Source organism: Coregonus clupeaformis, chromosome 6 (genome assembly GCF_020615455.1).
Source record: "Coregonus clupeaformis isolate EN_2021a chromosome 6, ASM2061545v1, whole genome shotgun sequence".
Classification (NCBI taxonomy): Eukaryota; Metazoa; Chordata; class Actinopteri; order Salmoniformes; family Salmonidae; genus Coregonus; species Coregonus clupeaformis.
Genome location: NC_059197.1, coordinates 53,187,728 through 53,259,816, shown reverse-complemented (window position 1 = coordinate 53,259,816; position 72,089 = coordinate 53,187,728). Strand labels below are relative to the sequence as shown.

Sequence of the window (72,089 nt, the reverse complement as noted above, 5' to 3'; positions counted from 1 at the left end):
CTTCCTAGATGGCCGTCCCGGCTCGGGAGAGAGGGCCTTGGTCAGGAGGTGACCAAAACCTGATGTCACTCTGACAGAACTCCAGAGTTGCTCTGTGGGAAATGGAGAACCTTCCAGAAGGACAACCATCTCTGCAGCCTACTCCCCCAATCAGCCTTTATGGTAGAGTAGCTAGTAGAGCCACTCCTCAGTAAACGGCACATGACAGCCCACTTGAAGTTTGCCCAAGGCACCTAGAGACACAGACCATGAGAAACAAGGTTCTCTGGTCTGATGAAACCCAGATTAACTCTTTGGCCTGAACAAGCGTGACATCTGGAGGAAACCTGGCACCATCCTACGGTGAAGCATGGTGGTGGCAGCATCATCCTGTGGGGATGTTTTCCAGCGGCAGGGACTGGAACTAGTCAGATGTGGGAAAGATGAACAGGGCAAGGTACAGAGATTATTGATAAAACCTGCTCCAGGCGCTCAGGACCTCAGACTGGGGCAAAGGTTCACCTTCCAACAGGACAATGACCCTAAGCACACAGCCAAGACAAGCATGGGTGGCTTTGAGACAGAATCTTTAGATATTCTTGGGTAAGCCCAACCAAATATGACTTAACCATCAAACATCTCCGAAACTTAAAATAGCTGTACCGCGCTCCCCATCCAACCACAGCCAGAGCTTGAGAGGATCTGCAGGAGAGAATGGAAGAAACTCCCCAAGTACAGGTGTACCAAGCTTGTAGCGTCATACCCAGGATCTCGATGCTGTAATCGCTGCCAAGGTGCTTCAACAAAGTACTGAGTAAACGGTCTGAATACTTCACGTAAATGGAATATTTCAGTTTTTTATTTCTAATACATTTTGCAAAAAATTTCAAAACTTGTTTTTGCTTTGTCATTTGGGTTATTGTTGTGTAGATTGATGAGGGAAAAAAACAATTTAATCAATTTTAGAATAAGGCTGGTAACGTAACAAAAATGTGGAAAAAGTTAAGGGGTCTGAATACTTTCCGGATGCACTGTACATTTACAGAATTGTTGAACAATGTGAATTCCCCTGTCAAATCATAATAAAGTAAAATGTTGTTCATTCAAATTTTTTTTTCACCCACATAGTTGCATTCTGGGCTTTGTGAGTGGGGTGAGAGGGAGAAGTCCATGCTGGGACTGGGAAGTGTCCAGGCACGTTCTTGGCCTGTGGCTTCAGTGAGAGTAGCAGAGATGGAGCCATCACATTCACTTGGGTGGAACACGACCTACGGTGAGTCTGTGAAAGCACACACACCACATGCACTTTTTTACAACGGCCCTGTAGGCAATTACAATAAAAAGGTTGATGTGTGTGTTTTCTGCAGATGTCCTGTATTCCATGCAGTGGAGCCCTACAGCCCAAGAAGGAGCTGTCATGTCGTCTCTCTGCCTGACATCATCCGCACCTACAAGTGATGGCAGCTGAGAACATCCCAGAGAACCCACTCCGTTCCTCTACCCAGAGACATCCCCAAAGACAAGGCCTTCGGAAAGTACTACGCCAGGGCCACAGAGGGTAAGCAGCCAGTGACCTCTTTGTTTCAATCTCTGTGAATATTATAATAAATAATATTGCCATTTAGCAGACGCTTTTATCCAAAGCTGACTTAGTCATACGATGATGACATTTTACCTTACTATGGGGGTCCCACGGAATAAAGAAGCATTACTGAAATCTACTTCCATTGTCCCACCAAGAGTGGCTACGAAAATTATTCTCTCTTGTTATGCTCCTCAATCATGCCTTGGTAGCAATTGTGTTCTTTCCGATTTACACGAGCCCCTGTGAGGACCAGGATGTCTGTTTGGTAGACCATTGGGGTTGTGGAGCAGGTGGGGGCAGGTATTCTTTATCTCTGGCCCACCATTTTAAATTTTCAGCATCGGAGCCCAGCGGATGTGGAGAGTCCCACACCACAACAGGATACATGAAGACAGAACTCATATCAGTGTCAGAAGTGTAAGTCTAGAGTACACTTCATAATACTCAATATTCATTTATTTCGTAAAGGTGGAAGGTGCCATAAATACTGTATTTGTATTTGCCATTCTGGTTTGGGGTATGATTGATGATCTGACTTAACTGTCATTTATTGCAATGTGTTTTAGTCACCATCTAGGACTGCAAGACAACATGATTCCCATGTCGCCAGACGTGTTCGGAGCTGAAGAGGGAGTGTTGCACCAGTGCTCCAGTGTTGGAATAGTCCTAAGGATATTGATGCTGTGGTGAGTAAAACCTCCCTCTGGTGCTCAAAAAAGTTTATTAAATTCCATTAAATTGCAGTCTCTGATGCCAAACACTATCTAAGAATTGATGAACAATGCAATCATTGGCCGGAATATGTAGCCGATATGTCATCATGGACATCACATCCGTTATTCTTCTTCTTCATCATACTACTTTGCCTCAGGCATCTGATCTCGGAGGAGTTTTTACCTGGAGGACTTTCAGGTATAGTTAATGGTGCCGTTCGTTTTCGCCGGGCCAATAAGCATGTCTTTGCTAGTAAACAGGCTGTGGGTGACATTTCAATGACGCAAAATAAACACTGGGTATGTCAAACCGTAACTACTGTAGTAACTTATAGTAGTACGTGCAGCCCAGGCACTGTTTTGTGTTTTTCAGCATGAGGCTCATGTATGCCTATGATTATCTGTAGTCTGCTACATTTCCTGACCAGTACACACATCCTCTAAAAATGTTTAAATCCCTTTTTAGATTGGAATGAATGTGCATGTTGCAAATTCAATGTCATCATGATGGCATTTATTTTTGTCCCGCTAGTCTAACCTGGTAGTTTTGCATCCATAAAGACATTTTTGCTCATATTGACTATTTATCATCCTCTGTAGATGTTTGAGAACATGCCTAACCCGGACTGCAACTGAGCCAACGGACATGTGGGACCTCATCATTTAGTCCAGAACATGTTTTATATTGAAGCCTATTTCATTTGTATCCTTTACTTTCCTTGAACTTCATTAGTCAGTGTCATAGAACAAAATCAACTTTTTTTGTCACGAGTCAGTTTGAAAGATATACAATACAGTAAGAAATATACATTATATTACACTCACTGGAAACAATTAGAGGTTTTGGTGATAATTAAAAGTAAAAATAAAACACTTAGCTAACTACTGTAACATTCATATAATGAATGAATAGGCGCTCCTATGTCTTTCCCATGTCCATATTCAACCATATACAGTCCTGTGTGGCTCACTTGTGACGCCATGGTTTGTGGGTTCGATTCAGTAAGGGAAAAAAAGGTCTGAAAATGTATGCACTCACTACTTGTAAGTCACTCTGGATAAGACCATCTGCTAAATGACCCCAAAAAAAGAATAAAATGATATCATCCATCTTTAAAGTTATTTCTTTATTTCATTGTTCTGGATCATTGAAACAAAATATATCTCCATTCACTGCACACACAGTCAGCTGAAGCGATATACTTGAATGAAAAAACAAACAAATGATGACATCGTATACACCTGTGGTACATTCAAAATATAAGGTTAATGTTAGTTTGACCTGCAGCATACACAGATGAACAATAAACACTCATACATACGAGGCTTCTTGTGCAACAGGGACTGGGGATACAAAAGTCAATCACTTGAGATTAGTTATTCAATAACAATATCATAGTCCATTCATCAAATCACAAGTAAAGTTGCCTTAGTACTTTTAGTACAATAGTTTAGGGTTTAAGATTTTGGAATGCAATGCCCTGCAATGTATTAAGCGTCCCTCCCATAGTCAATGACACAAACACATACACAAACAGACTTTCTCACCACACAAAACAACCTGACTTTTTTCAAGTATATGTTTTATTTTACACTTTTTAAAAAAGTGCTCCATTAGTTAGTGGGGTAGGATAGTCTTTTAGTGTTATAAGCTTTCATATGGGCCTATAATGACGACTATATATCTCCCAAAATAGGCTTTTGGGTGAGTACTTGGCAAGATTTAAAGTCCACCATTATTGGGAGTTTACATAACGAAAAACATTCATTAAAGAATTCTGCACTGTCTTTATAACTGTAAGATAAAATCAGTGTAAAACCATAGTGCTAGTGCCTTGCAAAAGTGTTCATCCCCTTGGCGTTTTTCCTATTTTGTTGCATTATAACCTGTAATTTAAATGGATTTTCATTTGGATTTTCATATAATGGACATACACAAAATACTCAAAATTGGTGAAGTGAAATAAAAAAAATAACTTGTTTAAAAAAATTCAAAAAAATAAATAAAGGGATAGGTGGTGCGTGCATATGTATGTCCACCCCCTTTATGGAAGCTTCCTAAATGAGTCTGGTGCAACCAATTACCTTCAGGAAGTCACATAATTAGTTAAATAAAGTCCACCTGTGTGCAATCGAGTGTTACATGATCTCTGTCACCTGTCTGCCAACACCGTAGCCGCGGAACCACCAAGCAAGCCGGCACCATGAAGACCAAGGAGCTCTCCAAACAGGTCAGTGCAAATTGCGTCAGAGAAGTACATATTCTTGTGGTTATAAAAAAATATCTGAAACTGAATATCCCACAGAGCACCATTTAAATCCATTATTTTTAAAAATGGAAAGAATATGGCACCACAACAACCCATGCCAAAGAGGGCCACCCAAAACTCACGGACCAGGCAAGGAAGGCCTTAATCAGAGGCAACAAAAAGGGCTGCAAAGCTCCACAGCGGAAAGTGGAGTATCTGTCACTTTAAGCCGTAGACTCCACAGAGCTGGGCTTGGATACGGAAGAGTGGCCAGAAAAAAGCCATTGCTTAAAGAAAAAAAATAAGCAAACATGTTTGTTGTTCAAAAGCCACATGTGGGAGACTCCCCAACACCTCTCATCCCCAAGAACACCACTCCCCACAGTGAAGCATGGTGGTGGCAGCATCATGCTGTGGAGATGTTTTATCGGCAGGGACTGGAAACTGGTCAGATTTGAAGGAATGATGGATGGCGCTAAATATAGGGAAATTCTTGAGGGAACCCTGTTTCAATCTTCCAGAGATTTGAGACTGGGACGGAGGTTCACCTTCCAGCAGGACAATGACCCTAAGCATACCTGTTAAAGCAACACTTGAGTGGTTTAAGGGGAGACTTTAGAATGTCTTGGAAACGGCCTAGTCAAAGCCCAGACCCTGAATCAATTGAGAATCTGGTATGACTTAAAGATGCTATACACCAGCAGAAGCCATCCAACATGAAGGAGCTGGAGCAGGTTTTGCCTTGAAGAATGGGCAAAAAATCCCAGTGACTAGATGTGCTAGCTTATAGAGACATACCCCAAGAGACTTTTGCAGCTGTAATTGCTGCAAAAGGTGGCAGCTCTACAAAGTATTGACTTTGGGGGGTGAATAGTTATGCACGATCAAGTTATGCACGATCAAGTTTTCAGTTTTTTGTCTTATTTGTTGTTTGTTTCCGACAATAAAAGTATTTTGCATCTTCAAAGTGGTAGGCATGTTGTGCAAATCAAATTATACAAACCCCCGAAAAATCCATTTAATTCCAGGTTGTAAGGCAACAAAATAGAAAAACGCCAAGGGGATGAATACATTTGCAAGGCACTGTAGCTGACATAAGTAAACTTGTGCTGACAAGACATGATAGTAATGCCATTGACACTGCTGTATCCATGAAGTGATAAATCAATGTTTTGAATGTTTGTTTTGCCCTTGAACTTTGGTAGTCAGAATGCAGTGCATTCGGAAAGTATTCAGACCCCTTGACCTTTTCCACATTTTGTTACGTTACAGCCTTATTCTAAAATTGATTAAATTGTTTTTTTCCCCCCTCATCAATCTATACACATTACCCCATAATGACAAAGCAAAAACATGTTTTTAGACATTTTTGTAAATGTATACAAAAAAATTAAAATGAAATATCACATTTACATAAGTACTCAAACCCTTTTACTTAGTAGTTTGTTAAAAGCTGACCTTTATCAGCGATTACAGCCTCGAGTCTTCTTGGGTATGACGCTACAAGCTTGGCATTACCTGTATTTGGGGAGTTTTTTTTTTTTTCCCATTCTTCTCAAGCTCTGTCAGGTTGGATGGGAAGTATCACTGCACAACTATTTTCAGATCTTTCCAGAGATGTTCGATCGGGTTCAAGTCCGGGCTCTGCCTGGGCCACTCAAGGACATTCTTTCAGGACTTGTCCCCAAAGCCATGCCTGCGTTGTCTTGGTTGTAGTGCTTAGGGGTCATTGTCCTGTTGGACAGGTGAACATCGCCCCAGTCTGAGGTCTTGAGCGCTCTGGAGCAGGTTTTCATCAAGGATCTCTCTCTGTACTTTGCTCTTTAATCTTTCCCTCGATTCTGACTACTCTCCCAGTCCCTGCTGCTGGAAAACATCCCCTACAGCATGATGCTGCCACCACCATGCTTCACTGTAGGGATGGTACCAGGTTTCCTCCAGACGTGACCTTGGCATTCAGGCCAAAGAGTTCAATCTTGGTTTCATCAGACCAGAGAGAATCTTGTTTCTCTGGTCTGAGAGTCCTTTAGGTGCCTTTTTGGCAAACTCCAAGTGGGCTGTCATGTGCCTTTTACTGGAGGAGTGACTTCCGTCTGGCCACTCTACCATAAAGGCAGGATTGGTGGAGTGCTGCATAGATAGTTGTCCTTCTGGGAAGGCTCCCCCATCTCCACAGAGGAACTTTGGAGCTCTGTCAGAGTGGACCATCAGGATCTTGGTCCCTCCCTACCAATGGCCCTTCTCCCCCTATTGCTCAGGTTTGGCCGGGCGGTCAGCTCTAGGAAGGGTCTTGTTGGTTCCCAAACTTCTTCCATTTGAGAATGATGGAGGCGACTGTGTTCTTGGGGACCTTCAATGCTGCAGAAATGTTTTGGTACCCTTCCCCAGATCTGTCCTCGAAACACAATCCTTCTCGAAGCTCTACCGGACAATGATCCTTCGACCTCATGGCTTGGTTTATTGCTCTGACATACACTGTCATCTGTGCCTTATATAGATAGGTGTACCTTTCAAAAATCATGTCCAATCAATTGAATTTACCACAGGTGGACTCCAAGTTGTAGAAACATCTCAATTTCGAGTCTCATAGCAAAGGGTCTGAATACTTGTGTAATATTATTATTATTTTATTGTTATTTTTTGCAACAATTTCTAAAAAACCTGTTTTTACCAATGTCATTATGGGGTATTGTGTGTGGAGTGATGAGAGGGAATAAATAATGTAATCAATTTTAGAATAAGACTGTAACGTAACAAAATGTGAAAAAGTCATGGGGTCTGAATACAGTGCATTCGGAAAGTTAACTTTTTTTTGTATAGAGTCAATTTGAAGCATACACAATTACTGTAGAAATATACATTATATAAGGTGCACTCCACTTTACTGAACTGGAAACAATGAATAATTGGTGATAATGTGTATAAACATAGCACTTAACTAACTACATTGCCTTCAGAAAGTATTCACACCCCTTGACTATATAAAATTGATTCAATTTAGATTTTTTGTGTCACTGCTTGCTACACAATACCCCATAATGTGAAAGTGGAATTATGTTTTAGAAATGAGTAAAAATGAAAGCTGAAATGTCTTGAGTCAATAAGCATTCAACCACTTTGTTTTAACCTAAATAAGTTCAGGAGTAATCATTTGCATAACAAGTCAGCATAATAAGTTGCATGGACTCACTCTGTGTGCAATAATAGTGTTTAACATGATTTTTTTTTAATGACTACCTCCTGTCTGTACCCCAACATTTCTGTGGGTCCCTCAGTCGAGTAGTGAATATCAAACACAGATTCAACCGACAAAGACCAGGAGGTTTCCAATGCCTGCTAGAGAACAACCTTCTTGGTGATGGGTTATAAAAATTATGACATTGAGTATACCTTTTGAGCATGGTGAAGTTATTAATTACACTTTGAATGGCGTATAAATACACCCAGTCACATACAAAGATACAGACGTCCCCTAACTCAGTTGCCGGGAGGAAGGAAACCGCTCAGGGATTTCATCATGAGGCCAATGGTGGGATTTTAAAACAGAGTTTAATGGCTATGATAAGAGAACTGAGGATGGATCAACAGCATTGTAGTTACTCCACTATACTAATCTAAATCACAGTCAACAGAAGGAAGCCTGTACAGAATACAAATATTCTAAAACATGCAACCTGTTTGCAATAAAGTAAAACACAAAAAATATGGCAAATAAATTAACTTTATAACCTGAATACTAAGTGTTATGTTTGGAGCAAATCCAACACAACACATCACTGAGTACCACTCTTCATATTTTCAAGCTTGGTGGTGACTGCATCATGTTATGGGTATCCTTGTCATCGGCACAGGCAAAATCCTAGAGGAAAACCTGTTTGAGTTTGCTTTCCAACAGACACTGGAGACAAATTCATCTTTCAGCAGGACAATAATCTAAAACACAAGGCCAAATATACAGTGGAGTTGCTTACCAAGACGGCATTGAATGTTCCTGAGTGGCCTAGTTACAGTTCAGACTTAAATTGGCTTGAAATAATTAGGTTGACCTGCACATACACAGATGAACAATATAAACACTCATACATACGGGATGCTTCTTGTGCAACAGGGACTGGGGATGTGCAACAGGGACTGGGGATGACCTGTAATGTCTGCACCTGTTGTATTCGGCGCATGTGACCAATAAAATTTGATTTGATTTGAAGTCAGTCAATCCGTCAATGAAAAACACTAACACTTGAGATTAGTTATTCAATAGCAATATCATATTCATTAATCGAATCACAAGTAAGTTGCCTTTAATACTGGAAGCAAGAATGCCACTTGAGGGATGCACAGATCATGAGTGGTACCAATTGCTTATGCCCCTATACAACAAGCCAGAGCAGAGGTCACAATCCAAAGTGTCTCAATTTTGTAGTTTAAACCAAACACCATGCATCTGTATCAAACACATTTTTGGGGGGAAAATGGTTTAATTTCCTTTTTTCCTCAAACCAATAAACTCCTTCAAAATATGATTTCCTTTCATGTTTGGCCCCCTAGGACAGATGCAGTTGGCGGCTTGCGACCTCACTGTTCTCTCATATCTTTGTCATTGACTGTGAGAATGTTTTGTCTTCTCGCCTGAATAACAGGATGACCTCGTCATTGTGGGTGTTTACCTTGGCATGAAACCTGGCCTTTGTGGCCATCAAAACAAGTCACTCAGTATTGTTTGGACTGTGGGTTATTTCAATGTTAGCTGCATGGCTACTGAGTAAATATGGGTAGCACTTCACAATATTTTGACCATAAGATAAAGTTGTTTGTGTTGTTACCATAATTTTTGTAAATCTTCAAAGGAAAACTCAATTTGCCCAACAGTTTGCTTCAATGGATTATTATCAGTTTGACAGATTATTAAAATACAATTGGAAGCAAGTTTATACAATGGGTTTATACACATTACAATGTAAAATAAGCATGAATGATATATAGAGTTATGGGGAAAAGGTAATTCAGAAAATCATGGCTGAATTTCACTTATAGAGAGTAAAGTGTAGTACTCTATTACTCTTCAGTGCCTCTTTGTGGTGATGCCCATGGCCTCCTCCATGGCCAGTGCCCATGACCATGACCGTGAGCACCATCGCTATCACTACCATGACCATGGTGGTCTCCTATAATCAGGGCTGCACCTTGTTCCGCCACGATCTCCATGGCAACCGTGGTGACCACCTTCTCTACCACCAGGGATGTGTCTGCCTCCATGGTCAACACCCTGCCGTCTGGGGGTAGCACCCTCTGAGGACCATGGTCTCGTCCCCCCAGAGTGGTGGTCCTTCTCCCAGGAGGACAGCCCCCGATCCCCTGGGCCACCATGGGGGCTGTATCTGCTGATCTAAGTCGTACCTTCGAGGGGTGACAACCCCAGAAGAGGGAATCAGAATCAGTCAAAAAGGAGAATTATCATTAAACACTGCTGGGTAAAATATGTTAATGAAATGTTATACAAAGAGCAGACAAAATAATGAGGATTTTACCTGCGCTGCTGCCAAACATTTTCAAGTTTCCAAAAATACCATTGTCAAAAAATAAAACATGTTTTATTGTCACATACACTGGGTAAGTGCAGTAACATGTGTTGTTTTAAAGGGTCAGTCATAGTACTACAGCGCCTCTGGAGCAAATTAAGGTTAAGTGCCTTGCTCAAGGGCACATCGACTGATTTTTCACCTTGTCGGGTCGGGTATTCAAACCAGGGGCCTCTAGGTTACCTGTCGTGTCAACAAAACACTTTAGGGTGGAGTCAGTGTACAGTACGTACATTATTAAACCAGTTTATCTTGTTGATAGAATGCCTCAAAGAGAATTGTTGCCAATGCCAGTTAGAAGAGCACATTCATCAGAATTCACACAGAACGTCATAGATTAAGTTTTATAATCACTGTTTTTATCATACTTATTATAAAGTTATAAAACAGATTGATCTGCCCAAAAAAGTTCCTTGTTCAAAATCTAAATGTATTCCAATACATTACATGTAATCAAAAAGAATAATGAATACTCATTTGAGATATGCAAATACTGAATATGTGGCAGAAACCAAATAATGCATATATTTGACAGTTTTAACATAGAATGCAGATTAAATGAAGAGTGTACCGCTACTGTAACTGGTTGGTAAGCAGCTCGATTCTGCCCTTTGTCTTGTGTGAAGGATGTTCTCTTATAGGAACTGGATAAACTACACCCTTTTATTCCCGTCATGTCATCCTGGCTATTGTACTACACAGGTGCGAGCTGAGGTATGGATGGGGTTCATGTCCTTGTAACCCACCTTGCATCACTTTGTCATTCGGCAAGCAAATAATACTACTCTATCATCTTAACTTCATGTGGAAGAGAGAAGAGGAACCATTGTAGTACGTTTTACATTTGAGTCATTTAGCAGACGCTCTTATCCAGAGCCACTTAGTAACTATCTCTATTTCATGTGATTCAAGGGCGGCAGGTAGCCTAGCGGTTAAGAGGTTGGACCAGTAACCTGAAGGTTGCTGGTTTGAATCCGAGCTAAGTAGGTTGAAAAAATCTGCCGATGTGCCCTTGAGCAAGGCACTTAACCCTAATTGAGCCTGTAGTCGCTCTGGATAAGAACACTGTGATGTACTGGATTGGTGTAGGCTGCTGCTATACAGTACATTATTTACATTTTACATTTTAGTCATTTAGCAGTTACGCTCTTATCCAGAGCGCGACTTACAGTTGTGAGTGCATACATTTCATACTGGCCCCGTGGAAACGAACCCACAACCCTGGCATTGCAAGGCACCACTGCTCTACCAACTGAGCTACAGGGGACTGTGCTCAGTTATGCAAGTATTTAGTGAATTCCTTACAAAGCAAAGGAGAACCATTTGAAAGTAGTTGATAAAGTATTTATTTATGTGAACCCGAGTTTATTTTGTAAAGTGTAATAGAATTGATGGTTGTGAAAGGCTGGTTTGAGGCCTAGGGTGATGCTTTGGTAATGTGGTAACTTCACTCTTTTTCTCTCTGGAGCATCCAGGACTGCATTAGCAGTCTCCCTGGCCTCAGTAAGTGAGCTGATGCTCTCTGTCGAGTCTGCAAAACACAAAACACTAATGCACAAGTGTAACTATGAAATAAGCGTATAACAATGTAATAAGTCACTGGCTCACCAAAATCTTGCCTTTTTTTTGTTTTGATTCATTTTCCAGTATTGATAGATTACCTATGTTGTAACCTAGGCAGCAGGTTTGGAGTGAGAAAGACCTATAGGCTACATTGTAACTTACAGTCACTTTGAAGGACTCATCTGTGATATCCTTGAGGTTGATCACAACGTTGTAGTAGGCTCCAAACACTGCTGTTTCCAGGGCTTTAGCCGCTACCTGCAATGCCATGAAAAATAACCATATAAGGAAGATGTTTTGTAGGCTGTCTAACAGTACAAACAGTCATAACTCTGGGGCATCTGTCAGGAAAAACATTTTGCAACCATGCTTAACAGTGTCCTGACGTTTTGGAATGCTGTTTACATAATGCCAGTAGGATGGTATGTGTAGAGCAAAGTCCATAGACAGACAGGGACTCTGTTCATGGTTTCAGTCACTGTAAAACTGTCTCTCAGTTCAGACCTCTACAGTACCTGGAGGTCAGACTTGCAGGCCACGTTTCCATAGAGCACCATTTCCTGTAGACAAGGCCACAGCAGGTTGACTGTTCAGCCAGAGACAGTGGGACCTCCACGGCCTGCTTCAGACCCTCCTGCGTGGCAGCTTCCCTCCTGGGGCAGGAACAGGGGTAGGGGTAATGGTAGCAGGATTAGGTAGGGATAGGGAAGAGGCAGGTTAGAGCAAGACCAGGGTAGGGGCAGAGGCAGGATTAGGGGTGGGGGAAAGGTATAGGAAGAGGAAGAGTAGAGATGAGATAGATTTGGAGCATGACAAGACTACACCATGACTACAAGACCTACACCTTACATACTGTAAGATCAGGTGGGCTGACGGTCAAATGAACTACAGTAAACTAGTCTATGGAAAGCCTGCTTTACACGTGTACAGGGATAGGCCAGGTTGCTTTCCAGGTAAAATGAGGTGACGTGTGAGGACAGGTGAGGCAGGATACAGGAGAATGTACAGTAATGAGTTTCCATAGATCTCAATCTGAGTAAAGATTCCATAAATGGTTTGAAGCAGTTCAACGTGCTGTGCTGTTTAGAGATGTGTGTGTGTGTGTGCGTACATTACACAACTACTTTAATGACATCTTGGATTCGACAGAACTGCCATATATTGTAGCGTAGCAATCACCTTCTAACTTCATCTGTTGTGTTTCTTGGCATCTTCAATGCAGCCTGAAACAGAGAAAGTGAAACCATATAAAACAGGAGTAAATGATAAGACTGCATATAGTGTCAGCAAAGCCTATACAAGCCACATTTATTCTCACATCACAATTAAACACACATAATGTAATACCATCAACATTCAACAAAATTCAACAATGGTGAGAATGCAACAGCCGTTTGACAAGGGACCGGCTATAACTACTATGTTAGATGGAAGTGATTCATTGACAGGTTCATTGACAGAGTCAAAAAGATCTAGATAGTTGTACTAAACTCTTCTTTGTTCCCTGAAGGTTATATCAACTCTCCTTTTCCACTAAAATATTACATTCTACTACATTTTCATAGTAAAGCCACAAGACAGCAAACATCAAGATCTTACCTTGGGTCGAACCTTCAACGTAAGCATTTTACAAGGAACAAAAACAGCTTTTACCACTCATTCTTCACCTGAACTTTTATAATCAGAAGAAATATTCATCATATTTTGTATGACTCTCTGCTTAGCTAAAAGGCAGGGCAAGGTCGCATCAGGTAGGGTCGCATCAGGCGGCAGGTAGCCTAGCGGTTAGAGCATTGGGGCAGTATCCGAAAGGTTGCTGGTTCGAATGCCTGAGCCGACAAGGTGAAAAATTAGTCTGTGCCCTTGAGCAAGGCACTTAACCCGAATTTGTTCCAGGGGCGCCGTACTACTATGGCTGACCCTGTAAAACAACACATTTCACTGCACCTATGTGACAATAAAACATATTTATTTATTTCTTTTTTCCAAAGCATAAGTTTAGCTAAGTCTTTCTTTCTTAGCTTGGAATCCAATCTGAATATGCTCTGAAACGGAATAAAGTGAAACAATAGTGGAAAATATTATTTTAGGATTTCAGGCTAGTTCTTCTCTGTATAGTTCCTGCTTTCCCTAGCCCGGTTTAAACCAGACTGAAGGCTTCGATCTGGTTTAACCATTGGAAAATATTATTTTAGGATTTCAGGCTAGTTCTTCCCTGTATAGTTCCTAGCTTTCCTAGCCCGGTTAAACCAGACTGAAGGCTTCAATCTGGTTTAACCATGCTATGTTTTCCTCTCACCATGTAGCACTGAATGCCTTGGAGTCTGCGTCCACCATTACCAGCAGTTCATTCATGGCCTGATGGAAGGGAGGGATGAGTCTCCTCATGATACTGTCCAGGCTGTCAAACTGCCTCTTCCCATAGGTCATCTGACCCACCATGGCTCCTAGAGCAGCCCCCTGAAACGTGCACACACACAGACACACACACACACCTTTGACTCCTCCTTGTATTGTACCTACTTTATATTGGTTTATTCCTATGTGCTGGGCAATGTCATAAAGGGAATATAGTAATCTACATGATATTAAAGATGGTTGTACCATTCAGCGACGGCAGCAGAGACTGACCCTCCTCCTGGAGCAGCGGTTCTGGCCCCCACGCTGCGGACAAAACTGCTGCAGAGACAGAGACACCAGACGCTTGTCCTTGTCAGTCCTCTCCACCATGTACCTAGCGCCACAACCATAGAAATAGATTTGAATGACTAGAATGTAAAAGTCCCTTAGACCATGGAAATAGTGCACTCATTGGTACTCTCATATATAGATTATATTTTATATGGCCATAGCAGTCTGCTGCCTGGCTTTAAAAACCATGTCCAGCACATTCCAGAGATAGAAATAGATCCAATAGATCTGCACTCACTCTATGATTCTCTCTTTGGGGTCGAAAGGCCCAAGTGAATCAAGCCCAAGTTTACTGATGACCAGGCGGACCTTGTGCCTCCTCCTCCACAATGAAGAGCCTGTCTCTCTGGATGTAGAAGTCAGCACAGTCCAACACGGCTCTCAGAGGCATGAGGCCTACAATCTGAGAGCCCACCACTGGCAGGTTCAGGTCCTGGGGAGAAGAGGAAGGAAGGAGAGGTGTCAAAGTGGCTCAACGTGTTGACATTATTCGTTGTCCTTAAGTCACTGGTTCAAAACACCAGATCAGTGAGAGGGTTTAGTACAATAAGGTTGTACTGTTTTCAGCTGTGGTTGTTGTGGTTGTGGTAGCTCCTTGCCTTGGCAGCTCTGCAGATCTCTTCGTAAACAGTGTGGACGGGTGTCAGCTCAAAGTCCAGGATGTTGGTGGACACCTGGGCTATGTTCGCCTCTTCCAGGTACCAGCCCATTCCCTGCACGTTCTTCAGCAGACCCGGCTACAATACAAATCAATCATGTTACTCTCTTTGGAAGCAGACAAGGCATATGACTCAAAGGGAGGCCTTTATTAGTTCAGCATCAGTCATAAAGAAGAGGATAACAACAATGTCACACAAAGATGTGAAGGAATCTCTTCCAAAGTAGCTGTGTGTCAGTCATCTCTGACATTGGATGATCAAGATGTACAGTAGCGAGCCTACCCTACCTGGTCTTTGCTTCTGCCCTGTTCCCGGATATCTAGTGCGATCCGGTGGGCTTGTTCCTTGGTGCTGAGAAGGTTTATGTTGTAGGCAACCAGGAATTTGCAGCGCCTGTTACTGTAGCTCCCCCAGGAGGGCACGAAGGTGGCAGGGCCATAGTCAGGAGCCCACTCTGTCCTCTTCAACTGAGGATAACAGACACAGCGGCATAATTTAGTGCTTCAGACCCCTCTTAAACATTGTGTGTTTGAGCTACAGACTTTGTTTTGTTTTACATTGGATTCGTCTATTTCTTCTGCATCCGCTGATGCCCAACCATTAGCCTGGGGGGTTAAGCTAGAGCAGTGTTTGTGAGACAAGGGCGGATCCAGAAAATGGTTATTCTCACAAAAACGTCTGTAAAGTCAGAACGGTTTGAGCTACGAACTATTATGACCCCAATATGAAAAGCTGAGACTCTCTATGAACTTTGCTCTATGACGCTCACAAGCCACACAAGAGTCGTTATAAAGGTAAGAGATCTTCTACATACACAATTATTGCACATAATGTATAATACTGTAATAAGTTCACATAGTTGCTGTCACAAACACCAATCTCCACACAGTTGTCACTGACTAGATGGATATTCATTTCCCACTGAGCAAACAATCTGTACTTACAGCATTCTTATAAATAACATTTTTATCAGGTTTTTGCTTGGCGAACTTTATTTTTTATTGACATTTATTGACAGTAAAACGAATGAATGCAACTGTTTATGTCAACCTGTGTTGTGTTCCACTTGTAGCCCTGGTTGTCTTGAAAATAGAATGGTAAAACACTTCTATGTGAGGCTAGATATGAGGGCAGAGCAAGCAGATAACTGAAAGTAGTGAAAGTACTGCCTTTGATTTTAGCTTATTTTTCGCAGATCTATGCTCTTTTTACAATGATGGGGAAATGTTGCCCATAGGGTATGAATACAATGAAGTTAGGTCAAACTCACTTTCTCAGACAAGGCCTCATACTCTCCTGCCCGGACAGAGGGAAGAGATCTCCTGTTCTCTTTCCTCGCTGCTTCTCCATAAAGATACACTGTGGAGAAACGACAACGTGTCTTATTCACCTTTATGTGGCTTTTTGAGAGCAATACCATATAGGACAGAATCCACAGAATCAAGGGGCACTGCACTGAAACTGGCTTTGTCTACAGCTAAGTAAATGGCCAGTATGTAAACCATAGGTCAATAGATCAGAGAGGAAAACCTACCAGGTACATGCAGCACATCTGTTAACTGCTGGGCAAAAATGTTGGCACAGTTGACACAGTCCTCCATAGTGACATTCTGGACAGGGATGAAGGGCACACGTCCATGGCGCCCCATCCGTGGATGCTCCCCTACAACAAACAAACGACACTAAACAACTTATCAACAGTACTTAGCTACCCCTTATTTACACTTAAAGTGAGGTGGAGAGGAGTCGTGTGGTATCTTTGAACTATAGCCTTTGAACATAACTGTTTGACTAAGTCATATGAGAGGGGTCAGCAGTTTCTGTCTCTCTTTTTAGCTCTCTCTCTCTATCTCCTACCTGAGTGTTTGGTCATATCAATGAGTGGGAAGGCAGTGCGTGCAGCGTTCAGTGCACCCTCCACCACAGCCTGTGGCGAGCCTACGAAGGTGTAGACTGTACGGTTGGTGGAGGATCCAGGGTCCACGTCGAGCAGACTGCATCCCTCCGTGCTGGAGATAGCCTCTGCTATGGCATCAATCACCTGGAATGGAAGCAAGTCACATTGACTCTTATAATAGGTTTCGTCCACATACAGTTGTTCAGAAAACATTTTGTTGGTATCTCGAGATCATATTCAGGATTGAGATTATACTGTAAAATTGTTTGTAATTGGTTTGTTTGTTTGCTTAGGTATTCACAGGCTCCATGAGCCCCCCTTGATTCCAGACACTGATCTCATAAAATATAGAAAAAAATGTCAAATAAAAATAATGTTCTTGGTAATCAAGATCGATGATTCAGACAGAAAGTCTTCTTACATGACCAATATAAAGCTATCATGTGTATTGTGTTAATCACACCACAGACTACTACTAACAGCTTCCTTCTGCTGTGCCAACAGGTAATCCACTTTCTGTATCTCCCATGCCCACTCACCTTTTTGTTCCGGCCCTCTGAGAAGTTGGGCACACACTCCACCAGCTTAGCCATGATGCGTAATAATCACAGAGTCGGGTCGTCCGAGACAAGGAATCAGACCAATTTAAGGCAGAAGTGTATTCCCCCTTTCTCTCTGCACACACCAACCCATCCAGTCTCTCTCTTCATCCCCAAACGGGACATTTAAGCAGCGGTCTGTCCCTCTGTAACACTGGTTGAATCATTAACTTGCTCCAATGTCCTCTTATCTAGGTCAGCTGTCAGTGATTCCCAGGCTGCTCTAGTCTAATATTTACCAGGACCTGGCGCGGAAGGCGCCAGCCTCACATGCAAGCTTCACAGACACTAATCCCTGATTCCCAGAGGTTACATTTAAATACTGGAGCACCTGATGCGAAGGGTGAAGGAATAAATCCAGTATGATCAAAGGAGGTATCCAGGCCGACAGACAGATAGCTGGTGAACTCTCCCACTCTAGCTGTTACCGCTGCTTTCTCACCACAGCCATACTAAACACTTGGCTAAGTCATATTGGATGATATCTCAGGGTCAAAAGAAGAATGATAAGTCCAATAATTATGATTGAAATGTGGAGTAGTGCACAGATCTAGACCCCCTGTTGCATTATCATATTGCATTCATTGTGTATTCATCTCTTGTATTTGTGGTTTGCAGACTTTCTGAACATTTTGGTACCAGTAACACCATTTCCTAAATAGGACACATAATATGCACCATCACCAATAGGATTTCTTACATCTGAATCAAAGGGCTTCATGTTGGGTATTATTAGCTATGGCAGTAGTGGCTCCTATTATAGCCTCTGTGACCTTTATCCCAAAGGATTAAGCAGTCTCGAACGGTCAAACATCCTCAGCAGTCAGCATTGATCTAGGTGATCAAAGCATTACTCAGCTAAGTAGCAGTCAAGCAGGCAGATTCTTATTATCCATATTGACAGGTTGACTAGTTTGTTTTTATGCAAGATGTAGCCTACTACTTTGGTCTTGATCCACTGAAGATGCAACTTGATCCAGGCTTCTCAAATGTCTTCTGTGCTAGGGACTGTGTTCTAGCCAACTGTTGAAGGATTAACTGACATCAATCAATGAACACCCGTCTGTGGTTGCATCACATCATCCCCCCAAAACAAACAAATACGGTCGGCTGAACTGGTTAATGAGTAATGCTACAGAGGGGATCTGGATGGACTGAGCTGCTTTTTTCGAACTGGCCAAATCTTTGAGCGCCTATTGGTGCAGTGGAATACTCCTCCTACTACCTGGTCCTATTGACATACATTGGTACATGGCATTGAATTCAATGCCTATGAATAAAAACAGATAATCGTTGAAATAGAATGAAAGTCTACCTTCTTGTTTCACTCTGTGGTCAACTCAATCTTTAGTTGCTGAATGTGTAGGATGCAGATCATCAGAAAAGTTCATGTACACACATCACAATTGCGAGTATAATGAAATTGAATATTATCAAAGATTACCACTCTGATAATATCAATGTAGCAAGGTTTCTATTTAGGCATGTAGTAATGGGATTTTTTTATGGACCTCAAGCTCAAAACACACAAAAACGACAACGCAATCAAATGCCTTCATGAAATACACCAGTATAAGTAAATGAATCCACAAATACCTATATAATTATATATATATACACTACCAGTCAAAAGTATAGACACACCTACTCATTCAAGGGTTTTTCTTAATTTTTACATTGTAGAATAATAGTGATGACATCAAGACTTTGAATTAACACATATGCAAATCAAAATAAATGTTATATTTGAGATTCTTCAAATAGCCACCCTTTGCCTTGATCACAGCTTTGCACACTCTTGGCATTATCTCAACCAGCTTCATGAGGTAATCACCTGGAACACATTTCAATTAACAGGTGTGCCTTCTTAAAAGTTAATTTATGGAATTTCTTTCCTTCTTAATGCGTTTGAGCCAATCAGTGTTATGACAAGGTAGCGGGGGTATACAGAATATAGCCCTATTTGGTAAAAGACCAAGTCCATATTATGGCAAGAACAGCTCAAATAAGCAAAAAGAAACGACAGTCCATCATTACTTTAAGACATGAAGGTCAGTCAATACGGAACATTTCAAGAACTTTGAAAGTTTCTTCAAGTGCAGTCGCAAAAACCATCAAGCGCTATGATGAAACTGGCTCTCATGAGGACCGCCACAGGAATGGAAGACCCGGAGTTACCTCTGCTGCAGAGGATAAGTTCATTCGAGTTACCAGCCTCAGAAATTGTAGCCCAAATAAACACTTCATAGAGTTCAAGTAACAGACACTACTAAAAGAACACCAATAATAAGAAGAGGCCTGCTTTAGCCAAGAAACATGAGCAATGGACATTAGATCGGTGGAAATGTGTCCATTGGTCTGGAGTCCAAATTGCAAATTTTAGGTTAAAACCGCCATGTCTTTGTGAGACACGGTGTGGGTGAATGGATGATCTCTGCATGTGTAGTTCCCACCGTAAAGCATAGAGGAGGAGGTGTTATGGTTTGGGGGTGCTTTGCTGGTGACACTGTCTGTGATTTATTTAGAATTCAAGGCACACTTAACCAGCATGGCTACCACAGCATTCTGCAGTGATACGCCATCCCATCTGGTTTGGGCTTAGTGGGACTATCATTTGTTTTTCAACAGGACAATGACCCAACACACCTCCAGGCTGTGTAAGGGCTATTTTACCAAGAAGGAGAGTGATGTAGTGCTGCATCAGATGACCTGGCTTCCACAATCCCCCGACCTCAACCCAATTGAGATGGTTTGGGATGAGTCAGACGGCAGAGTGAAGGAAAAGCAGCCAACAAGTGCTCAGCATATGTGGGAACTCCTTCAAGACTGTTGGAAAAGCATTCTGGGTGAAGCTGGTTGAGAGAATGCCAAGAGTGTGCAAAGCTGTCATCAAGGGTGGCTATTTGAAGAATCTCAAATATAAAATATATTTTCATTTGTTGAACACTTTTTTGGTTACTACATGATTTCCGCCCTCCAAGACACATACAGCACCCGATGTCACAGGAAGGCCAAAAAGATCATCAAGGACATCAACCACCCGAGCCACTGCCTGTTCACCCCGCTATCATCCAGAAGGCGAGGTCAGTACAGGTGCATCAAAGCTGGGACAGAGAGAATGAAAAACAGCTTCTATCTCAAGGCCATCAGACTGTTAAATAGCCATCACTAGCACATTAGAGTCTGCTGCTGCCTATTGAAATCACTGGCTACTTTAAGAAATGGAACGCTAGTCACTTTAATAATGTTTACAGTCACTTTTATAATGTTTACATATCTTGCACTACTCATCTCATATGTATATACTGCATTCTATTCTATAATATTCTACTGTATCTTAGTCCATGCCGCTCTGTCATTGCTTGTCCATGTATGTATATTTTCTTAAATTCCATTCCTTACTAGTTTTGTGTGTATTAGGTATATGTTGTGAAATTGTTAGATATTACTTAGATATTTTCGCTACACCCGCTATAACATCTGCTAAACACGTGTATGTGACAAATAAAATTTGATTTGATTTGATTTAATAGTTTTGATGTCTTCACTGTTATTCTACAATGATTTTTTATTTATTTTTCATAAAGAAAAAACGTAGGTGTCTCCAAACTTTTGACTGGTATGAGACAAAGGAATGTGTAGCATTCGGGAAAGTAGTGGTATGTGCTAATTGTAGGGGTGCCCATGGGGCTGGGGATCAGAAATGTCCCGTGCGAGAGAGGCAGTTTGAGGTTTCCAGGGTAGTGAAGAAGTTGTCATATGCTGAGGCAGTGAAGAAAGTAGAGGAAGATGGGTCAAGGGGGAGGAGTGGTGAGAGTAGTAGATATGTACCATTACAGAGGGATAGGCCAACAAGTGATATATGTTTCAGTAAGATTGGTTATTAATTGTACTGCAGGGATGGAACGTAAGTCAAAGAAAATTGAGGTTGTGGTGGCAGCTGCAGAGAGGTATTTGGGTGTGCGAGACTTAACATCAGAAGAGTTACAGGGTGTGTTAAGTGGTGATGTCCCATCCTTTCAGGTTGAGGGCATGAGGTAGGAATAAATTGATGTAAATAGTGGAGTAGGGTGGTGTTTATTTGTTTTTTGTTTATTGATTTTTATTTTTTTTTACATTTGTGAGTGTAGTGTTAGATGGTAGGGTATTTCTTTATTTTATTTTTCAAGCAAATAATGAGGGAGTTGTACTCCAGTCTAGTAGGTGGCGGAAATGCAACATATTGGATGCCAACCGCCGTTAAACCTCATCGAAGAAGAAGAAGAAGAAGGGCAAAATTAGTTACGTCACTTTCCCAGCGTATCACGTGAGGAGGCACGTCTGAGTTGAAAGGTTAAACGCAGTTGCGCTCTCGCGAGCTTCGTTCTCTGTTTTCACAACATAACATATTTTTATATTTTACGAAACGTTGTAAAATTGTCTAAAATATCCAAGCGCTGCAGAGAATGCTGGCTACAGGAGCAGTAAGTACATTACATATGTTGCTAGCTTGCAAGCGTTAGCTAGCTAGTTTAACAATAGCTAGCATAAGGCCCTGACTTTGGCCAGTACTGTTGCTAGCTAGCTAATGCTAAACTTGTTACAGAGATGTTTTGAACCCCTCTTGTGGCAAACTGTTTGGATAATACTTGCATTTGAATGAGCCAGCTACTAGCTATGGTAGCTAACTATTATTTGTGGGAAAGTTACTGTATCCATGACAGTAACGTTAATTTACATATTGTTGACTTGTGTTAGCTACCGTTCGGTAGCCAGCTCACTAGCTAGTTACCTAGCTAACTCATTCATTCATAAAGGTGGCAAGAAACACATTGTTAACCCTGTTGTAACTTGCCCCCAATGGCAGTAAACGGCATAATTCAAACACAATTTCAATTTAGTTCACGATGTCCACCTCTCCTGTAAAACAGGCTGTAACCACGGCTCTGGCCCAAGTGGATAGGAAAAGATATACCAGTGGATCAACTGAGCTGTCCAGCCCTGAGACTCGCGAGAATGCCCTGCTCGAGCTCAGTAAGAAAACGGGAGTCCGTGCCAGATTTGGCTCCAATGCTATGGCACTCATGTGGCACAATAGCTGCTCTCCTGCAGGTAAGATTGTGGACATCATTCGCTGGCTAGTCTCTAGCAGGATGTAGCATGGTTTTCCTCTCTGTGAGTGTGCCGCTAAACTTGATGCTGGTGGGGATGATGATGACCCTCGTCTTACTCTCTTTCATAAATAGGAAATTGTCAACATCTACCCCTCAATAAACCCCCCAACCCTCACCGCTCACCAGTCCAACAGAGTTTGCAATGCATTAGCACTTCTGCAGTGTGTGGCCTCTCATCCAGAGACACGGTGGGTCCCTTGATTTTCTATCAACATGATTGAATTGTACAGTGCACTTAACAAAAACTAACAGAAATGTTTAACTTATGTACTGTGTTGTCTTTTACAGATCGGCGTTTCTGGCAGCACACATTCCTCTATTCCTGTACCCCTTCTTACACACTGTCAGCAAAACACGACCCTTTGAGTACCTCCGACTCACCAGCCTAGGAGTCATCGGTAAATATAATGTATATCATTTTTGTGGTTCTATTGCTATGATGCGTTCTCTCTGTCTTTTCTTCACTCTCTATCTCACTCTCTGATGTTGTCATTGCCTAAGTAATGAAATTATCCAATTACTTTGATAATACAGTATGTCATGTATGTTTGTCTATAACTTGTCCCTATTTGATTGGCAGGTGCCTTGGTCAAAACAGATGAGCAGGAAGTGATCAACTTCCTGTTGACGACAGAAATCATTCCCCTGTGCCTTCGCATAATGGAGTCTGGCAGTGAGCTTTCCAAACGGTACATTATCTCCTATTCTCCATGTATCTCTATCTCTCTCTCTGTAGCCTCTCTTTCTCTCTGTATCGCTCGCTCTCTGTATCGCTCTCTCTATCTCTGTGTCCTCTCTCTCTCTGCCTCTCAAAGATAAATGTATCTTCAACCTTCATTTTTTGTCGGACAGGTAGCAACTTTTATACTACAGAAAATACTCCTTGATGACACAGGGCTGGCACACATTTGCCAAAACGTATGAACGCTTCTCCCATGTGGCCATGATACTTGTAAGTTCAAGGTTAACCAATATTCAAAATATTATACTTTTTTTAGACATTGGTTGCCTCCAAAATGATTGTTTTACACAACTGTCTCTTTTTCAGGGCAAAATGGTTCTTCAGCTGTCCAAAGAGCCCTCCGCCTCGTCTTTTTGAAACATGTTGTCCGCTGTTACCTACGCCTGTCAGACAACTCCAGGTATTGAAATCAACTCTTCGACCCGCTGTTGCTTGTCTCATTTAGCCTGCGTTCAATCATTCAGTGTTTTGAAGCGATTTTCCAGGAATTACTAAAAAACAATATTGGGGAAATGATGTTGGGAACTCTGAAAACAGTCGATGTGGTCATGGTCTTATCTTGATAAGATCCTGCTGATAGTGGCTTACTCACTATCATAACTAACATGACTTTGTTTTTCTCACCTCTGCCCCCACACCAGAGCCCGAGAGGCCCTCCGTCAGTGTCTACCAGACCAGCTTAAAGACACCACGTTTTCCCAGGTCCTGAAGGATGACACCACCACCAAACGCTGGCTGGCACAGCTGGTGAAGAACCTACAGGAAGGCCAAGTCACAGACCCCAGGGGCATCCCTCTGCCCACACAGTAGCTCCCCCTCACCTCTCCAGCAGGGTTGCACAATTATGGTAACTTTCCCATGATTCCCAGGTTTACCAAGACTTTCCTGGATTCAGTATGGAATAATCAGAAAATCTGGGAATTTTCCAAATGGGATTTATGTAAAACCTGGGAATTTTGACAAAGTTACTAGAATTTTGCAACCTTACTTACCATGCAGCTGCACTGAGTGACACCCACCAGCAAGTACCCAGCTTCCAGAAACAGGAAAAAAGCAACCAGTTTGAATGACAGACGGACTCATAAAGGGGCCACTTATTTTGTGAAGAAAGACTGTATTGAATGAAAGCCTCTACTCAGCCGTTTTCTTACAGTATCTTTCATTCAGATCAATCTGCCTGCCCTATCTCCAGAAGTGTATGGATGCATTTTCACTTGGTCTCAAACTATTAGTTATATAATTTTTCTCAAGGACATTTGGAGTCTTCACTTCACTAAGTGTTCTGAAATTGAAGTAGACGGCACAATAAAATGTTACACCTTGACATGTGCGATACTGTTTATGTGGCATGCTTGCTCTGATGTGCAATAATGAATTGTAATAACATGTTACAAAGTAACTGCTATGTAGTTACATGGATGTGTTATTGATATACACATCTCAAATAGGCTAGTGTATGAAAATGAACTGAAATCAAGCTGCTTCTGTATTGTGTACATTACAGAGGTTGCTGCAAGGTAAACGTGTTGGTGTGCTTCACAGTGTTGACAGATAAAGGGACTCCCCATTTGAGCCTTGGCCCTGTCTATCTATGTGAAACCTGAGCTGCTGCAGTGTATTATTGATGCTGTGGAACCTGAGTAGTAGGAAACAGTCAAGAGGGGAGACTCGGTCAGAAAAATAAGTTAATATTCTCAGTGCTAAACTGTAGAGGTAACTCCAGCCTCAACACAACCTTGTTCTCTGTCAATGGCAAAGCATGTGAACTTTATTTTTGAGTAGTGCCTCGTTGCTCTTGAAACTCTCCTCCTCTGACCCATCTTCTAACACGGCAGCAGGTGAACTGGAGAGACACATGTTTCATGGCCAAGGGCTTAGTAACCTAAGAAGGGACTGTCTCTAAGAAGCAAGGCAGGTATGGTTGGTTCAGGCCAAGTGTACAGGGCCTCAGAGTTTGGCCAGGGGAGTAAAATGATCCATAGGTTGGTGTGGACTACTCAGTCATAATCATATGAGTGCCTATTGGGGAGGCTGGCCAAAAAAAAAAAAAAAACTGACCTGATGTGCCAAGTGTGAGGGTACTGCATCTTTGATGAGTACGGTGTCTCCCTTTAGGTAATTGGCCCCTGTCTGTTGATAGCTTGAAGCTTCTTTGCGTGTGTTCACTTGGGCTCATTGCATCAGGTTTAGTTGTCTTGAACAAATCTCAAATAACTTCAGTGTGTTAACATGTTTAAGTTCTGTTTTAAAAGTCCTTAAACTGTGTATACAAAATAAGCTCAATGATGTGTGGCATACTGTATATACAGTAGAGTAATGCTGGTAACATGAGGTTAGTCGTTTCTGGAAAAGTATGGCCCCAGTTGTTCAGTTTGGGGCACCTACATAATCTTTCACCTCCTTTATGGATGAATAGTGCCTTTTTATTTATCAAAGGAAGACCAAAAAATTTGTTGCTGAAGCTTAAAGTAATAACACACATTTTGAACTGGGCTGTTGGCTCAGTTACTTGATCTTTGTACAGCTCATTACATTTCAAACTGTGACCATTTAGCAGTAAAGTGGACCCTTTGAATGGAAAAAAACTAAACAAAGACGAGAAGGTTGGATGAATGGGGGGAGGGATAGAGTGGAGGAGGGAAAGGGTGTGTCAGTGTGTTGGCGACTGTGTTGACTCAGTAAGGATCAGCTATCCCTGCCTGCCTCTCTCGGCGCTCTACAGCGGCATGCAGAGCCAGAGCTGACCCAGACAGACAGGGCCAGCTCCCCTCCCTGTCTCTCAAGCTACACAACCACAACAGGCACAGCACCCACCTGGACCCAGCTGAGATGCCCCTCCGTCGGGTGAGTCAGTAGCTACCCTCTCTCCACCTGCTGTCCCTTCATTCTATGTCTGTCAATACATTCATTCCGCCATGTTTGCTAGCCTACTGACTACAGTATGTAGAAAATAACTTGACTGTAAGATAAGCCTCAATTAGTAACATCATTTAAATGTGTTGCAGGGTTCTTGGTGAGGATGAATTAAATTATTTGGGAGACATGGTTTTGTTTGAGTTTTTCTGAACCCAGTGAAATGATGTGGTCAGGCTAAGGGCTGTATCCACGCACTCCGCGTTGCGTCGTGCATAAGAAAAGTCCTTAGCCGTGGTATATTGGACATGCCTTATTGCTTAAATATATACATACAAAAATTATATATATATATATATATATATACACACACACACACACACAGTATGTTATACTTGTGTATAACTGGTGTCAGTATGAGAATAGGACAGGCAGATTTAAAGAAGGTATTAACAACAGGTAACATGAATAATGAAACTCAATTGCTAAACATACAGCAAATAGAACAGCATAGCGTAAGTGATGCTTGAGTGTTGTGATGGCGGGGTGTGTTATGAAATACAATAACACAGTTTTACAATGAAGCATTCAAATGAGATTAATCAAATGGAATTGCTTTGCATTAACTTTTTATTGCTTTTTGCTCTGGAAGTTCAAAGGCTTGAGAGGTGTGTTAATATGCAAACCAACTATATACTGCACATTGTTTAACAAACGTTCCTCAGTGAGGATGCTATCAGAAGTGTTTCCATTTGTTTTTGGGTGTGACGTTGTCAGACGTCATGAACGTGGCCCAGTGTGACATCATTTCCTCTTGTCCCACCAGACATTATTTTAGATGGGTTTGAGTTCCACTGCAAAGGTTGATAAGCGGATTATAAACTACTTTTATACATAGTTCAAAAATCTACCTAAATTGGTATGCTATGATGTGTGAATGGAATGCCATTCCAAACCATGGCAGAGATGAAAAAAGATGAATTTCTGCTGCCCTCAGAATTCCACCTCCCAAAACAAGGAGAAGAGTACAATTTCATAGACTGACTACTCAGTGAAAACATGATGCAGCAAAACAGAGCCGGTGCTTTCCACCCGGCTGGTACAGGCTGAATGGAGGAAGTTAGGAGGATGAGGGTTGGACAAAGAGGCTGCTGATCCTGGGCTTAAAAAGTGCTGTGCTCAGCAGCATTGGGGTGATTCTCATGAAACAAGTTTTAAACATGTCTGTAGCAAATTGAGTTACAAAACCATGATGCATCTGCAAAAATAAACTATAATTCTGAAGACTAAGATGTCTAGTTTCTTCTTATTTTAAATAAATCTAAAAAATTTGCTGAATTTTGTACATTTTCACTCCAAATTCTCATTACCGAGATGCGTCCTAATTCAATTATCAGGTCATTTTATAACATTTTACTTTAGAAAAAAACGTATTTGAATAAAACACAATATGATGCTGTAGTTTGTCCATAAATCATAACAATTGTGTACTAGTTGAAGTTTACATTAAACTATATATCATATTTATTACTCAAAAACACAGTGTCTGTTGACATGTCTCATTACGTAAAACTTTTTCAAGTTACTGTAAAAACGACAATCAGTTTTTAAATAAAGTTTTATTCACCTATGATACATCATCTACAGGAGTAGTCCTTAGATAGCAAAAGTTAAGGTAAATTATTCGCTTACATGCCTTCAGAATGAGGTTTTATTCTGAAACACCCCCTTCTAATTTCCGAAAACGGCTAAAAAGCTCAATTTGGGAAAAAGTCTGAGAACCATTACCTTACCAACATGGATGCATGAATGGACTTTAGTGATGTGGTCAATTGTTTACTGTCACCTATTATTTGCAGATTGAGCTAAGGGGCTCTCATTTCCCGAAACACACATTTCCCATTACCACGTAATTTTTAGGTCTGTTTCGGTAAAGAGAACCTTAATTTCGGTATAGTCAATGGGTGTGCTGTGCTGGTAACTTCATTTATTTACTAGGACCACTTCTTAAACATATCCCAAGACCGTTTTTGGTTCATATCGCACATATTTAGACATTTTCTAGGCATATTGTGTTATACTGTTTGCCCATAGGATCCCATTAAATCCAGAAATGTATCTATAATACCTTGAACCACAAATATCCACATCCTAATACACGAATATTACCTGTAAAGACCTTGGCAAAAAAAATTTGGGGTTACTTTTGAAAATACATGCATGTAATTACAGTACTTACAGTGCCTTCAGGAAGTATTCACACCCCTTGACCTTTTCAAAATGTTGTTGTGTTACAAAGTGGGTTAAATGGATTTAATTGTAATTTTTGTCAATGATCTACACAAGCTCCATTCTGTTAATTTTTTTATCCTGAAAAAACTCCCCAGTCCTTAACAATTATAAGCATACCCATAACATGATGCAGCCACCACTATGCTTGAAAATATGAAGAGATGGTACTCAGTAATGTGTTGTATTGGATTTGCCCCAAACATAATATTTTGTATTCAGGACAAAAAGTGAATTACTTTGCCACATTTTATGCAGTATTACTTTAGTGCCTAGTTGCAAACAGGATACATGTTTTGGAATATGTTTTATTCTGTACAGGCTTCCTTCTTTTCCCTCTGTCAATTAGGTTAGTATTGTGGAGTAACTACAATGTTGTTTATCCATCCTCAGTTTTCTCCTGTTACAGCTATTAAATTCTCGAACTGTTTTAAAGTCACCATTGGCCTCTCCGGCAACTGAGTCAGGAAGGATGCCTGTATCTTTGTAGTGACTGGGCGTATTGATACACCATCCAAAGTGTAATTAATAACTTCACCATGCTCAAAGGGATATTCAATGTCTGCTGTTTTTATTTTTACCCTTCTACCAATAGGTGCCCTTCTCTGTGAGGCAATGGAAAACCTCCCTCGTCTTTGTTGTTGTTCAACTGAGGGACCTTACAGATACAGTGACTTGAAAAAGTATTCATCTCCCTTGGCGTTTTTCCAATTTTATTGCATTACAACCTGTAATTTAAATGGATTTTTATTTGGATTTCATGTAATGGACATACACAAAATAGTCCAAATTGGTGACGTGAAATGAAGTAAATAACTTATTTCATAAAATTCTCAAAAATAAATAACGGAAAAGTGGTGCGTGCATATGTATTCACCCCCTTTGCTATGAAGCCCCTAAATAAGATCTGGTGCAACCAATTACCTTCAGAAGTCACATAATTAATTAAATAAAGTCCACCTGTGTGCAATCTAAGTGTCACGTGATCTGTCACATGATCTCAGTATATATACACCGGTTCTGAAAGGCCCCAGTGTCACACTCTGGCTCCGGGACTTGTATTTTGAGTCAGGGTGTGTTCGTTTTGTTGGGTTTTGGGTAGGTTATGTTGTGTTATTGGGTGTGTTTGGTTTTGTTGGTTTTGATTAGTCATGTGACTCCCAATCGAGTAACGAGTGTCAGCTGTCGGCTCGTTATCTCTGATTGGGAGCCATATTTAAACTGTGTGTTTTCACCTTGTGTTTGTGGGTTTTTGTTCCGTTGTCAGAAATTGTACTGTTGGACTTCACGTTTCGTCATTGTTTATTGTTTTGGTTCGTGCACTTTATAGTTAATAAAGTCATGTTCACTCAACGCGCTGCGCTTTGGTCTGCTCCTTTGGAAGACGATCGTGACAGAAAAACCCACCATAAAAGGACCAAGCAGCGTGTCAAGCGGCAACAGGATCCACCTACACAGGATTTATATCCACCCATAAAGGATTCATGGACATGGGAGGAGATTCTGGATGGTAAGGGGCCTTGGGCACAACCGGGAGAATATCGCCGTCCTCGTGAAGAGCTGGAGGCAGCTAAAGCCGAGAGGCGGCGATATGAGGAGGCAGCACGGAGGCAAGGCTGGAAGCCCGAGAGTACTACCCAAGAATTTCTTGGGGAGGAAGCGCCGGGTAAGGAGAGAACGCTGGTGGATGTCCTCCTCGGCTGGGGACATATTACGCAGGAGGAGGCCATCCGGTACCGGAGGGCGATGAAGGGGAGAACCTGGCAGGAGAGGGAGCAACGGCATCAGCAGGCCATCGTCGGAAGGACGAGAGGCAACCCCAAAAAAAATTGGGGGGCACATGGCTTGCGCCTGGGCAGCAGGAGGCTGCCACAGGGAGATGTGGAGAGAAGGCTATCGGATTACGGGAGCCATTGGCGAGTAGAGGGAGGAAGTTGTTGTGGCACGGCGTGAGAGACTGAGGTGTGTTACCAGTCCGGTCCGGCCCGTTCCTGATCCCCAGTTAAGGCCAGTGGTGTGTGTTCCGGTGCCCGGACCGGCCTGTTCCTACTCCACGCACCAGGTCCACGATGTGCGTCACCAGCCCAGCCCGGCCTGTTCCTGCTCCACGCACGATCCTACGGGGTGCGTCACCAGTCCAGCCCGGCCTGTTCCTGCTCCACGCCGCGAAGCCTACGGGGTGCGTCGCCAGTCCAGCCCGGCCTGTTGCTGCTCCCCGCACTAGCCCTGAGATGCGTGTCCTCGGCCCGGGACCACCAGTTCCGGCCCCACGCATCAGGCCTACAGTGCGTCTCAGCCGGCCAGAGTCTGCCGTCTGCCACGGCGCCTGAACTGCCCGTCTGCCCAACGGGCGCCTGAACTGCCCGTCTGCCCAACGGCGCCTGAACTCCCCGTCTGCCCAACGGCGCCCGAACTGCCCGTCTGCCCAACGGCGCCTGAACTGCCCGTCTGCCCAACGGCGCTTGAACTGCCCCGTCTGCCCAACGAAGCGCTAAAGCCGCCCGTCTGTACTGAGCCTGCAAAGCCGCCCGTCTGCCATGAGCCTTCAGAGCCGTCCGCCAGACCGGAGCCGCTAGAGCCTTCCGCCAGACAGGAGCCGCTAGAGCCTTCCGCCAGACAGGGGATCAGCCAGAGCCTTCCGCCAGACAGGATCAGCCAGAGCCTTCCGCCAGACAGGATCAGCCAGGAGCCTTCGGCCAGACAGGATCAGCCAGAGCCTTCCGCCAGACAGGATCAGCCAGAGCCTTCCGCCAGCCAAGTGAGCAGCCAGATCCGTCAGCCAGCCATTAGCAGCCAGATCCGTCCAGCCAGCCACGAGCAGCCAGATCCGTCAGCCAGCCATGAGCAGCCAGATCCGTCAGCCAGCCATGAGCAGCCAGATCCGTCAGCCAGCCATGAGCAGCCAGATCCGTCAGCCAGCCATGAGCAGCCAGATCCGTCCAGCCAGCCATGAGCAGCCAGATCCGTCAGCCAGCCACGAGCAGCCAGATCCGTCAGCCAGCCGCGAGCAGCCAGATCCGTCAGCCAGCCATGAGCAGCCAGATCCGTCAGCCAGCCATGAGCAGCCAGATCCCCAGAGCCGTCCAGCCAGGATCCGCCAGAGCCGTCCAGCCAGGATCCGCCAGAGCCGTCCAGCCAGGATCCGCCAGAGCCGTCCAGCCAGGATCCGCCAGAGCCGTCTAGCCAGGATCCGCCAGAGCCGTCCCAGCCAGGATCCGCCAGAGCCGTCCAGCCAGGATCCGCCAGAGCCGTCCAGCCAGGATCCGCCAGAGCCGTCCAGCCAGGATCCGCCAGAGCCGTCTAGCCAGGATCTGCCAGAGCCGTCCAGCCAGGATCCGCCAGCCAGCCAGGATCCGCCAGAGCCAGCCAGCCAGGATCCGCCATTCAGTCCGGTGCTGCCCCTTAGCCTGGTGCTGCCCCTTAGTCCGGTGCTACCCCTTAGTCCGGTGCTGCCCCTTAATCCAGGTGGGTTAAATTGGAGGGTGGTCATTTGGAGGAGGCTACGAGAGTGGGTAGTGACTATAGTGGGGTGGTGGTCAAGCCCGAAGCCGGAGCCGCCTCCGAGGAGCAACACCCACCCAGCCCTCCCTATTGTGGGGTTGTGAGGCGCGTGTCGCAGTCCGCGCCTTTAGGGGGTACTGTCACACTCTGGCTCCGGGACTTGTATTTTGAGTCAGGGTGTGTTCGTTTTGTTGGGTTTTGGGTAGGTTATGTTGTGTTATTGGGTGTGTTTGGTTTTGTTGGTTTTGATTAGTCATGTGACTCCCAATCGGAGGTAACGAGTGTCAGCTGTCGGCTCGTTATCTCTGATTGGGAGCCATATTTAAACTGTGTGTTTTCACCTTGTGTTTGTGGGTTTTTGTTCCGTTGTCAGAAATTGTACTGTTGGACTTCACGTTTCGTCATTGTTTATTGTTTTGGTTCGTGCACTTTATAGTTAAATAAAGTCCACCTGTGTTCACTCAGCGCTGTCGCGTTTGATCTGCTCACTTTGGAAGACGATCGTGACACCCAGAGTCTGCAACACCACTAAGCAAGGGGCACCACCAAGCAAGCGGCACCATGAAGACCAAGGAGCCCTCTAAACAGGTCAGGGACAAAGTTGTGGAGAAGTACAGATAAGGGCTGGGTTATAAAAAAATATCTGAAACTTTGAACATCCCACGGAGCACCATTAAATCCATTATTAAAAAATGGAAAGAATATGGCACCACAACAAACCTGCCAAGAGAGGGCCACCCACCAAAACTCACGGACCAGGCAAGGAGGGCATTAATCAGAGAGGCAACAAAGAGACCAAAGATAACCCTGAAGGAGCTGCAAAGCTCCACAGCGGAGATTGGAGTATCTGTCCATAGGACCACTTTAAGCCGTACACTCCACAGAGCTGGGCTTTACGGAAGAGTGGCCAGAAAAAAGCCATTGCTTAAAGAAAAAATAAGCAAACACGTTTGGTGTTCACCAAAAGGCATGTGGGAGACTCCCCAAACATATGGAAGAAGGTACTCTGGTCAGATGAGACTAAAATTGAGCTTTTTGGCCATCAAGGAAAACGCTATGTCTGGCGCAAACCCAACACCTCTCATCACCCCGAGAACACCATCCCCACAGTGAAGCATGGTGGTGGCAGCATCATGCTGTGGGGATGTTTTTCATAGGCAGGGACTGGGAAACTGGGATAGAGGTTCACCTCCCAGCAGGACAATGACCCTAACAATACTGCTAAAGCAATACTTGAGTGGTTTAAGGGGCAATATTTAAATGTCTTGGAATGGCTTAGTCAAAGCCCAGACCTCAATCCAATTGTGAATCTGTGGTATGACTTAAAGATTGCTGTACACCAGCGGAACCCAACCAACTTGAAGGAGCTGGAGCAGTTTTGCCTTGAAGAATGGGCAAAAATCCCAGTAGCTAGATGTGCCAAGCTTATAGAGACATACCCCAAGATACTTGCAGCTGTAATTGCTGCAAAAGGTGGCTCTACAAAGTATTGACTTTGGGGGTGGTGAATAGTTATGCACGCTCAAGTTTTCTGTTTTTTTTGTCTTATTTCTTGTTTGTTTCACAATAAAAAATATTTTGCATCTTCAAAGTGGTAGGCATGTTGTGTAAATCAAATGATACAAACCCCCCAAAAATCCATTTAAATTCCAGGTTGTAAGGCAACAAAATAGGAAAAATGCCAAGGGGGGTGAATACTTTCGCAAGCCACTGTAATTGATTTGTCATTCAAAAATTGTGTTAAACACTATTTATTCCACACAAAGTGAGTCCATGCAAAACTGTTGCGGTAATACGAATTGTTACTTTGGTAATTGTGGAAATTGTTATAAAATGCATAATATCTGAAAAAACAAACATAATAATTATGATGAAAGTAAAGATCCTAATCAAATCACATTTTATTTGTCACATGCGCAGAATGCAACAGGTGTAGACCTTACAGTGACATTTTTACTTACAAACCCTTAACCAACAATGCAGTTTTAAGAAAATCTCAGTGATCCAAAATCCAAGAGAATCTCAATGATCTCAGGGATCCAAGAGAAAATTGTGTGAAAAATGACACTTGAGAATTTGTGGGTCAAATGTCAGTTTCGTGAGAATGACCCATAGAATTGGGGTAAATTTCATTTAAATTCAGTAAATTCAAGAAATGTCATTGAAGCCAACAGGGCACACATCACAGGCTGAGAGTCTAATCCAAAAACTGCTCTGGCAAAGTCAGGGAGTGATACAAAATATGTATTATTTATTTATATCAAGTCTGCTGTAGTTTGAATATGACATTCTAAGTATTGACTTCACAGCACTGTGAACTATCATTTGGTTGTAAAATATTACAACTTTGCTTTCATCCTGTCTCATCCTAGCACCTATCCTCTCTTCACACATTCTGATGACTTACCATACAATGTATTGTCAACCTTTTTGCTGGGCAGAAGATGGAAAAAGCTTAAAACAACCATCAATGGCTTCTACGGGAAGCGGCCTGCGTAAGTTTATTCTTGAGACTTAAAGTTGGATACCAAAAATATAAAATATATGCATATTGATCAAAATCAATAAATGTATCAAAACAATACCCACTGGACCCCCACTGGTTGAATCAACGTTGTTTGAGCGTAATTTGTCAATGTATTGTGACGTGGAATCAACGTGAAAATACATTTGATTTGAAAAAAGTCCTCAACCAGTACTGTTTTCATCTCATTTCAACCAGCTTTGTAAACATTGAAATTAGGGTAAACTTAAACTTAAATACATTGACTTAACCTCACTAACAGGTTGCTACATCAATCTAATTTCAACATAATCATCAGAACTGTGTATATGTTGGAATTGCGTTGAAAATTCCACATAGAAACGTAACAACTATTTTAAATTGTATATTCAATTGGGTGGTTGAAATTATGTTGAATTTTAGATTTGATTAGACATTTTATTTGACCTTGTTTCAATGTTGTAGTAAATGTAGTAAAATAGTATGTTTGAATCATTGTCATGCTATCAACCTAAATAAAGAGGTATGTTGAAATAATATGTGAAGACAAAGTCCAACGATTTCTGCCTGAACAGTGACTCCTACTGGTATATGAGGGGTAATGCATTTCAGTGATAACGAGTCTACCATCCAGATGCCTACCTCTATGTACCCTGTTCAGCTTTGGAAACAAGCTGTGTTTGTTTCAGCTAAGCTATCATATCAACACATTTTGACATTGATCAGCTTCCATATTCATTTGCGTTGACTACCTAAATAACGTTAAATAGTTTAAAGTTACATTTACATCATTTAGCATGTTTCCACTAATTTGTATTTTTACCAATCACATCAGCTCTTTTTCAGAGCTAATCTAATTGGTCAAAAGACCAATTAGTGAAAACAATTATCAGAATTGGGCAGCCTGTGTAAATGCAGCCAAGTGTCCTTTGTTGGGCAAATCAGATGTCAATGTAGCCTACATGAACTCAACCTCACTCCGAATTGACTTTCACATACAGCTCGTGTTCGAAAAGTTAGAGGAGTTACTTTAAATTATTTAACGTTATTTAGGTAGTCAACGCAAATTAGTATGGAAGCTTATCAATGTCAAAATGATAGCTCAGCTGAAACGAACACAGCTTGTTTCCAAAGCTAAACAGGGTACATAGAGGTAGGCATCTGGATGGTAGACTCATTCTCAGTGAAATGCATTACCCCTCATATACCAGTAGGAGTCACTGTTCATGCAGGAATCGTTGGACTGTGCCTTCACATTTTATTTCAATATACCTCGTTATTTAGGTTGATGGCATGACGTTGATCCAAACATACCATTTTACTATCAACATTGAAACAAGGTCAAATAAAATGTCTATCAAATATGAAATTCAACATAATTTCAACCACCCAATATATATTGAATATAGGATGAAAATGATTTTGAATGTTTCTACGTTTTCCACGTTGATTCCACGTCACAATACGTTGACAAATTACGTTCAAACAAAGTTGATTCAACCAGTGTGTGCCCAGTGGGTAGTGTGTATGAATCTATGGGTCTGTACGAGACTGAGATGGATGTCCTGTTCACTTAGACTGATCCCAGATCTGTACGAGTTGACAAGACCGCACAAGACAAGACAGCACAAACAGATCTGGGACCAGGCTACTGTTGACTGGTTGCCATTATGTATGTCAGGACAGGACAGTTATCTGGTCCTTGACTTTGGCCCCTGACACTGACTTTCCATAATGTGTCTGATCAGGTATCCAGGGGGATGACAACCTCCAGTCCATGATCGTTGGCACGGTGATGAGGAAGATTAAGTCTCGCACCTGGAAGAAGCAGCGCTACTTCAAGCTGCAGGAGGACTGCATGACCATCTGGTACAAGTCCAAGAAGGCTGGGAACGCCCACTCCACATGTGAGTAGTGACATTTACATGCTTAGACAAAGTTTAGGCAACGTTTAGACAACATCACCTACTGACAGACACAAATTGTCACATTTGATACTTATTATATCACTGTCCACATCAAGATTATGTTCTGCAGAAGGCGATAAACTGAGTGTACAAAACATTAGGAACACCTTCCTAATATTGAGTTGCACCCCCTTTTCCCCTCAGAACAGCCTCAATTCGTCGGGGCATGGACTCTACAAGGTGTCGAAATCGTTCCACAGGGATGCTGGCCCATGTTGACTCCAATGCTTCCCACAGTTTTGTCAAGTTGTCTGGGTGTCCTTTGGGTGGTGGACCATTCTTGATACACAAAGGAAACTGTTGTGTATCAAGAGTGTGAAAAACCCAGCAATGTTGCAGTTCTTGACACACTCAAACCGGTGCGCCTGGCACCTACTACCATACTCCGTTCAAAGGCTCTTAAATATTTAGTTTTGCTCATTCACCCTCTGAATGGCACACATATACAATCCATGTCTCAAGGCTTAAAAATCCTTCTTTAACCTGTCTCCTCCCCTTAATCTACACTGACTGAAGTGGATTTAACAAGTGATACCTGGTCAGTGACACCTGGACTCACCTGGTCAGTCTATGTCATGGAAAAAGCAGGTGTTCCTAATGTTTTGTACACTCATTTGAGTAATTTTGTTGTAGCAGGGGTCTAGTTTTATCATCACTGAAGTGAGTGATAATATTGGGCTATAGGGTTCACCATGTACCTAAAGACTTTACTTATTCCTTTTAGCCATGAGTGGAGCAAATGGCCTAAAGAAAACCTAAGGAGATAGCTAAATACCTAAAGAGATACCTAAGTAGATAGTATTCAGCTTTTCTTCTACCTTTCAACAGTCTCTGTGAGTGACGTGGAGACGGTGCGTGAGGGCCACCAGTCAGAGGTTCTGCTAAGCATCGCAGACGAGTTTCCCCCGGACCGCTGCTTCACCCTGGTGTTCCGTGGTCGCCGTGGCAACCTGGACCTGGTGGCAGACTCGGCGGATGAGGCCCAGTCCTGGATCAAAGGCATGAGGAAGCTGATCGAGAACCTGGAGAACATGGGCGAGAGTGAAAAGCTTGACCAGTATCCTTTCTGACAAGCTAAACCAATCAACCAATCAATCAAAATGTATTTACAAAGCCCTGTTTATATCCACAGTTGTCACAAAATGCTTTACAGGAACCTGGCCAAATACGATACATAGTCCTAGCTAGTTTGCTTAATGAAGTTAAGAAGTGCACTTTACACATTTATAGCAGAGTAGCGTTTGGGTTATAGCTCCTATAGGTTTGCTGTAGCGTGATGACGTTTTCCCTTAAGCGACATTCCCAGGTGGATCTGTGAATGGTTTAAGAAGGCTGATAAGAACAACGACGGCAGAATGAACTTCCGGGAGATCAGGGTCCTGCTGAAGATGATGAACGTGGACATGAACGAACATCACGCTCACCGACTCTTCATGGTAAGAGCCCTGAGATCATCTTAATAAGGCCGTATATCTTTGGTCCTTGTACATTGCTGGTGTCTGTTGAGGCATGGTATTAAACAGGTTTTCTCTATCCCTCCCTATTGTTCCTTACTAAACCGCCACCTCTTTTGGAGTCCACTGACAAAAGATGGTGCTCTTTTTCAGTTGCCCAAACTGAAAGAGCCCTGAAGACCTTTCTCCATTTGATCCACAGATGGCAGACAAGTCTCAGACGGGGACTCTGGAGGATGATGAGTTTGTCCTGTTCTACAAGATGCTGACCCAGAGAGAGGACGTTCTCAGGGTGTTCCAGGACTACTCTGGCGATGGACAGAAGCTGTCTCTGCGGGACCTGGAGGAGTTCCTGAGAGATGAACAACTAGAGGAGGTAGACGGGGTTCAGCAGCTGGCCATGGAGCTCATCGAGCGCTACGAACCCTCCGACACAGGTAGTACTGACCTCTGACCCTGGCATGATTTGTGGCTATAGCTGACCAATCACAGCCTACTAATAAATCAGGTCAATAACCGTATCATCAGCTCAACATCATGGCCAAGCAGTTCTTGTTATTTCAACCAAGAACCAATATATTTTAATGAATATCATGATGGTTGTAATGAAAAATATAAATATATAGTTTGAACTGATAGCAAGGTTTTCTTGTTTGTCTTTGTTTGTTGTGTTCCACAGCCAAGATGCTGAAGGCCATGTCTATCGATGGTTTCCTGATGTACCTGGCGTCGGCTGAGGGCTCCATCTTCCACCCCAAACAGCAGAGCCTGTACCAGGACATGACCCAGCCCCTCAACCACTACTTCATCTCCTCCTCACACAACACATACCTGATGGAGGACCAGCTTCGAGGACACAGCAGTGTCGAGGGATACATACGGTATGTACACTATGCCAGTGGAGGCTGATGGGAAGGCTTAGTAGGCCGTTCTTGAGAGAATTTGATCCTTTGTTTTGGAAAATGATCTTGATCTCTGTCTTGAGATGATTTATGACACAACTTTTAGAAGACAGAATCTGAGGGATTGATCATTGTCTCTGGGACAAAGTCCAAAAATGCAAACTTATTTCTTCTTCGTTAGGGCTTTGAAGCGAGGCTGTCGGTGTGTAGAAGTAGACTGTTGGGACGGTCCCAATGGAGAGCCTATCGTCTACCACGGACACACTTTCACCTCCAAGATCCTCTTCAAAGATGTTGTGAACGCACTGGGAAACTATGCCTTCAAGGTATTTATTTATTCATTCAAAACTGTAATGACAAGATTAAACCTCTTTGTATGGTATGCTTTACAGGTATTCTCTGCAGTATCATGACAATAATGTTTACATTTCAGTACAGAATACAGGGGTGTTTTTAGCTATTCAGATCCAATCATTGTGAAGCATTTTCATGGTCCATTTACCAGTGCAGTACTTTGCACACAGGAATCCATGAACTTGCAGTATCAACACACTCCTCACTCAGCACCTCATTATATGTGTATGAGTCAGGAGGGGGATCATTCCATCATGATATCCCAAAGCCACAGCCCTTTCAGAAAGCCGAGCTCTCACACAGTAAACCAGCACATGACCTGCCTGTCAAAGACTTATCCTATTTTATGCCAAAACAGTCCTCCGTGCCGCCAGGTTCACGTTGTGTGCCAGGGTTTCAGGGCCCTGGTCAAAAGTAGTGCACTGCATAGGGAATAAGGTGCCATTTGGGACGCACCACTGATACAGGTCAGCCCAGAATATAGTGGATAGACTACATAGAGGGTGCCATTTGGGACGCACTCTCTGTCTGTCTGCAACTGAATGGCGGCTTGGGCTGCTCCATGCGACCCCTGTCCTGTCTGCCTAAGTGGAGAAGCTGCTGGTGTATAGAGACCGGTATAGCAGGTATAGCCTTTCTCCTCACACTGATAATGCTGCAGTCCAGTGTTGAATTATTCACTCCCCCCTTCCTCCCCTCCCAGGTGTCAGAGTACCCGGTCATCCTGTCCACCGAGAACCACTGCGGTGTTGAGCAGCAGCGAGTCATGGCCCAACACCTCAACACCATCCTTGGCGACAAGCTGCTGAAAAGCACCCTGGATGGAAAGATACCCGTCAGCTTTCCTTCTCCTGAGGTGAGGCCGGCACCAGGCGCAGTAGGCAGGTTATCTGCTCTGATCTGACTCTAATCACGTCATGGCAAGGGCAAACGTAGCGTGATGATGGTGGTGGTGGTGGTGGTGATAGGACAGAATTGTCCCACAGAAATACAATTACTAGAACGGACATTACTATTCCAATTCAAGTCAGCGTTCTGCAATGTGTGGACCGGTGGCCATATTGAGTGTACCCATGTCAAATTGCCATGGTCTGAGGGGCTATTTTCTATAGGTTTGTATTGCTGTGCTGCGCTCCACCAGGCAGCCAAATCCTGCTGTAGAGCAGAGCTTCTCAAACACAGTCCTGTGGCCCTCCCTGGGTGCACGTTTGGTTTTTTGCCCAAGCACTACACAGCTGATTCAAATAATCAAAGCTTGATGATGAGTTGGTTATTTGAATCAGCTGTGTAGTGCTAAGGCAAAAGCCAAAACTGAGTTTGGCCCAGGACTGAGTTTGGGAAACCCTGCTCTAGGCTACCTGTCGCCCTCAACAAAACACTTTAGGTTGGAGTCAGTGTACAGTACGTACATTATTAAACCAGTTTATCTTGTTGATAGAATGCCTCAAAGAGAATTGTTGCCAATGCCAGTTAGAAGAGCACATTCATCAGAATTCACACAGAATGTCAGATTAAGTTTTATAATCACTGTTTTCTCATATTAATATAAAGCTATAAAACAGATTGACCTGCCCAAAAGTTCCTTGTTCAAAATCGAAATGTATTCCAATACATTACATGTAATCAAAATAATAATGAATACTCATTTGAGATATGCAAATACTGAATATGTGGCAGAAAGCAAAAATAAATAATGCATATATTTGACAGTTTTAACATAGAACCCAGATGAAGCTAAGAGCGGGGGGCCCCAGGACCGAGTTTGGGAAACCCTGCTGTAGAGTGAGTGACCTGTAGGTTCACCTTCACTCTCTGCCTTGCTAACTTTCTGTCAGTGCCTCCCAGGCCATATGATCTGTGCTGTAGCATGCAACACTGGCACCGTGAATTATTAAAAAGCCACAATATTGTTCCCTCCTGTCCATCCCTCAGCATTGAATAGAATATGATTGATTGTTCTCTCAGCCTTTCAACATTGTATTGGGCCTGACCTGCAGGTCCATGTAAGACAATGAATGCAAAGACTCTACATGCCTGCATCTCAATGCAAAGACTATGGTCTGTCTGTGCATGATGTATATTTTTTCTGCCTCAGTGATTGTAGTATACTGTGCCCACAATCATCAAGTATGCAGGTGACTCTAAATATCTATTATGTTACATTATCAATATGCAATAGAGAGATAGGTTGAGAGAGAGGTGCAGTCGAGAGGTTCTGAAACATGCCCTTGTACGATATCCATTCCCTGGTGATGAAACGACCATGGTTCTAACTGACAGGAGTTGAAGGGGAAGATTCTTCTAAAGGGAAAGAAGATCGGAGGTCTGGAGGAGAGTCTGAACGGGCTGGTGGAGCTGGAGGACTCCCTGACAGGAGAGGTGAGCGACGAGGACGAGGCGGCTGACATCGATGAGGACAACCTCCACAGCAACAGCCTCCGACGCACGGCCAAAGTAGGCTACTGGTGTCTGTGTGTGTCTGTGTGGGTAGGGGTGTGGATGTGTGTGGGCGGGGTGTGGGGGGGCGTGTGCCTGTGTGCGTGATTGTGCATGCTTGTGACAATGACGAGGATAACCTCTGCAGTGACAGCCAAGGTGGGCTACTGATCCTCGGCCGGAGCTGTCCGACCTCTCTCCACTTCCTGTAACGTAGACGAGTCAGGAAGCAAGTGCAGTTAGTGAGTTTAATGACGAAGAACACTGAACGATACAAAACAAGAAAAGCGTCTAAACATGGAAACATAAACAATATTACCTGGTGGGTGATAACAACAGAGTGCTATATAAAGGGGAAGTAATCGGGAGGTAATGAAGTCCAGGTGTGCCTAATGAGGCGCAGGTGTGCGTAAGGATGGGTTGCCAGGACCGGTGGTTAGTAGACGTCGAGCGCCGGAGAGAGGGAGCGGGAGTGGACGTGACACTTCCTCTAGAGTTCCACCTGCGAGACGTATGTCTGTGTCTCTTGTCTAGGGTTGCAAAGATAGGGTATATTACTGGACACTTTCAAAGTTTACCAGTAAACTGCCAGAATTTTGGTATCTTTCAAGGATTTTATGTAATCTATCAAAAGAGATCCAGCGGCCCTTTTGGGTACTTCAGATTATCACAGGTGTCTGTAATTATCTTTGGCCTTCTGTGTGGACTATCACATGTAAAATATAGGAAATAATTCAATAAGATGAGTTGCAGAGTTAATTGAAAATAATGCCATTGTTGAATAGATGCTTTTTTCATTAATTACATTTAAAAAAAGTATTCAAGTATAAATTACCAAAGTTACGATAGCTTGCCATAGATTTTCTGTTAATTACCAAAATTACTGAGGATTCCGGTAACTTTGGTAAATTACCGGTAGCTTTGCAACCCTAGTCCTGTCACTAAACTCTGGGCCTGCCTGGATGTAGTCGTATATGTTTCACTGTCACTCCTTCTCAACTCCATCTCCCGCTCTCATATCCACTTAGCATAAGACGTGTCACTCACTCCTCCATTGTCCCTCAATTCCATTAGGGCGAATGTGTATAATCTTGATCTGCTGATGTGTTGACTTAACCAAGTTATAACACTGTTATAGGACTGATACTGTCCAAGGGTTGCATTCTCCTCTGACATCGCTCATGAAAGACACATGGGGCTATAGCCAGGGACTAGACACACTGAGACTCCTAACGGCGGAGAGAGAGAGAGAGAGAGAGAGAGAGAGAGAGAGAGAGAGAGAGAGAGAGAGAGAGAGAGAGAGAGAGAGAGAGAGAGAGAGAGAGAGAGAGAGAGACCATTAACAGATGAGATGGAGTCCATTTTCATCCTGTAACATTGATTCTCTATGTTTAATGAAAAGCATAGATTAGAATGGCATACTAGGGTTGACATGGTTTGATCAATATGGTAATCAGGGGTAAAGCCAGAAGTCTACAGGGCAGTGAGCTCTGCGATGCCCTTGGCCCTGGTGTAACTGACTGATGACAGACTGTAGCTCAGAGTCTCTGTTTGTGTTCGGCTCCGGATTAGCTTTCCTATAGAGGCAGCCCAGGTGTACACTAGGACTGGGAGACCAGATTGCATTGCTAATTAGATTGGCCTTGTGCCCGCCTGCATACCTCAACCTTACGGTCATCGAAGCCTGATTGGCACTGGCAGACCTACTGTGGTTGGCTTCATAGTGAAGTATCACTTACCCCATATTGGGGTTGTCTCAGTCCACTTGCTGCTTTCACCCATGGCTAGCTACACTCCACTCCTCCTCTCGAACTTTACGAGTGCCACGTTGCTCTTATCGCACAGCCTTGTCTATTGTCAAAACGAGGGTTTTACTGTAAATATCCAATCCTCCTAGTGCATTTTTGTCCAAGCCATTGCCTAATTTATATGTAGTTGAATTGAATGTAGCCTAGTAAGGTCAACACTCCAATTTTCCCTCTGTGGATCAATAAAGTTTATTCAATTCAACTCTCCTTCTTTTCCTCAGAAATCGAAGCAGCGTCTGTCAAAGGAGCTGTCAGACTGCGTGGTTTACTGCAAGAGTGTCCACTTCAGCAGCTTCAAGCACTCCCGCATCCACTCCAAGTTCTACGAGATCTCCTCCTTCACAGAGTCCAAAGCCCGCAAACACTTGAGAGAGGCAGGTGGGCCCTGAATCCCTACAGTAACTCATGACATCATCAGTCCGGGTCAACCACTCACTTACTCACTCAGGACAGTTTGTGTTGTTCTGTTTGGACCTCAAAACAGAAGCCAAAAGTTGTTGATTTACTAAAAGGAAATGTTGTCTGATGAGTTAGATTTAGTCAGTTATTCATTCAGAGGCAAGTGCCGAAACAGAGGCAGAATGACTAGAAGACACAGTGCTTTGTCTGTCTACTGTTCAATAGCATGGTTCCTCAAGATCATCTCATGTATGGTTAACTGCCTGTCTCTTCCAGGGGAAGAGTTTGTGCATCACAATGCCAGGCAGCTGACCAGGGTTTATCCCAGTGGCCTCAGAACAGACTCCTCCAACTTCAACCCACAGGAGATGTGGAACACAGGGACTCAAATAGGTGAGGGGCGTTTTAGGATGTTCTAAGGCATGACACAATGGTTAAACAAAAGATCAATTTTCAATTTCCAAACATGACTTTGTGAAGCGAGTTAAGCTTATTCTTCTGTTCATTCGGATCGGTTGGTTCATTTCTCTGTTTTCCTTGTTTCCTCAGTTGCGTTGAATTTCCAGACGGCAGGGGTTGAGATGGACCTCAACGATGGACTGTTCAGTCAAAATGGCCGCTGTGGCTACGTCCTCAAACCTGACTTCATGAGGATGTCAGAGATGAGGTTCGATCCTGAGGTTCCACAGAACCGGGACGGCTACCAACCACTCAGTCTCTGCATTCAGGTACAAATAACAAACTGAGACCTACCTAAGACACAACCTGAAAAACTACAGAAACCAAGCGGAATGCTAACTTACCTATCTGACCTCAAGCTCTCTCATTGTGTGTGTGTATATATTTGTGTGTGTTTTCAAGGTGATCAGTGGACAGCAGCTTCCCAAAGTGAACATCAAGGAGAGCTCTGTTGTGGACCCGTTTGTGAGAGTGGAGATTCATGGAGTTCCTCTAGACCAGGCCAAGCAAGAGACCAGATACATAGACAACAATGGTACTATACACACCCATTAAATCCCAATCACATAAATGCTTATAATGTGACTTTTTACAGTAATGTTGATACAAAAAAGCAGTATACTACAGTATTCTATTCTATTATTTTATATATTAATGGATTGTGTTTGTTCAGGGTTCAATCCGGTGTGGTATGACACTTTGCGGTTCAACATCCATGCGCCTGAACTGGCCCTGGTACGCTTTGTGGTGGAGGACTACGACAAGGCGTCAAGGAATGATTTTGTCGGACAGTATACCTTGCCTTTCTCATGTATTCAGCAAGGTAAGGCTCATCCATGTATTCTGCCTCTGTATTTAAGCATTCTCATTAAATAACCTCCTAATATGACAGTAATATGTAATAAGATGGGATCAATGACCTAATACGGCTGTTTTACTCTCTTTTCCAGGATACCGTCACATCCACCTCCTGTCTAAGGATGGCACCAGTATTCCTCCCGCCTCCTTATTTGTACATGTTAGAATCACTAACCTTGTATGAGCTGAACATTAGAGATTCCAGTCGCTGCTTACCTCTCTGGCATTTACAAGACTTGTAGATGGAACAACTGGAAGGTGGAAGACACTGAAGGTGGAAGACGGGACTAAAAGAGAACAAACCATCACTCATAGTTTTACTAGACAGTTTTGACATTCAAGAGCTAGTTTCACAAACTATGCAACGAATACTTCCTGTAACTACTTCCTCAAAATAGTATGTAATGTTGTGCATATACTAAGCCAAATGTTTTTTGTAGGTATTAATGTACTTTTAGAAAGTATGATTATGATTTGTGTGCTTTTCACTTGTGATCTAGATTTCTATATTTATAGTGTGTATTCCCAATTGGATGTATTACTGAAGAACTGGCTCTGGGATGATTCTGCTTTTCCAACTCTTTCATCAAATGCTAGTCAACTACACAACTGTACTTGAGATTATTTTTTGTTTTGTTGCAATGATATGTAGTGGATAAATGTGCCACCACTGGTCAAGAGTAATAACACATTTCAACATAATTTCAGTCAGTCTTCTTATACCACACCACAGTATTTTATATGAACCAAGCTCCTCAAGAACGTAACATTGGTGAGGCTGTTTGGTTAGAGTTGCTTAGCCTGATGTAGCCTAGGCTTACTGTAGGACCCATTTCCTCCCTAATTTGCCTATTGGCAAGTTTTGGTTTAAAATGGGTCATGATGCCAATAAAAACTAATATATTCCATTCCTCACCTCTCTCACTCATATTATCATTTCCATGAACAATATTCTGAACAATCCCTTTAGTATAAAAAGCAATTATAGAGGAACGCAAAAATGTCTCAACTTGTGTCATCTGTTTTGGATCATTTGATAGAAGATGTAAATATTTGCTGCTGGGTTAATAGTTGTATATTTTTGTTCACACACTGTGTGTGTTCGTGATGTATAGCAGGGGTCTACAACCCTGTTCCAGGAGAGCTACCCTACTGTAGATTTTCACTCCAACCCCAGTTGTAACTAACAACCAGCTTTATGAACCAGCTAATTATTAGAATCAGGTGTGCTAGATTAGGGTTGGAGTGAAAACCTACATGACGGTAGCTCTCCAGGAACAGGGTTGGAGAGCCCTGATGTATAGCCTATTGTATTGTGTTATAGCATATCTATTAACTCTTTTTGTACTATTGTCCAGTTCAGACTTCATAGACCTGTATTATTTGTTTATGTATTTAGCTATTTATGCATGTACTACAGTAGTTAGTTATTTGCCATATCCATTTGCAAATAAAGATGATTTTCATTTATCTAAAGAGTTCAGCAACTGGTAAGATTATATCATGGATGTATATATACAAAGATAAAGTACATATGACATTTTATCATCTTAATAATTTAGATATACGGTCTAGCTTTACTGCACCCATTTTGTTTTATTGTAGGCATATTTTTTTTGCCCACTCCATCAGTCACTGCGGGACTTTGTGGGGAAGAGGCGGAACTATAGTTTGTAAAAAATTGTTTCCCCCGGTCACATATCACAGAGACGCACATTTTCTTGTTGTCAAAAGATTTTCCACGTTGTTAGCTAGCTCGAGCATGAATGTGGCTTCGGAGACAGATTTTATCTTTATTTAACTCAGTAACTAAAAGGCAGTATGGTTGGAAAGATAAAGCGGGTCCGCGAAAAGCTTCATCAGGCTGCGGTTAAACTTGACAGTCTGCCGTCCGGTGGCGTAAGATCCACAGATTTAGAAAAGGCACCGATTCCTGTGATTCCAAGTGGTTCATTCATCTTCGATGTAAACAAGACAAACAATGCACAGCTGCACATAAAGAAGGATGAAAACGCGAAGGTATTTTATCAACACATAATTTAACGTTCGCTTGCCAAATGCGTCTATTTTAAAAATGCGTCTATTTTTAAATTATTTTAGATGGTTTAGCTAACGTTATAGCTAAAGCTATTGTTAGAACAGTTAGCTAGCTAACGGTTAGCTATTTCACTAGCTAGCTAGGATCATAATGTGTACATTTTCATGGGACCACCTAGCTGGCCATAGAGAAATTACTATTAGTATGACGTTTTTTTGCAATATATTTATGTTGGGTGTCAATGTGGATGTTCTCTTCCAACAGACCCCACTGAGTTCCTTTCCAAGTGGAATCTTTGCTGGCACACAAATCAGCCCTGAAGCCCTCGTGCAAACTCTTAAGTTTGAAGAACCATCCAATGACACTGTTACACCTGCACAGAAAGGTAAAGACACTTTGATTGTCAACCAAATATTTAGCTAGTTAATCAGTGGAAATCTGCACGAGAGTATTTGTCTGTGTGTCTCAATAGCGAATCATATTCTTCCTTCAAGTATATGCATTTCATTTTCGTGACGTTTTAGCTCCTCAAAACGTCCTGGAGATATTGTTTATTTCCAGCAACGTCAACCAGGCACATAGTATTTTTCTGTACACATTCTGTTATTCTCTCCTACCACAAGAGGGCAGAGAATACAAAATAATCACTCGACAGCAAGTGACTTGTGATGTGATGATGGCAACAGTCTATGCAGTATATTGCTTACCATTGATATAAAAGGTGTAATGAAGAAAAGTAACTGAATAATAATAATAATATGCCATTTAGCAGACGCTTTTATCCAAAGCGACTTACGCATACATTTTTACGTATGGGTGGTCCCGTGGATGGTAACCTATAGATAAGAGACTAACCATCCAAATTATTGCTTATATGGAGGCTTATTGGAACTCTATTTCATTTACGTATTCAAGCTGACATGTTTTTAACAGTGTATATTGTTCCATTGATGTTTACATGCTACATGTACCCGCCTACCTCTTCCCTCTTGTGACCTAGGCTCTTTCGAATAAGCTGGAACCCAAAGTCAGTCAGTCAGAGCAGCTGCTGCAGTGGCAGAGCTGCAGCAAGAAGCCCATCTTCCTTGTTAGACAACAGAGGACTGGTTCTATTTATAGCCTCTCTGCAGCATAAATAGTTCAAATCAAGGTTCAGTTCAGCTGCCTAGCTCCCCTGCATCAGTGTTCCTCCCTGACTAGATGAGTCGTGGCACCACTGACGCACAGAAGAGGCTGGTGCTGCAGGGTGTAGTTCTCTTGGTAGGGTACCTCGCTGCAGACCCATGGGAAAGCATCAGATGGTCCTGTCCCTTGTGTATTGCAGTGTAACAGTGATGATGTTGATATACAGTGTGTAGTAGTCTGCCCAGGCTCTTTGTTAGAAAGACTGTTAGAGAGATTTGTGGTGAGTGGCACTTTTACTGTTTGGATTTCTCATCAAGGTTGTTCCAATGTCTTGTTGTCTCTTGCTTGTTTAGGCTTTTGTCTGTAATGCATGGTGGGAGGGGTGTTCAGGGGTGCCAGGTCCCTGGCTGGCTCAATCTCTGCAGATGGTGTCTGACTGTTCCCTGTGGCTAGTGAGCAAGGATTTAAATAGCTCCAGTTTCTGCATTACCCCCCTGTTTCTTTCCTCTTGTTTCTCTCATACTCACGCGCTTGCAGACGCGCACACACACACACACTGCTAATGAGTACTCACTCAGCCTTTTCTCGCATCGTTGGATGTGTGTGATCTATTAACGATGGCTATATTTAGCTGTTTCTATTGATTAGGCTAGCCAATTAAAGCAAGTGCTTTCCTAGCTGCTGACAAATTTATGAGATTAAAAAAAGTCAGGGCAATGAGATGCAGTCTTCCATCTGTTGCCATGGTGAAATGTTTGTCGGTGTGCTCTTGTTTTGCCAAAACAGTGTCTGTAGACACAATTATATTACCTTCCTTGTGAAATGGTAGCTAGGTTTTCGAAGGCAAAGTATAATTTGACAGTACGTTAGTGGAAAAATAAAATTGAAGAGGTATAAGGAAAAGTTTAATAAGAATGCTCTTTTTAATTCCTGTCCATGGAAATGGTATGAATTGGATTTTACCATCTCATCAGAGCACCAGCAATGATAAACATGAGAGAGAAAGAAATAAGCAGACAGACATTGAGAGCTGTAGGCTCTTCTAGCTGTGAAAGCTGCTGTGATTAAAGCACTGCCTCCTTCTCCACATTCACAATGAGGGAACGGAAGGGAGCAGGCGTTATAGAGAGCAATTATTTTAGTCTACAGCTTATCATTTCAGCTAAACGCTGTCACGTTGTAGTATTAATAGGGGCATTTCACCGGAAGGATCCCAAATTCACTTTCACCGACTCTACTCCATTCATATTACATTTTGGCTCGTCTTCTTTTGGTTCGTCTTCGTGAGCACCCTATCCTCGGCGTTGTCTGTCTGTCTGCCCACAGTGATTAAAGCCCTCTGGTTTCTGTTCAGGCATCTATCCAGCTAGCCACTCTACTTCGCTATGCTTTTAATTATAAAATACTCTGTTCTCTCTGCCTCTGTCAGAGCAGAAAGCAGCAAGCAAATGCTGTGTATGTCATATCCTTTCATCCGTTGCCTGTTGTAAGCCCCCCTGGGGGCTTGTATCCAAGCAGATAAAAACTCTTATCGGCCACTTTTAATTCGATTGATTTAATGAATATTATTATGCACACTTACTGTTGGTGCTTGGCATATTCGTTGGCAGCAAATGCACACTTTGTATGTACATGTGGCTGCTTGCCTTTTTGGCTACATCATTTCCCATCCTCCTGACTGAATATCAGTCTGCAGTTTATTTTCTATTAGGCCTATTCAATTGCCTTAGTTCATAGTCTTCACCAGGGTTCTACGCTGACCTTTTTTTACAAGGAGCAAGTGTTAAACAATTTAAGAGCACAATTAAACTTATTTAAGGTAACAAGCTGTTTTTTTTTTGTAGTAATGGTGCAAGCATGAAGATCAGGAATCTGCGCTCGGTGTATTCTCCATGGCTGCGGTAAAGTGAAGTAATCATTGCAACAATTATCATTTTTTATTATTCCAGGTCGCACAGCAAAATATTTAGGCGCATATGCGAGTAAAATGGTTGCACTGTAGATCCCTGTTCACTAGCATGTGTTCTGTTCTACGTGCGTCTTGAACAGAAAAGTCTACGTTTCAAAGAGCAGACCTCCTTGCTGCCATACCACGGCGCGATGTTAAAAGTGATGACTGCGGCAGTTGATCGTTCAGTGACCACCTCTGCTTTGACAAAGAGCACCCTCTGCACTTTAATAGTGGGTATCAGTATCTGAGCCGGGACCCTGCGAAACCACCTCTTCGTCTTGTTGTCAGCTCCCCGAAGGCACTACCCCTCCTCCTCACCCTCCCTGTCCTCCACCTAACAGAGAGCTGCATGTCAATTATACCAGAGAAAAGGGGAAAGCGGAGAGGCTAAGCGGGGGCAAAACCAAGCAGGAAAGGAAATATGGAATTCTCCCAACCACTCATAATAAAGCCTAATCAAGTTTCAAGTTTTTGTGATGTGCACTAGTACAGTGAAATGCCTTTCTTGCTATCTAATCACTGCTATCTATTTCACTGTGTGCTGAGAACCCAATACTCTCTGGGGGTACAGGGAGGACCAGGGAGGTGGTAAGTAAGGCTCTCTCCCCACCACAAACAGCCCCAGGTCGGGTTGGGTTTCACCCATCAGCAGTCCAGGACCAGGGCTGTCAGGGACGAGGGATGCAGCAGGAGTAGAGATGCCTATCTGGCCCCTGTACCTCTGCTGCTACAGCAGGACCACACATTTGTTGTTGACACTGTGGTGGCAGATTAAAGATTGGACCAGGCAGGAAGGAGCTGCCCTGCGATGAAAGGTGGTGTGTGTGTTGCCGCTGGAAGAGCTGTATCTGAGCATGGGCTAAAGATGCACGGAGAAATGAAAAGAGATCGATGAAAATACTTTCGCTTGGTTGGATAGTTAATTTTATGCCACCACGTTTTGGGTTGAGGTAAACTCTGTGATATTGAAGCTGGTTTCGCTATAGGATTAGAGATGACACATTTTCTGCAAGGATTTATTAGTCGGCGTGATACATCCTGGGGGTAAAGAGTGACCCTGATTTGTGATGTGGGGGCGAGAGCCTGACCTGTCTATTGCCATGGCAGCAACAGCAGTGAGGGTGGCTGGGAATTGGTGCGGTCATCCTGTCAGTGAGAAGATAGTCGGCAACATCAGTAGATCTAAGTTGTGGTTCGGTGTGGCTCAGTTGGTAGAGCATGGCGTTTGCTATGCCGATGATCATGGGTTCGATTCCCGCTTGGGCCGCCCATATGGAAAATATATGCAAACATTACATTTACATTTTAGTCATTTAGCAGACACTCTTATCCAGAGCGACTTACAGTTAGTGAGTGCATACATTTTTCATACTGATGTGCTACAAATGCCAATATCGGTCAAATGACTTGAATGTGACAACAGTGCAAGGGAAACCAAACCAAAGCATGTTGTTGTCATACATTGTCCATAGACTGGCTTACAGGGTAAGGAAACCAATGTCATAGTAATTTGGGTGAACTAACTGGCCAAGAAATACACCCATGCATACATCTCATCTCCACTCAACAGAACCAGATCTACCTCAGAAGACTATTTCTCATCTCCACTCAACAGAACCAGATCTCTGCGGTTGTAAATTCATCAGCTTCTTTTCCTACATCAGTCAAAGCCAAAACGAACATTACAGTATTCAAAAATGCTTGCAGGATTGCATTATATCAAAGAAACTTTTCAAAAATCATTAGAAAAAGTAAAATCGATAAGTCAATAATTAGAGTACATTATAATTATCAGTGATAAGAGTAACAGGGACTTCATAAGACTTTTCTAAAGCTCTGCTTTCCTGTCCAGATGAGAAAACATGGTGTTTATCACATAGTCACATAATGAAAGGTGTCAGGCCCAACATATTGGGAGGTCCTCCTCAACTGAGAATCAGTTCATACTTGTTTAGGGCCTAAATTAAATATGGACTGCAATATTATGACTAAGTCACGGGATAAAAGCATCTGCTAAATGGCATATATACAGTATATGATGTTAGTTGGAGTCAGTGTCACACTTTGTCTACCGAAGTAGTAGTGATGGGGGGGGGGAAATCGGTAAAGTTACATATCGTGTGTGTGTATATTATTTTGGACGATATTCTATCGATACTTTGTCTCACAGGTATCGGTTTATGAAAACTATTTTGCTAGGTAGCGTTACCCACATGAGAAAATACTATAGTACACTATGGTATAAATACTGTAGGATTACTACATTTATATACTACAGTAATCACTGTAGTGTTTTTGTGGACTTTACTGTAGTATTTACTATAGTGTTTTTGTTTTATTATCTTTGACATAGCTACCACTTCTTTCTCCTTGAGGACACCAACTAGACAAATACTAAAATAGCACATTTTCCATAACCTATAAGTAGTTAGGACTGTGGTCTGAATGGATAGTTCAGAGCTTCTGCTCTTTTTTATAACCTGTAGGGAACACAACATATGGTCTATACTTGGCATGTAGGTTTCTCACTCATGGTGCCGATAATTGGGATATGGGGGAGGGGAATAGGTGGGTTATATGCAAATGAAATACTGTAGTAGTATTACTATAGTTAAAGTGTAGTGTGTTTGCGGATACTACTGTAGTATTTACTATGGTATTCTACAGTATACTACACAATGGCACTTAACCCTAATTGCTCCTGTAAGTCGCTCTGGATAAGAGCCATAGTGTGAAATGGCCCATTAGAAGTGCTTAGGTATGCTTTTGTGTGCTTATCAATGCACAAGTCCCTTTTTCCACACTTTTGTCGATAAAGCAATTTTTTTATTAAGTCATACGAAAGTTTTACTACGCGTGAAGTTTCAAATTCATCCTGTCATTACTAAATGTGTTGTGTGATATGTATTTGAAAATGACTGTTTTTTTTAACACTAACATTTGATTAATAAAATATTTAATCAGTCGTCTTCTTATGAATGAAGGGATGATGATGCACTCTTTGCGAGAGGAAGGGAATCAAATTTGATTGGTCCTCAACTCCTGGCTCCAACACTTCATTCAGGGAAAGTGGAGTTAGCCTGCCTCAGAGCAGGTTAGTTCTGAAGGATTCGTTGCCATAGAAATGTACCTGGCTAAAAGGTGACCCACTTTCATGTCACCGGTTAGGCTATCCCGAGTTGAACTCGAGTTGACCAGAGTTAGCTCGCTAACTCCTCTATCTAGATTCGTAGTACACAACTCTGATCTCTTTGTGAACCAGTTGCTGCTGTTGTCTAAGGATGAGCTCTGGTTGGGATCCATCAATATTTGCTTCCCGGGTAAAGAAGTAATGAGAGTAGACTACAATTGTCACTGTACCGATCAATACCTTACATAACTGCTGCTCGCAAGGCCCAATGGTTTTATCCACATTACTCATCAACCGTGCTGTGGTCATTGAAATGACTGGTGTTCTATTTGTTGGCTGGCTGTTGTTTAACCTTTCAACCTTGTGGCTGGGACAGCAGGAGATCGATAAGGGACAGAGTAGAAAGCAGACCAATGCAGCAGCACACTCACCCACCATGAGCACTTTTAACCATGTTAGCTAAAGCATTACTCAGAAATGGATGACATTACTTCAATTTAGATTATTTGTCAAAGTTAATCATTCCCCTGGCATAATTTCAAATTTAAATACTATTGTGAAAGGTATTATTGGACAGTCCATACCAGTGTTGGGGTCCATTTCAATTCAGGAAGTACACTGAAACCCCAATTCTAATTATTTCCAATGCTTTTGATTTGAGGAAAATTTGGAATCGGAATTACTTTCTGAATTGAAATGAAATCGACCCCAACCCTGGTCCATACCATAATACGTTTGTTTGCATAAAGAGAGAAGCTGTAGGATGTTTTTAATAGCAGTGGATAGGCGAGGAGGTGGCAGGGGAATGAAACACAAACACTATGAATTCCCTAATGTGACTGACTCCCACCGTCCCACACTGACAGTTTCATTGCCGCAGAATGATATTAGCTACCACCACACAACCCGGACATCCCTGCCAGCTCTCCCTGCCAACCGCGCTGCCCACTCCTCTCCTCCTTTCATTTTTTTCCTTCCTGCTATCATTAGTGGAGAGTCATTTCCCAAAAAATGTAGGCTGAAGAATTGATTTGCCTTTACAGTGTGGGCACTGTATTGTATTATCATAACTTGATTGGAAATGGTTCTTTCCTGCCTTTCCTCCTCACTTTTCTTGATAAGTCATATCCATTTCTAACACATTACAGTACCTATTCAAATACATTCTACAAGGCAGCTAGATTCAGAGATGGGCAGGCACAGTACAGATGATCAATAATATTTAGGTGGGATCTTATATTTGTCCTATTTCACACATGTAAAAGTGTGTATTGTACAGTTGTGTGAATTGGACATTTTGGTTTTTTTGTATATCCGAACTCCCCCTGAGACCCTCTGAGAGTGGGGTCACAGCCAGTAACGTAGTAGCTACACTCAACACAGTACAGTGATTAGGACCCCAAGGCCAATTCCAGCACACGCACATGTGTTTTTAATATCTGTCTGTTGTACCAAATGTCTGTTTTCAAAATGCAACATGAGGACAGTGTTTTCAAAGCTTACATTTCAACTGGAAGTACCTTAAAGCTAGAATCCTTAATTGCTTCTAATTTAACACTAATGATAGATGCTACATCTAGAATGTCATGGTAATGATGATGGTGTAATGTATTTTATCTTTCAAAGCCTGGATGAATAGGTCTAGTTATTGATCCATCATCAGGGTTAATGTCATTTGCAGACAAAAAAAACATCTATCAAACTAAACCGATCCCCTTGTTCAGTTTGACAGGAATAACATTATCACTGAATAGGCAACCACAAAAGGTGTTGTAAGATCCTCTGAAAATGAGGTCCCAGGTTACAATGTAGCCTGTTCAGAGAAAATCAATTGTGGCACTGTGTGTTGACATAAGGAAGATGAGAGGAAGAAAAGTCCCTACTAGAGATGCTGTGGCGTGTAGCGTTTGGGTCCCATTGAGTTCCACTTTACCCTTCTCTCAGACATGCCAGTCAAGGACTGCTTGCATTGCTAATTACAAAGCCAATTCCATCAGTAGACTCTACTAGCTGTATATAAGGCCAGGCTGCAACACGGACACTTCATTTCCCCCAAAGTCATGGAGCAGCGCGTCGATCCTGTTTCTCTCGACATCGTCAACAGAGGGTGAAATCACGGTGATGGCTTTTTAAAAAACACACCACAAAATACTGTCACATGTTTTGTGTAAAAAAAAAAAAAAACGATTTGCTTTTCTTTACCAACTCCATCTCATTTTCTCTCTCTAAATGTGTACGTTTTCCACGAGACACTCCAGTGATATGGTTGACCGTGACAATAAGCATACTGTCCAGCATCTGTCATTGTGCTACAGGAAGCAACTGTCTGTGTGATAACCTCTGCTCTTATCGCCCAGTGTCAGTGATAACTCTTTCTTTGTCAGGAAGGGCAGAGATGGGAACAAATGCTCACACACACACACACATCACAACCACCCCCCTAGGGCTACCCTATACACAGGGGGCCTCAACGCAGTTGTCCCAATTACTGAAAACATTCCATCCCAGGACAGGATGTTTTTCTAAAGAGGGGAAAATAGCTAGATATATTAGGTAGTGTTTTCTGTTCTCAACCCCCTCCCTCTGACTGTATCTCTCCTCTGTCTCCATGCCTTTGAACCGGGAAAGACAAGCCACATGTCCTGATCTAGCCATATCTTCTTCTGAGGCGCTCACAACACTACTGTGATTACTTTCTCTCTTTTGGGCTTACATTTTTTCAGCCATGGTTTGTTTTGTTACAGGCTTTTATTTTTCCTGTCAAGTCAAGCTCTCGCTGGGAGATTTCCATTTCTATACCCCAAACTCAAATCTGTTATTATGATTCTATTCAACTGTGAATTCTTTGTTTTGCAAAGGGAAAATGTAACTGGTTCCAATTATCTTGTGGATAAAAATTGGGCACATTTCAATTTCCAAAGCATTATAAAAAGTCGTCACTCTTCCTTTATCGTTGATTTAATTGCTTTGAATGTTGATTAATTGAATTGCTTTGAATGGTGATGAATTGAATTGCTTTGAATGGTGATGAATTGAATTGCTTTTAATGTTGATGAACTGAAATGCTTTTAATGTTGATGAACTGAATTGCTTTGAATGTTATGTTCTATTGTTGATTACCTCTTTACATGAATTGTAGCTTCTCCTCTTGGGTATGTTTTCTCTACTGAATGTGAAGTACCATGTAACATTGTGGATGCACTGTCTGTCTGTCTGTCTGTTCACAGCCCCTGAGGCGAAGAAACAGCAGACGAAGAAAGAGAAGATGAAGGAGAGGAGAGACCGGTGGCTTAACAGTGAGTATTGTCATAACTTAACATCGATCCGACTCATACTGTTTCTATGAGGGAGACCCTCCTATTTGGCTGGTCTGTGACGCACTGACACCTTTCCCTGTCAGAGGAATAAGGCACCCTCACAGAGAGTTACACATAATCGGGAACTTTATTGGCAGGAACATATGTGATGAATGTGGTTCTGTACAAAGAGAGATGATGAATGAATATACTGTACATAATAAACATATCATGATAATGAATGGCTAAGCAGATACAAGAGCAATAATAATATGGACTGTATAGTGATATTGGCACTTTAGTGATAATGGCACTCACTTCTGCCCACACCATCACACATGTCCACTTAGAGAGAGACTGAGGAGGCTCTGAGCAGGCAAGAGGACTGTTTCCGGCTCCCTAGCAACCACCAGACCCTAGCAACCGATCAGTGGCCTGGTCACTGAGGTCATTGGGAGATTGAGGAGCCAGTTTATGACCCCCTAATCTCTCTGGCACTGTTGGGGGATGGGTGGAGTGACCTTCATTAAGTGTTAAGACTCACAGGCAGGGGACTCTGTAACAAATCACCATTTTATTTGTCACATGCTTCGTAAACAACAGGTGTAGACTAACAGTGAAATGCCTACTTATGGGCCCTTCCCAGCAATGCAAAAAGTAATAATAATTTGAAATAGTATAAAAATTTTGAAATAAAAAAATAACACAAGGAATAAATACACAATGAGTAACGATAACTTGGCTATATACACGGGGTAGCAGTACCGAGTCGATGTGCAGGGGTACGAGGTAATTGAGGTAGATATGTACATATAGGCAGGGATAAAGTGACTAGGCAACAGGATAGATAATAAACAGTAACAGCAGCTTATGTGATGAGTCAAAATAGTGCAAAAAGGGTCAATGCAGATATTCCGGGTAGCAATTGGTTAACTATTTAACTAACTATTTAGCAGTCATAGCTTGGGGGTAGAAACTGTTCAGGGTCCTGTTGGTTCCAGACTTGGTGCATCGGTACTGCTTGCTGTGCGGTAGCAGAGAGAATAGTCTATGACATGGGTAACTGGAGTCTTAATCTTCACGTTTTTACCTTTCGGCACTCCCTAACCATGACATTGGTGTTCTCTCCTAAAAGCGTTTGAATTTATCATGTTTAGGATTTAGCCTTTTGTGTTCAAAAATCATATGTTTGAAAGGCAATATATAGATGCCTTTAGGACATAACAGCATTAGCTTGGTGCAATGAGGAGCCCCATCCCCACTGATCTCTACTGAGAAGCTGAGGTTTCTGCGCTGCGACAGCCCAGCCCGGGACAGAGCTAGCTGTGTCTATGTAATTACAACCCCTTTTAAAGCTACAGTCTGGCATTTGTTATCCAGCAAAACAGCAACCCTCTGAAATGACCATTGAACAAGATTTCCAGATCCAAGATTGCGCCTTTAACTCCACCACCTATTCTTCTATAATTGTGATCACTTAGTAACCCAATCTGCTGATCCAATCAATTCTCTGTGTAACACAAGATGTCTCCTCTATGCATATCATTAGGAGCTAATGGTCCTTTTGACTCCATCTGAAATTAGAGACAGGCTATGAGCCTCAGACTTCTGCAGTTTTCAGAAATGAACAAGGAGTCAGAAGAAAGAAAAAATCTGATAATTGCTTTTCTGTCATAGACCAACTGTATTCCAGGAAAAGGCAGGGCTGTCTGTATCTGCAGTGTGGCGTCCTCTGGATCTCTACTGATGAGGATGTGCAAAACATGTGTTAACTAATAAGGATTATTATTAAGACTGTATATTCCACAGAGGTGATTTAATGCCCGATGTGTTTCTTAATTTAGATTAAATAAGAGACGGGACAATTCAATCAAAGCCGCATTGCATGAGTATCTATCTACAGTTCTGCACAATCTGGACACAGCCTAAGGATTAGCCGAAATGACTTGAACGGTGAATAATTTTTCAGCAGACATTTTTATAACTTCAACACATCCTGTCTATGATCTGATCGTATCCACTAAAGTTAGAATTATTTACGCTTGAGCCATAAAGTTTAATGCACCTCAATTTTCACCTGTTCACGAACTGGACGTCTGTACTGATGACATCTGGTTTGAATATTCCTCCTTGGCTCTGATCACCGTATTTATTAAAGTCTGTGGTGATGTAGGATTTAGTGTTTTGCCGCTGATATGGTCACAGTCAATTACATGGACAACTCTGCACATAACAAACCATATGGCTCATAGTCATCATAACTCATGGCTGAAATGGATGGGATCAACAGCACTCTATGATGGAGACCAAGAGGCCCAAACCACCATGCTTTTAACCATTTTTGAATGAAGGACATATTTTTTAAATCTGAAGAACGAGAGATTCTATTCATACACTGAGCAAAAAAATTAAGGGAACACTTAAACAACACATCCTAGATCTGAATGAATGAAATAATCTTATTAAATACTTTTTTCTTTACATAGTTGAATGTGCTGACAACAAAATCACACAAAAATCATCAATGGAAATCAAATTTATCAACCCATGGAGGTCTGGATTTGGAGTCACCCTCAAAATTAAAGTGGAAAACCACACTACAGGCTGATCCAACTTTGATGTAATGTCCTTAAAACAAGTCAAAATGAGGCTCAATAGTGTGTGTGGCCTCCACGTGCCTGTATGACCTCCCTACAACGCCTGGGCATGCTCCTGATGAGGTGGCGGATGGTCTCCTGAGGGATCTCCTCCCAGACCTGGACTAAAGCATCTGCCAACTCCTGGACAGTCTGTGGTGCAACATGGCGCGAGACATGATGTCCCAGATGTGCTCAATTGGATTCAGGTCTGGGGAACGGGCGGGCCAGTCCATAGCATCAATGCCTTCCTCTTGCAGGAACTGCTGACACACTCCAGCCACATGAGGTCTAGCATTGTCTTGCATTAGGAGGAACCCAGGGCCAACCGCACCAGCATATGGTCTCACAAGGGGTCTGAGGATCTCATCTCAGTACCTAATGGCAGTCAGGCTACCTCTGGCGAGCACATGGAGGGCTGTGCGGCCCCCCAAAGAAATGACACCCCACACCATGACTGACCCACCGCCAAACCGGTCATGCTGGAGGATGTTGCAGGCAGCAGAACGTTCTCCACGGCGTCTCCAGACTCTGTCACGTCTGTCACATGTGCTCAGTGTGAACCGGCTTTCATCTGTGAAGAGCACAGGGCGCCAGTGGCGAATTTGCCAATCTTGGTGTTCTCTGGCAAATGCCAAACGTCCTGCACGGTGTTGGGCTGTAAGCACAACCCCCACCTGTGGACGTTGGGCCCTCATACCACCCTCATGGAGTCTTTTTCTGACGGTTTGAGCAGACACATGCACATTTGTGGCCTGCTGGAGGTCATTTTGCAGGGCTCTGGCAGTGCTCCTCCTGCTCCTCCTTGTACAAAGGCGGAGGTAGCGGTCCTGCTGTTGGGTTGTTGCCCTCCTACGGCCTCCTCCACGTCTCCTGATGTACTGGCCTGTCTCCTGGTAGCGCCTCCATGCTCTGGACACTACGCTGACAGACACAGCAAACCTTCTTGTCACAGCTCGCATTGATGTGCCATCCTGGATGAGTTGCACTACCTGAGCCACTTGTGTGGGTTGTAGACTCCGTCTCATGCTACCACTAGAGTGAAAGCACCGCCAGCATTCAAAAGTGACCAAAACATCAGCCAGGAAGCATAGGAACTGAGAAGTGGTCTGTGGTCACCACCTGCAGAACCACTTCTTTATTGGGGGTGTCTTGCTAATTGCCTATAATTTCCACCTGTTGTCTATTCCATTTGCACAACAGCATGTGAAATGTATTGTCAATCAGTGTTGCTTCCTAAGTGGACAGTTTGATTTCACAGAAGTGTGATTGACTTGGAGTTACATTGTGTTGTTTAAGTGTTCCCTTTATTTTTTTGAGCAGTGTACATTTTTTACATTTTACTATACAATAGTATGTGGACATCCCTTCAAATTAGTGGATTTGGCTATTTCAGCCACACCCGTTGCTGACAGGTGTATAAAATCGAGCACACAGCCATACAATCTCCATAGATAAACATTGGCAGTAGAATGGAGTTACTGAAGAGCTCAGTGACTTTCAACATGGGTCCGTCATAGGATGCCACCTTTCCAACAAATCAGTTCGTAAAATTTCTGCCCTGCTAGAACTGCCCCGGTCAACTGTAAATGCTGTTATATGAAGTGGAAATGTCTGGGAGCAACAACAGCACAGCCATGAAGTGGTAGGCCACACAAGCTCACAGAACGGGACCGCCGAGTGCTTTAGAGCGTAAAAATCCTCTGTCCTCGGTTGCAACAGTCACTACCGAGTTCTAAACTGCCTCTGGAAGCAATGTCAGCACAAAACTGTTCGTCAGGAGCTTCATGAAATGGGTTTCCATCCGAGCAGCCCCACACAAGCCTAAGATCACCATGCGCAATGCTATGCGTCGGCTGGAGTGGTGTAAAGCTTGCCGCCATTGGACTCTGGAGCAGTGGAAACGCGTTCTCTGGAGTGATGAATCACGCTTCACCATCTGGCAGTCCGACGGACGAATCTGGGTTTGGCGGATGCCAGGAGAACGCTATCTGCCCAAATGCATAGTGCCAACTAAAGTTTGGTGGAGGAGGAATAATGGTCTGGTGAAGGGAAATCTTTATCTACAGCATACAATTACATTCTAGACAATTCTGTGCATCCAGCTTTGTGGCAACAGTTTGGGGAAGTCCCTTTCCTGTTTCAGCATGACAATGCCCCCGTGCACAAAGCAAGGTCCATACAGAAATGGTTTGTCGAGATCGGTGTGGAAGAACTTAACTGGCCTGCACAGAGCCCTGACCTCAACCCCATTGAACACCTTTGGGATGAATTGGAACGCCGACTGCGAGCCAGGCCTAATTGCCCAACCTCAGTGCCCGACCTCACTAATTCCCTTGTGATAAATGGAAGCAAGTCCCCACAGCAATGTTCCAACATCTAGTGGAAAGCCTTCCCAGAAGAGTGGAGGCTGTTATAGCAGCAAAGGGGGGACCAACTCCATATTAATACCCATGATTTTGGAATGAGATGTCAGGTCCTTTTGTAGAGTGGTATTGATACACTACATGACCAAAGGGTTATAGGTAATCTTGGTAAGGCTACTTATTGTTGTGGATGCACATCTTTGACATACAGTAAGTCTCTGCTGCTTGTGCCATGGTGGAAACATAGTAACCTCCCTTTATTTTTCTGTGTGATGTTTAGAGATCAGCTCCATAAAGCTGGCCAAGGAGCAACAAGTGGCCCAGGCTAAGAGGGCGGCCATGCCCGTTGTGGGTGACATGAGGCCGCTGGCAGACGCCCTGCCAGAACTTTGCCAGCTCATCCCCTCCACCACCAAGACCTCCAGAAAGGCCTCCAGAAAGAACAAGGTGTAAGTACACATCCCTGGGGAACGCCCCAACAATGCTATGATGTCACACCATGCTATTTTTCCTCACACCCACTAACTGTTCTTACAGCGGTTTTCCTAATGAAAATTAACTGTGTTTGTCCAGCAGGCCTTGTTTCATCCATAAATGGGTAATCCTTTTTTTAACCATGTCATAGTTGACGTTTTTGGTGCTCTGTCATCTCCTCACACTGTCTGACCCTTTGTCTGTTTCTCCTCAGCTGAGCCAAGTTGAGTTTATCCAAGTGAATTTCAACCCTCTGTTTTAGGTCATTCTTAGCATTTTTGTCACAGGAATACATGAGCTCATAATGTCCCAGTGTTTGGTTGGTCTCAGGGACCCCTCATATCATTCCCTGGTAGCAGGGGCCAGCACAGCAACAGTGCTTCAGGACGCTGTCACTGGGATTTGTGAGCCATGTTACATGACAAACCTGGATGGACATTCCCATATATTTTCCACATAGTACATTATGACAGAATCAGAGTGCCACAGCACACCAACAAGCCAATACTACCCTACCTCTACAGTATGGCCTTCAGCACATAATTAGTCAGACGTTAGTGAGGTGTAGAGGACAGATTTGGCTTCTGTGACAGGGTTGCAGATAATAAGGGAGCAATTGACTTCCGTTCAAACCAGAGGAAGAAGGAGGGGAACTGGGGTGTTGTCATTAGTCGGATTCCATTGCAAAATATTTGGTCTTTTGCTAAACGTTTTGCAACGGGAACCGTTTACTCCAAACGGAAAACATTTTGCAACAAAACCTAGAGTTTCAACAAATGAAGGTAGGTCCCTTCCCGTTTCATTCCATTTGGTTCCTAGAGTAAACGGTAAACACACCAAACGTTTTGCAATGGAATTCGAAAAAATGAGAGGAAGAAATCTCCTCCAATGTCAATCCTGCATGTAAATCAAGTCTGGTCTAGTTCTGAGAATTTCAATTGTGCATTATAACATTCCTCTTTTGGTTTCTGGATGCTTCCAGGGTTATTTAATGAAGTCAAATTCAGCTCGGGAAAGCCTCAGTGGAGCTTGTTTATTGTAATGGGCAGTTTTTCACTCGGTCATAAATGTCTGTATGACTTAATGCCTTGGAGCCAATGCCTTGCTTTTGTATTTTAATGTGCTGCTGCAGCTCTCTCTCTCGCTCTCTGTCTGTTTCTATCTGTTTCTATCTGTATCTCTCTTCAGCTTAAAGGTAAAGTAAACCAAGATGGCGAGCTCAGCTGAGCACACATAGGCCTACCTCCTAATGGTAACTGTCAGACTCAAAAAAGCAATTCACCATATAGGTCGTATGAAAGGGCCCTTTAGACTGTTCCAGTACAGGTAATTAGCCTTTTGGTTCTTACAAAGCCTTCCATCAGAGTCCATGGAGACATGGTTGCTGGCAGTGGTAAGGTTAGCTCACTTCTCACATTATTCCAGGAGTCCAAAATAGCAGGCACTATAGAGAAGGTCAAGAAAAGTTTATTTGTTGATGAAAGGCAGTCTTTTGATGAAGATCAGGAGATGGATGTAGAGTATTGCTTTTGTACCAGTTAGATATGCCTGTTGTATATTCATACAAGTAAGTAATGTAAGGCCTAATACTGGTCTGTCAGGTTGACATATGGAGGTATTTGAAGTCTGAAACAGGGATCCTAACATAAGCCAAGGCCAGAGATGTCAGTATAAGTGTGTGTGTGTGAAGTGTAAACAAGACAGGCTTATGACCAACAGCTGTGTGACACTGGAATTCCTCCCTGACCGATGATTTGTTTGACTTAATGTTCGATTAATGTTCCTTCAATTCCACCTTTATCAAAATCCTAAAACTGTTCATTATCTTTTTGATGTTCTTTTATGGAATAAGGGGAACTGTACCTGCACTGTCACCCCCAGATGAAGGTTGTTCTTCTTGACACTGACAGACACCTCTAGAAGAAGATGGGGGTTGTGTGGTTCATTATACAACTCAACCAGTGTAAGAGTGCAGACAGCGCCTGTACATGATGGCCTACCCATGACAACTTAGTCTCTCTTGCCGTCTATGTAATAGATAGAATGTTTGTTAGGAAAAAGGTGTGTATGTACAGTGGGGTCTGAAATTATTGACACCATTAATAAAGATGAGCAACAATGACTGTATAAAGTAAATCATGAAATGTATTTATTCTTTCTTTTATACTAATACAATTGCTCAGATAAAGAGATTTTGTTTAACAAGTAATCCTTTTTTTCCTTAAGGTAGGGGTCAAAATTATTGACACCCCTGTTTTCAATACCTCACCTTGCGAGGTTAATGGCATTGAGCCTTTTTCTTCAACGTTTTATGAGTTGGAGAACACATTGGGAGGGATCTTAGACCATTCCTCAATACAGAATCCTTCCAGATCATTGATGTCCTTTGTCTGCTCTTATGGACTGCCCTCTTCAATTCAAACCACAGGATTTCAATGGTTTTCAAGTCTGGAGACTGAGATGGCCTTTGCAAAATGTTGATTTTGTGGTCAATTCATCATTTTTTTGTGGATTTTAATGTGTGCTTTGAGTTATTGTCTTGCTGGAAGATCCACTTGCGGCCAAGTTTCAGCTTCCTGGCAGAGGCAACCAGGTTTTTGGCTAAAATGTCCTGGTACTGGATAAAGGGCGTGATGCCGTTGACCTTAACAAGGGCCCCAGGACCAGTGGAACCAAAATAGTCCCATAACATCAAAGATCCACCACCATATTTAACATTAGGTATGGGGATCTTTTCTGCTCATGCATTCTCATTTTGAAGCCAAACCTACCACCGGTGTGCGTGGCCAATGAGCTATATTTTCATGTCATCCAACAAATGTAAACACCTGGAGTTTGCTAAACGGCATTGGCACTTGGATTGGAACCGGTGATTTGGTCAGATGACATGACAATGAAGCTCTTTGGCCACGCACACCAGTGGTGGGTTTGGCGTTGAAATGAGAATGCATATGCAGAAAAGAACCCCATACCTACTGTAAAATATGGTGGTGGTGAATCTTTGATGAAATCAAATCACATTTTATTGGCCACATGCACCGAATACAACAGGTGCAGACATTACAGTGAAATGCTTACTTACAGCCCTTAACCAACAGTGCATTTATTTTTTAATAAAAAAAGTAAAATAAAACAACAAAAAAGTGTTGAGAAATAACAGTAGGGAGGCTATATATACAGGGGGGTACCGGTGCAGAGTCAATGTACAAAATATAATTCTCTGAGCAATTGTATTAGTATAAAATATATATATTTTTTGCATACAATATAGGTCAGTATATGAATTGTATACCTCACCTTGCGAGCAAAACATTTTAGCGGCCTCCCTCGTGACAGCGAATATATTTATTTTTTAGATTTAATTTCATTTCCTGCAATTCTACACATTTTGACATGGGGCGGAGATAAGATTATGCAAATGTTGGATGCAAATGTTTGCAGTTTTTAAAACGATAACTGATGATCAATTGGTCCCATCCCCGGTCGGTAATTCGACCATGCTTACTACAAGTTTGGATAGCTGGCCGCTAGACTAATTTACAAATCAATTAGATTTTTGCTGACATGGGCTAATTGAGTGACTGCTAATGCACAACCACATTTTGAAATTACACCTTGTGTATTCTATTATTCTAACTATCAACAGTAAGTTGAGACCCCGGTGCGGTCTGCCAGTTGCCCATCCCTGTTATAAACCAAAACCTTCAGGCATAATTGACTAACTAGCTATTCAGCCAACACATTCTCTCTTCAGTTGCCAAAGATATCAAGTTCTCAGTTGTGTTCCATCTGTGTTATTATGGGCAGAGTTGATATTTATGATGATAATATTTGATTAATTCCCCAGTTGAACTCTTGTAGCCGTCCTGTCCTGGATGGACCTTTTAGACTAGACTGTGTGTTTACTGTAACTCCACAAGGCTGTTTTCACCTTTGACCTTTGGCTTCCCCACTGCCTCCAAGCTAGCTGCAGTTCCCATGACCCCTCTGTTGAAAAACACGAATTTATTTGTATTGAAATAGTTTTAATTCGCAAGCAAGTCCGTGTCTACCCTTTTCACTCTTGTCTGTCAAACTTGTCACAACTCGCAAGAGCCTGTGTTTTGTCCCGTCATGCCCTTATGTCTTTGCTGATGTTTGATAAACTCAACATCCATTTTGCAATAGCAAACAAGGTTTTTCTGGACCTCACAACTTGGCATGGTTAATTGATGGACAAGGCCAGAATGGATCATTGGTGGATCAGCTCAGTTGGCCGGCCTCCATCTCTCTCTGTCTGTTATTAATACATGAAGCACTCGTCTGTCTGGCCCCAGTCCTAAAGAACTAAACACATACAAGACAGTCCTAACTATGGCACTGCCTGGAATGATCGCACATGGATAGCACATTGTGTTCCTGACTGCCATTTTTTAACCTGTATCTTGTTTTTAACCGTAATCATTCCATATGAAATCAGTCACTTCTTGACCATCTTTCTCATTTTGTCTCCCCCTCTCAGGCCAGTGAAGAAGAAGCCAGAACCAACAGACTTTAGCCTGATGAAGCCAGCACAGAAACGCAAACTCCTGTAAGACCTTCTCACATTAACCTGTACCTGACCATGGCCAAACCACCACTGATGATCTCCTGTAGCTCAGTTGGTAGAGCATGGCGCTTGCAACACCAGGGTTGTGGGTTCGATTCCCACAGGGGGCCAGTATGAAAAATGTATGCACTGTAAGTCGCTCTGGATAAGAGCGTCTGCTAAATGACTAAAATGTAAATGTCTGACTTATTATTCTCCATGAGAAAATGACATGAAGCTAAAATGAAAATGTTATCCTGCTGATTATCAGAGCAACCAAGATAATAAACTGCCCATCTGCTATTTACATTTACTGTTATTATTACTCTTGAAAAAAAAAATGTATTACCTTACAACCTACATTTTTTGTTTTGATCTCAGGGAGAGTGAGACCAGCCGGTTTAGTGAAGCTGTGAAGAACCTGGCACACAGCAAGACTAACCCTCTGGCAGCTATTGGTGAGCATCTGAGGAAGAGACTGAAGCAGGAAGAGGAGCAGGGGCCTAGCTAACCTGTTAGACTGGAGACGCCATTTTGGATCTGCAGTTGAGCAGTCCCCCACCCACCCAGAGACATGGATCATGTTTGAGATCGACTACATTGCAGTCGGCAACTGCAGACTGACTGACTGATCTAGAAATAACCTTGCATCCTAAATAACTACTTATAATTATTTGTAGATCAGTCAGAAATTGATGCTTTCGAACACGGCCATGACACAAGAGAGCCCCAGCCTTTATTTAAGGGAAACCCTGATGCCTGCATCCCTGTACCCTGTCCACAATCTACCAAACCTGCCAAAATCAATGAGAACTTTTGGTTGAAGTGGTTTTGGTCAATGTGCACTATACCAGTAAAACATCAGTGGATGTACAGGTTGTCAGAGTAACGGCAACATTTACAACACCTCATTTGATAATGCCCCCAGTTCTGGAGAAGTTGGAAATGAATAGTTACTTTTGTGGATGAGGAAAAAGAAACTGATGTTGTAAATGTTGAGAATAGAACTGTCATCCAATGTCTCCTTTCAATTTTTGTACAGTATCTCTTCCACATTTCTTTTAGGCAATATTAAAAATGCAATACAGTACATTCCATTTTGTCCTTCCATTTTGTATAACACAATGTATGTTTCACATCTTTGTGATATTGATTAATATGAATTTAGATCAGATTTTGATGGATATGGAACATGAAAGATTCCATTGTGGAAGTCATGTTCTGAATTCATTATATTCAGACTGCGATCTGTAATCCCAAGGCCTGAGGCAGCAGCAGCATATCCATGGAAACCAACCGGTCATATCAATGAGCATAAGTAGCAACGGCGGTGTGCTACGCAGGTCCAGAAATAGAAAGGAAACATCTTCAGCCTAGAACTGATGATAAACATGGATGTAGATGGACACTTCAGACTGTTAGAGCGACAGATGCTGTGTCCCAAATGGCCATCTATTCTCTATTGCTCTACTTCGGGCCCAGGTCAAGAATAGTGCATAATAGCGAATAGGATGCCAGTTGGGACTAAGCCAGAGGGTACAGCCTCCTCCGGAGGAAGATGAAGAGGGAACGGAGAAAGAGATTGGGATTGGGCTAGTTGGGGGGGGGGGGCCTAGAGGTTCATTTCCCATTCAGGCACCAATCTGATTACATTTGAGAGAAGAAGAAGAAATAGCCAATTAATAGAAGGCATGTTTATTGCCAGCACAGGCCATTAGCACTCATAAGTAATGCATGAAATGATTGGAGGAATATCTATAGACCATAGTGCTGGGTGAGTCCTAATCAGAGTTGTGTAGCCGATACATGTTTAGTACTCCACATGTAACAGGGACATTCTGCCCTTCATATCAACACAGAATGAAGACTGATAGCCAGTGGACCTACAGTAAGAATGAAGACTGATAGCCAGTGGACCTACAGTAAGAATGAAGACTGATAGCCAGTGGACCTACAGTAAGAATGAAGACTGATAGCCAGGACTAGCCATGGACCTACAGTAAGAATGAAGACTGATAGCCAGTGGACCTACAGTAAGAATGAAGACCGATAACCAGTGGACTTACAGTAGATTGACCCTGTGGTCCTCTATAGCTCAGTTGGTAGAGCATGGCACTTGCAATGCCAGGAAAGTGGGTTTGAGTCCTGAGACCACCCGTATGTTACATATATGCACGTATGACTCTAAGTCTCTGGATAAAAGCGTCTGCTAAATAGCATATATTATTATATTTTGTTGATGGAGGGAGTAGGTCTCGGCTACTCCATTATGAATCATGTCAGCCTCTATGGCGTTCAATGAAGAGTTATTGCATTACATGGGCTTATGGCAGTTTATAGTGCAAATATCAGTCCGCTATTACCCCCTGGTTACAGGCTTATGTTTTTTCGGAATGGGCATGACTTTGTAACAAGAAGCAAAGCAGTTCAGTTTTCACTGCCTATTTCAAAATGATACATGGAATTTTTATTCTGTATATGTTAGTAGGGTTACACTAGTCTCTTGTGACAGAGGTTCTGGGTGTGAGGTTAGGGTTACTCTGACAGCCTTGTGAGTGATTGCTCTATTCTCCCGTCCAGTATAGGGCCTTTAAATTAGCAGTGCTGTTATTACTGTGAGGCCAGTGCCTGCGGGAGAGCACGGTGCGTGATATCTTTCTCTTAGTGTGTGATATGTTTTTTAACTAAACTGCAAATAATGATCTGTTGCTCTCCACTCTACATGAGCGATGTGTTGTCTTGTCTATTCATTTTCGTAAACACATATCCTTGGGTGGTTTGTAGATGTATTTGCTACAGCCAGGATGTTTTAATGTCTGTCTGTTGTGTAGTCTGTCTGTTTCGCCTGTTTCCGTTCCTCAAGCCCAGCTGCCCTATTTCTCATACATGACTCATACTGTAGTTCTATTGTGCATCTGCAGTACCATCCTGGGTAGGCTTAGCTGGAAAAAACAACAACAAACATCCTCTATGACTGTTTCATTAGAGTCATGTACTACACAGTCATCCGTTAGTAACCTACTCATTAATGAGGAAATGGTGCGTTATTCAATACAGAGCTATGCAGAATTACTCCATCAGCTTAAAAAAACTACAGTAGCACCCTAGAGGGTGAGATTCCCATATCCCCATGTCTTTAGTGGATCTGATGGTTAACTAACTAGAAGTGACTGTTAGCCACAATGCTCTGTCGTCAGCTTCAGTTTTCAAGACATTGGGGAGTGACTCACCATACACCAGAGTGCAGCTATTATGTGATTCATACATGAAGCCAGCGGTGTTGTGTGTGTGTGGTTTGAACACTTTCCTTGCTCATCAATGTTTTGGCTGGCTGGCTCCTGTGGAACGTCTTCAAGGCTGTTTGCAGACATGACTAGTCGCTAAGTTGCTCTCCCTCCAGGCAGGTGAGGTGAGTTAGTGAGTCTTAGACACACACACACACACTTATTCTGTAGTCTTTATTTATCTGCCCTTTATTTAGTGATTTAATGTAAATATTGAAACATACTAATAGGCCCACTGCTTTTTGTAACAGGATTCACCGAGTATATTCACTGTTCAGTGCAGTGAAGACCTGTCAATAATGAATGACATTGCAGAGAAAAGTAGCACATTTAATGTATATTATGTGTGCCAGTTGTTTGCAAATGTGGCCATGACAGCATATTTACAGATATTCTAAATTATTGATTGATGTGCAATGCGATGATCAATGAGCATACTGTAGTTATTGATTGATTAAGTATCATCCTATTGAATATTAAAATATGCCTAAATTATACACTGAACCAAAATATAAACGCAACATGTAAAGTGTTGGTCCCATTTTTCATGACCTGAAATAAAAGATAGCAGAAATTGTTCATACCCGCAAAAAGTGCAATTGGCAGCGCTGACTGCAGAAATGTCCACCAGAGCTGTTGCCAGATAATTGAATGTTCATTTCTCTACCATAAGCCGCCTCCAACGTTGTTTTAGAGAATTTGTCAGTACTGTATGTCCAACCAGCCTCACAAACCACAGACCACGTGTATGGCGTCGTGTGGGCGAGCGGATTACTGATGTCAACGTTGTGAACAGGGTGCCCCATGGTGGCGGTGGGAGTATGGGCAGGTATAAGCTACGGACAACAAACACAATTGCATTTTATCAATGGTAATTTGAATGCACAGAGATACTGTGGCGAGATCCTGAGGCCCATTGTTGTGCCATTCATCCGCCGCCATCACCTCATGTTTCAGCATGATAATGCACGGCCTCATGTCACAAGGATCTGTACACAATTCCTGGAAGCTGAAAATGTCCCAGTTCTTCCATGGCCTGCATACTCACCAGACATGTCACCCATTGAGCATGTTTGGGATGCTCTGGATCGACGTGTACGACAGCATGTTCCAGTTCCCGCCAATATCCAGCAACTTCGCACAGCCATTGAAGAGGAGTGGAACAACATTCCACAGGCCACAATCAACAGCCTGATCAACTCTATGCAAAGGAGATTTGTTGAACTGCATGAGGAAAATGGTGGTCACACCAGATACTGACTGGTTTCTGATCCATGCCCCTACCTTTTTTTAAGGTATCTGTGACCAACAGATGCATATCTGTATTCCAAGTCATGTGAAATCCATAGATTAGATGGATTTATTTTATTTTATTGACTGATTTCCTTATATTTTTGTTCAGTGTACAATAATTTATGCCTGATCTCTTCAAAGATATAGTAAATTATTATAAATAAATGTTTTACTTAAATTAAACTGAAATAAATAAAATGTCAAAATCTCTGTTTTAGTCAGTGTCACTGTTTAGGGGACTATTGCTTCACAGTATTTAATGTTCCATTCACGAGTGGATGAAAGGTACAGTATTTGGGAGATTATGAGGAGGGAAGGGAACTTTGCCATTTTCTGCATGTGCCTACATGATTGAGAGGATGCCTGACATCATAAGAATGATGATGAACCATAATTAAGATAAACACAGCCATGGCAATGGAATAAATATTTGTGCCCTGGAAGTTCTTGACATTAAAGGACTTCATACAGAAGTTCAGGGCTTTGACTATTAAATATTTAACAGTCTGTTACCACTTTTGTTCCAGCCAAGGAATAATGGCCTCAATTAATAAAGCATTCATAAACCCTTTATAACCTTTTATGAGGCTCAGGGCATATTGGCTCTGATAAGGCATATCATGCATCAGAATATTCATAGGTAATTGTCTATGCTGTTATGGATGCTTTATATATGATGACTTTGCTGATAAATGATTAGTGAAACATCTATGAATAGTGCATAAAGCTTTTATGAATAC

General features: G+C 42.6%; 2 protein-coding genes and 3 pseudogenes across 2 annotated transcripts; 4 read left to right on the top strand and 1 right to left on the bottom strand.

The window, feature by feature from the left end:
- LOC121562074 overlaps positions 1-2,913 on the top strand; it is a 57,951-nt pseudogene extending 55,038 nt beyond the window's left edge.
- Positions 2,914-11,683: 8,770 nt separating this feature from the next.
- On the bottom strand, positions 11,684-17,770 carry LOC123491087 (annotated as a pseudogene).
- Positions 17,771-21,823: 4,053 nt separating this feature from the next.
- On the top strand, positions 21,824-24,484 carry LOC123491086 (annotated as a pseudogene).
- A 10,035-nt stretch (positions 24,485-34,519) lies between these two features.
- Positions 34,520-46,010, top strand: plcd4a (phospholipase C, delta 4a). The gene is made up of 15 exons (XM_045216956.1): positions 34,520-34,544; positions 36,301-36,459; positions 37,348-37,576; positions 37,826-37,955; positions 38,176-38,410; positions 38,653-38,854; positions 39,057-39,201; positions 39,933-40,085; positions 41,510-41,683; positions 43,695-43,851; positions 44,149-44,265; positions 44,422-44,600; positions 44,734-44,866; positions 45,005-45,154; positions 45,282-46,010. Exons 1-15 carry the CDS (start codon positions 34,520-34,522, stop codon positions 45,371-45,373), a joined length of 2,280 nt encoding a protein of 759 aa, XP_045072891.1. The 3' UTR covers positions 45,374-46,010.
- An 883-nt stretch (positions 46,011-46,893) lies between these two features.
- Positions 46,894-67,864, top strand: slx9 (SLX9 ribosome biogenesis factor). Its single transcript, XM_041878649.2, has 6 exons — positions 46,894-47,208; positions 47,492-47,612; positions 56,661-56,729; positions 62,012-62,180; positions 66,707-66,775; positions 67,154-67,864. Exons 1-6 carry the CDS (start codon positions 47,011-47,013, stop codon positions 67,281-67,283), a joined length of 756 nt encoding a protein of 251 aa, XP_041734583.1. The 5' UTR covers positions 46,894-47,010; the 3' UTR covers positions 67,284-67,864.
- Positions 67,865-72,089: the final 4,225 nt, after the last annotated feature.

Coding starts and splice junctions, on each gene's coding strand:
- slx9 (XM_041878649.2), top strand. CDS start 47,011: ATGGTTGGAAAGATAAAGCGGGTCCGCGAAAAGCTTCATCAGGCTGCG. Junction 62,181..66,706: donor GCCTCCAGAAAGAACAAGGT/GTAAGTACACAT, acceptor TCCCCCTCTCAG/GCCAGTGAAGAAGAAGCCAG. Junction 66,776..67,153: donor GCACAGAAACGCAAACTCCT/GTAAGACCTTCT, acceptor TTTTGATCTCAG/GGAGAGTGAGACCAGCCGGT.
- plcd4a (XM_045216956.1), top strand. CDS start 34,520: ATGGCTTCTACGGGAAGCGGCCTGC. Junction 38,855..39,056: donor AGTGTCGAGGGATACATACG/GTATGTACACTA, acceptor CTTCTTCGTTAG/GGCTTTGAAGCGAGGCTGTC. Junction 44,867..45,004: donor CAGATACATAGACAACAATG/GTACTATACACA, acceptor GTGTTTGTTCAG/GGTTCAATCCGGTGTGGTAT.